Below are 72,089 nucleotides of genomic sequence, written 5' to 3' on the forward strand. Positions count from 1 at the left end.
ATCCTGTACCCCAAGTCTCAATGTCATTATCCTATACCCCAAGTGTCAGTGTATCATTATCCTGTACCCCAAGTGTCATTGTCTCATTATTCTGTACCCCAAGTGTCATTGTCTCATTATCCTGTACCTCAAATTTCAGTGTATGATTATCCTGTACCCCAAGTGTCCCTGTCATTATCCTGTACCCCAAGTGTCATTGTCTCATTATCCTGTACCCCAAGTGTCATTGTCTCATCCTGTACCTCAAATGTCAGTGTATGATTATCCTGTACCCCAAGTGTCAGTGTAATTATCCTGTACCCCAAGTGTCAGTGTCTTTATCCTGTACCCCAAGTGTCAGTGTGTCATTATCCTGTACCCCAAGTGTCAGTGTCATTATCCTGTACCCCAAGTGTCAGTGTCATTATCCTATACCACAAGTGTCAGTGTGACATTATCCTGTACCACAAGCGTCAGTGTGACATTATCCTGTACCACAAGCATCAGTGTATGGTTATCCTGTACCCCAAGTGTCAGTGTCATTATCCTGTACCCCAAGTGTCAGTGTCATTATCCTGTACCCCAAGCGTCAGTGTCATTATCTTGTACCTTATTATATGTCAGTGTGTCATTATCCTATACCACAAGCATCAGTGTATGGTTATCCTGTACCCCACCTGTCAGTGTCTCATTATCCTGTACCACAAGCGTCAGTGTATGGTTATCCTGTACCCCAAGTGTCAGTGTCATTATCCTGTACCACAAGCGTCAGTGTATGGTTATCCTGTACCTCAAGTGTCAGTGTCATTATCTTGTACCCTATTATATGTCAGTGTGTCATTGTTCGTGGGTACAATGAGACCATTTGGGATAATGGCACGACAGATACAGCACAAATTCTATAACTTATACTGATCACACAACAGGCACCTGACCGTAGTTTAATGCAATCCCTAGAGCACCCCCTTCTGTTGACAATCATCATTGCACGCCATGTGTGCAGGCACCCTGTATACATATATCCCATAGTTACTGCCCAAACTTTCCCCCGGCATCCAGGGTTGAACTTGTTTTGGGTGTGTTTTATATGACTGAGTATCTGGCCAGATTCCATATTCCCACTGGGCTGTACCGACGCAATAACATGTCCGTAATAGCAGGGCAGCTGCTCTCGTGTCTCTGTGGGAGGAACCGTACCAGAAATAGAGCGTTATATGATTACACGATCAGAAGACGACGGTTCACAGTTACCACATCCGTACAGCGTGAATGTACAAACTAAACCTAAACTAACATTATCAGGAAAAACAGAGAAATCATGAAATGTGTCCTGATCAAGAGCAAAGAGTGACTGCACAACATTATATTTTATAAGGGAATTACAGGGAAACTCGCCTAAGAACCAGAGTTCCCCCATTATAATTACCTATTAGTGTTCAATTATAGGGCTTCTCCGCTTTGTACAATCTCTACTTGACAATAATCTGATCACAAAGTCTCCCCCTGCTGGGACCCCCAGCGATCAGCTGTGATCTGTGGGGTAACCTGGCAGTAAGTGCTCAGTTTCCCTGCAGTGCCACCACAGGAGAAAATAAGTATTACACAGTGTCCATTCATATCAATGTGTTGTCTGTGTGATACAGGACAGGACAGGTCCTCCAGAAAGAGACCCTCTATGTAATCACTATGGATCCTGAATAGAGCACCCCCCCTCTATTATTTCACAATTTCTTAATAGGATATACAAAAATTGGTTTTCTAAACTGGACATCCCCTTCAAAGGGTATAATCCCCTCCTATCATTTACAGATAGATATAATATATATAAACAATTGAGTTACTTTGTAAATGCATTACATTAATTTCAGCTGGTATTATACTCCAGAGCAGCGCTCATTTTTGGTTCTTAATGGTAAGGCTGAGTTCACACGGGCAGGATACGCTGCGTAATAGCATGCAGCGTATCCGCCCTGTGCGTCGTGGGGAATTCCGGGCGAAAAACTGCAGCACTTGCCGGCCTGCTAGCAGCCCGGCTTCCGGGGATGACGTTTTATCCCATGAGATCACTGCAACCTGTGATTGGCCTGTGATTGGCTGCAGCGGTCACACGGGATGAAACGTCATCCCAGGAGGCCGCACTGGAGGGAGGAACACAGACTTCTTGGTAAGTATGAGATTTCTTTTTTTTTTCCCTGAGTTGCGTTTTTTGCCGTGAACTCGCCACAAAAAACGCAACAACTGCTCTTCTGCGGGATTTACCTCCCAATTGAATTTAATGGGGAAATCCTGTAACAAATAAGCAGCGTTTACGCAAATACAATTGACATGTGGAATAAAATTCCGCACCGCAGGTCCATACCTGAGCGTTTTTTCGTTATTTACACAGCATGTGGAGGAGATTTGTTTTATTTCATCCACTTTGCTGCTACTGTATTTGCTGTGGATTTTCCGTTGCGAAAAAACCGCAGTATTCATGTATCGTGTGAACTGGCCAACAGGCTTGTTTAAATAAATGTACCCTAAGCTTACCTCCTTCTTTATCAGCGGGAAAGGGGGTGGGGTCAGATACTATTTCTTACATCAGATGACTGTACAGGCCTAGTATATAGATTACATATAAACAAATTCAAATCAGCAGAGCAAACCTTCCGCAGACATTGAACAAGCGGGGAATGCCAGGACATTTCTGTCCTGAAGACTGCAGAATAGTGAGTGCAGCTCTGGAGTATAATACAGGATGTAACTCAGGATCAGTACAGGATAAGTAATGTATGTACACAGTGACTCCACCAGCAGAATAGTGAGTGCAGCTCTGGTGTATAATACAGGATGTAACCCAGGATCAGTACAGGATAAGTAATGTAATGTATGTAGACAGTGACTCCACCAGCAGAATAGTGAGTGCAGCTCTGGAGTATAATACAGGATGTAACTCAGGATCAGTACAGGATAAGTATTGTAATGTATGTACACAGTGACTCCACCAGCAGAATAGTGAGTGCAGCTCTGGAGTATAATACAGGATGTAACTCAGGATCAGTACAGGATAAGTAATGTAATGTATGTACACAGTGAATCCACCAGCAGAATAGTGAGTGCAGCTCTGGTGTATAATACAGGATGTAACCCAGGATCAGTACAGGATAAGTATTGTAATGTATGTACACAGTGACTCCACCAGCGGAATAGTGAGTGCAGCTCTGGAGTATAATACAGGATGTAACTCAGGATCAGTACAGGATAAGTAATGTAATGTATGTACACAGTAAATCCACCAGCAGAATAGTGAGTGCAGCTCTGGAGTATAATACAGGATATAACTCAGGATCAGTACAGGATAAGTAATGTATGTATGTACACAGTGACCCCACCAGCAGAATAGTGAGTGCAGCTCTGGAGTATAATACAGGATGTAACTCCGGATCAGTACAGGATAAGTAATGTAATGTATGTACACAGTGACTCCACCAGCAGAATAGTGAGTGCAGCTCTGGAGTATAATGCAGGATGTAACTCAGGATCAGTACAGGATAAGTAATGTAATGTATGTACACAGTGACTGCACCAGCAGAATAGTGAGTGCAGCTCTGGAGTATAAAACAGGATGTAACTCCGGATCAGTACAGGATAAGTAATGTAATGTATGTACACAGTGACTCCACCAGCAGAATAGTGAGTGCAGCTCTGGAGTATAATGCAGGATGTAACTCCGGATCAGTACAGGATAAGTAATGTAATGTATGTACACAGTGACTCCACCAGCAGAATAGTGAGTGCAGCTCTGGAGTATAATACAGGATGTAACTCAGGATCAGTACAGGATAAGTAATGTAATGTATGTATGTACACAGTGACTCCACCAGCAGAATAGTGAGTGTAGCTCTGGAGTATAATACATGATGTAACTCAGGATCAGTACAGGATAAGTAATGTAATGTTTGTACACAGTGACTCCACCAGCAGAATAGTGAGTGCAGCTCTGGAGTATAATACAGGATATAACTCAGGATCAGTACAGGATAAGTAATGTAATGTATGTACACAATGACTCCACCAGCAGAATAGTGAGTGCAGCTCTGGAGTATAATACAGGATGTAACTCAGGATCAGTACAGGATAAGTAATGTAATGTATGTACACAGTGACTCCACCAGCAGAATAGTGAGTGCAGCTCTGGAGTATAATACAGGATATAACTCAGGATCAGTACAGGATAAGTAATGTAATGTATGTACACAGTGACTCCACCAGCAGAATAGTGAGTGCAGCTCTGGAGTATAATACAGGATGTAACTCAGGATCAGTACAGGATAAGTAATGTAATGTATGTACACAGTGACTGCACCAGCAGAATAGTGAGTGCAGCTCTGGAGTATAATACAGGATATAACTCAGGATCAGTACAGGATAAGTAATGTAATGTATGTACACAGTGACTCCACCAGCAGAATAGTGAGTGCAGCTCTGGAGTATAATACAGGATGTAACTCAGGATCAGTACAGGATAAGTAATGTAATGTATGTACACAGTGACTGCACCAGCAGAATAGTGAATGCAGCTCTGGAGTATAATACAGGATGTAACTCAGGATCAGTACAGGATAAGTAATGTAATGTATGTACACAGTGACTGCACCAGCAGAATAGTGAATGCAGCTCTGGAGTATAATACAGGATGTAACTCAGGATCAGTACAGGATAAGTAATGTAATATATATATACAGTGACTCCACCAGCAGAATAGTGAGTGCAGCTCTTGAGTATAAGGGTATGTTCACACGGCAGCCTCCGTTACGCCTGACGTTACGGAGCTGTTTTCAGGAGAAAACATCTCCTGAATTTCAGACGTAAAGGCATGTGCAGGCGTTTTTCGCTGCGTCCATTACGGACATAATTGGAGCTGTTTTTCTATGGAGTGAATGGAAAACAGCTCCAATTACGTCTGAAGAAGTGACATACACTTCTTTGACGCGGGCGTCTTTTTTACGCGCCGTCTTTTGACAGCGGCGCGTAAAAGAAATGACCGTCGGCACAGAACATCGTAAGACCCATTCAAATGAAAGGGCAGATGTTTGCCGACACTTTTGAGCCGTATTTTCGGACATAATTTGAGGCTAAAACGCCTGAATTACGTCCGTAAATAGTGTGTGTGAACCCAGCCTAATACAGAATATAACTCAGGATCAGTATAAAGTAAGGCAATAATAGTAGAAAATGTTATGTAGATAAATTTTCTATGTAATCTCTAAATTGATCCCTATTGGTAAACATATACTTTCAGATTCCTTTTTATATACTGCACAGTGACTTGTAATGAAGCACTTTACTCCTTCCCCTATATACTAGGTTTGCAGATATATTACACGCAGGAGGAAGTTTACAGTGTCAAACATACTTTTTCATCATGCTCGTCTGCCTGGTCTAGTATCGATATATAGCAGTGTTAATTGTGTCAGTTCACTTTCTTTATACACCTTGAAATTCAGTAGATTTACCTGCAATCCAACAGAAAAGCCACAGGTAACAACCAAGTGTTATCCCAACTGTGCGAGATGACAAATTCATCACAATGTTGACTGATCCTCTTTGTAGTTTGCCCTATTTCACTCCTGATCATTTCCAGGGTGATTTCCATGAAGTCTGGACAGAAGGAAGATTGTAACTGAACCTTGTTGCACTCTTAAAAGGATTGTCCACTGAGATATAGACAGGCATTTTGCCGACAATTTGTATTTTATCCTCCATTGTGACTACTGGGGAAAGGGGACGCATTGCTGTGATTACTGAGGGAGGGGGACGGCATTATCTTGACTATTGGGGGGGGGAGGCCCTGCTTTGACTAGTAAGGAAGAAGGAAACTGCTTTGACTACTGGATAAAGAAGGCACTGTAGGGACTTCTGGGGAATGAGAGGGACACTGCTGTGGCCATAAGGGTTTCCACCTACTGGTGGAAAGGACCACTAATGTGACTTCTGGTGAAAGGGAAAGGCACTGCTGTGACTGCTAGGTGAAAGAGGAGGAAATACTGTAACTACTGGAAAAAAAGGGGGAAGCACTGCTGTGAACATTGGGGAACAAGGGATCATTGCTCGGACCATTGCGAAAAGGTAGAGGGGGAATGCTGTAATCACTGGGGGAAAGGACCACTAATGTGACTTCTGGTGGAAGGGAAAGGCACTGCTGTGACTGCTAGGTGAAATAGGAGGCACTGCTGTAACTCCTGAGGGTGGGGGGAAAATACTATTATGACCATTGTGGAACAAGGTAGCATTGCTAGGACCATTGCGAAAAGGTATAGTGTGGGGAATGCTGTGATCACTGGGGGAAAAAATGAGAAAAAAGGTACTAACACAGAGACAGTGTCTATAGTTACACACATAGTCCTGATCCAGCAATTTGAGTCATATTTGCCAGCTCTCGTCTTGACCGCTTACACCATATTATTTAACCCATTAATAACCCATTATGATTCTTTTGTCTTGTTCTTTGCAGCTCAGGGACTGTCATGTTACACCTGCGATACTCCAACCGCCAGCAGTGAATGCAATCGAAAGACCAACTGCTCCGCCTTGTCTTCCAACTTTGCAGCTTGTAAGACCACGATCATGTCACCAGATGGGGGTAAGTGTCTGATGCCCATCACTTGTCCTACTGGTCACCGAAAGAGCTTCGTGGACACTTGGGCTTATGGTTGAGTCTGTTCCCTTGAGTCCAGGAGAAATTCCTTCTCCAAGCACCAGCTCCATTTTCAAAGTTTGGGAGGGTGGGGGGGCATTTTATCGCTTGGGTTCCCTCCTGTCAGATGCATGATGTGGGGCCTTTGGTGGATGTAATGGGGATTGCGTTGGTGCACTAGGGGTATTCACCAGGAGGAGCCCTATTTTTATTTCTCCGTGGGGATCCCTAGTGGATGGCATTAGGGATGGTATGCGATGTGCCCATTATCAGCTGCCTGTAGTTAGTGTTGATCTCGGATAACCAAACTCATGTGTGAAATAACAATGTCTGGTGTTTTCTATTATTCCTCAGGTTTCCCATTCACTGGAAAAGTAACGGTGTTCAGACAGTGCGTGGAGATGTGTTTCCCCACCGGACAGAACTGGCTGGGAGTGACCAAAAAAATCTTATGCTGCAACATAGACTTCTGTAACTTCAATGGGATTAATGGCGTCTCAAGTAGCACCGCCACCGATGATTGCAAGAACAATAGCGGCACAACGGCCCCACTCAACCTCAGAACCACAATTATTCTTGTATTTTCTGTCGTAACTTATTCAATACAGTAATTGCTCAAAAACGACTGAATCTAATGTCCTGTCATGTGGGATCTCAATGCACAGAATTAAAGTGAAGCTCCAGCCCTATCACCCAAAACCGAATAGTTTCTCAGTCTCTAAAAGAGCAACTCTAGTCAGATAAATACAGAGATCTCCTAACCATTCAGATCTATGTTCTTGCCTATAGGGGGCAATATAATAGTAGTTATATTATTGTATATAGGGGGCAGTATTATAGTAGTTATATTCTTGTATATAGGAGCAGTATTATAGTAGTTATATTCTTGTATATAGGGAGCATTATTATAGTAGTTATATTCTTGTATATAGGGGACAGTATTATAGTAGTTATATTCTTGTATATAGAAGCAGTATTATAGTAGTTATATTCTTGTATGTAGGGGCAGTATTATAGTAGTTATATTCTTGTATATAGAGGGCAGTATTATAGTAGTTATATTCTTGTATATAGGGGGCAGTATTATAGTAGTTATATTCTTGTATATAGGGGGCAGTATTATAGTAGTTATATTCTTGTATATAGGAGCAGTATTATAGTAGTTATATTCTTGTATATAGGGAGCAGTATTATAGTAGTTATATTCTTGTATATAGAGGGCAGTATTATAGTAGTTATATTCTTGTATATAGGGGGCAGTATTATAGTAGTTATATTCTTGTATATAGGGGACAGTATTATAGTAGTTATATTCTTGTATATAGAAGCAGTATTATAGTAGTTATATTCTTGTATGTAGGGGCAGTATTATAGTAGTTATATTCTTGTATATAGAGGGCAGTATTATAGTAGTTATATTCTTGTATATAGGGGGCAGTATTATAGTAGTTATATTCTTGTATATAGGGGCAGTATTATAGTAGTTATATTCTTGTATATAGGGAGCAGTGGTATAGTAGTTATATTCTTGTATATAGGGCAGTATTATAGTAGTTATATTCTTGTCTATAGGAGGCAGTATTATAGTAGTTATATTCTTGTATATAGCGGGAGTATTATAGTAGTTATATTCTTGTATATAGCGGGAGTATTATAGTAGTTATATTCTTGTATATAGCGGGAGTATTATAGTAGTTATATTCTTGTATATAGGAGGAAGTATTATAGTAGTTATATTCTTCTATATAGGGGCAGTATTATAGTAGTTATATTCTTGTATATAGGGCAGTATTATAGTAGTTATATTCTTGTATATAGGGGGAGTATTATAGTAGTTATATTCTTGTATATAGGAGCTGAATTATAGTAGTTATATTCTTGTATATAGGAGCAGTATTATAGTAGTTATATTCTTGTATATAGGGGCAGTATTATAGTAGTTATATTCTTGTATATAGGGGCAGTATTATAGTAGTTATATTCTTGTATATAGGGGCAGTATTATAGTAGTTATATTCTTGTATATAGGGGCAGTATTATAGTAGTTATATTCTTGTATATAGGAGGCAGTATTATAGTAGTTATATTCTTGTATATAGGGGCAGTATTATAGTAGTTATATCCTTGTATATAGGGGGCAGTATTATGGTAGTTATATTCTGGTATATAGGGACAGTATTATAGTAGTTATATTCTTGTATATAGGAGGCAGTATTATAGTAGTTATATTCTTGTATATAGGGGCAGTATTATAGTAGTTATATCCTTGTATATAGGGGCAGTATTATAGTAGTTATATTCTTGTATATAGGAGGCAGTATTATAGTAGTTATATCCTTGTATATAGGGGACAGTATTATGGTAGTTATATTCTTGTATATAGGGGCAGTATTATAGTAGTTATATCCTTGTATATAGGGGACAGTATTATGGTAGTTATATTCTTGTATATAGGGACAGTATTATAGTAGTTATATTCTTGTATATAGGAGGCAGTATTATAGTAGTTATATTCTTGTATATAGGGGCAGTATTATAGTAGTTATATCCTTGTATATAGGGGCAGTATTATAGTAGTTATATTCTTGTATATAGGAGGCAGTATTATAGTAGTTATATTCTTGTATATAGGAGCAGTATTAGGGCGGGTTCACACATGGCGGAATTCCACTTAAATTCCGCTGCGGACACTCCGCAGCGTTAATCCGCAGCGGAGCCGTTTCTCCATTGACTTTCACTTTAATTTAGCAGTGTTCGTTTACACGATGCGTACAATTCCGCTGCGGAGCATAGGCTGCGGAGCGGAATTTGGTGTCCGCAGCATGCTCTGTCTGTTGCGGAGCAGTGGCGGACTCATGGCGGAATTTCTCCATTGACTTCAATGGAGATTCTAAGTTCCGCAATGAAGTCCGCAGCTGTCATGCACATGTCATGTGTGCTGCGGATGCGTCTTGCTTTTTTAACTTGACATTTCTTCATTCTGGCTGGACCTAGGTATTTCTAGGTCTACAGCCAGACTGAGGAAGTCAATGGGGCTCCCGTAATGACGGGAGCGTTGCTAGGAGACGTCTGTAAATAGTCACTGTCCAGGGTGCTGAAAGAGTTAAGCGATCGGCAGTAACTGTTTCTGCACCCGGGACAGTGACTACCGATCCCAATATACATGTATCTGTAAAAAAACATATAAGTTCATACTTACCGAGAACTCCCTTCGTCTGTCTCCAGTCCGGCCTCCCAGGATGACGTTTCAGTGTAAGTGACGGCTGCAGCCAATCACAGGCCAAGCACAGGCTGCAGCGGTCACATGGACTGGCGCGTCATCCAGGGAGGTCGGGCTGGATGCCGAAAGAGGGACGCGTCACCAAGACAACGGCCGGTAAGTATGAAAATCGTTTACTTTCACTAGGGAAAGTGCTGTCCCTTCTCTCTATCCTGCACTGATAGGGAGAAGGGAAGCACTTTTCCCGCAGTCTGCAGCGGCCAGTCCGCATCAATGTACTGCACATTTTGTGCAGATCCGCTGCAGAATCTGCAACGCAGATTCTGTGCGGCATCGATGCGGACAGTTGCGGAGGAATTCCGCCATGTGTGGTCATGCCCTTATAGTAGTTATATTCTTGTATATAGGGGCAGTATTATAGTCGTTATATTCTTTTATATAGGAGCAGTATAATAGTAGTTATATTCTTGTATATAGGGGGCAGTATTATAGTAGTTATATTCTTGAATATAGGAGCAGTGTTATAGTAGTTATATTCTTGTATATGGGAGCAGAATTATAGTAGTTATAGTCTTGTATATAGGGGCAGTATTATAGTAGTTATATTCTTGTATATAGGAGCAGTATTATAGTAGTTATATTCTTGTATATAGGGGCAGTATTATAGTAGTTATATTTTTGTATATAGGGCCAGTATTATAGTAGTTATATTTTTGTACATATGAGCAGTATTATAGTAGTTATATTCTTGTATATAGGGGGCAGTATTATGGTAGTTCTATTCTTGTATATAGGAGCAGTATTATAGTAGATATATTCTTGTATATAGGGGCAGTATTATAGTAGTTCTATTCTTGTATATAGGACCAGTATTATAGTAGTTGTATTCTTGTACATAGGGGCAGTATTATGGTAGTTCTATTCTTGTATATAGGAGCAGTATTATAGTAGTTCTATTCTTGTATATAGGACCAGTATTATAGTAGTTGTATTCTTGTATATAGGGGGCAGTATTATAGTAGTTATATTCTTGTATATAGGGGCAGTATTATAGTAGTTATATTCTTGTATATAGGGGCAGTATTATAGTAGTTATATTCTTGTATATAAAAGCAGTATTATAATAGTTATATTCTTGTATATAGGGGGCATTATTATGGTAGTTATATTCTTGTATATAGGAGCAGTATTATAATAGTTATTTTCCTGTATATAGGGGGCAGTATTATAGTAGCTATATTCTTGTATATAGAGACAGTATTATAGTAGTTCTATTCTTGTATATAGGAGCAGTATTATAGTAGTTATATTCTTGTATATAGGGGCAGTATTATAGTAGTTATATTCTTGTATATAGGGGGCAGTATTGTAGTAGTTATATTCTTGTATATAGGGGGCAGTATTATAGTAGTTATATTCTTGAATATAGGGGCAGTATTATAGGAGTTATATTCTTGTATATAGGAGCAGTATTATAGTAGTTATATTCTTGTATATAGGGGGCAGTATTATAGTAGTTATATTCTTGTATATAGGGGCAGTATTATAGTAGTTATGTTCTTGTGTATAGGAGCAGTATTATAGTAGTTATATTCTTGTATATAGGGGGCAGTATTATAGTAGTTATATTCTTGTATATAGGGGGAAGTATAATATTAGTTATATTCTTGTATATGGGGGCAGTATTATAATAGTTATATTCTTATATATAGGGGCAGTATTATAGTAGTTATATTCTTGTATATAGGGGGCAGTATTATAGTAGTTATATTCTTGTATATAGGAGGCAGTATTATATTAGCTATATTCTTGTATATAGTGGGCAGTATTATAGTAGTTATATTCTTGTATATAGGAGCAGTATTATAGTAGTTATATTCTTGAATATAGGGGCAGTATTATAGTAGTTATATTCTTGTATATAGGAGCAGTATTATAGTAGTTATATTCTTGTATATAGTGGGCAGTATTATAGTAGTTATATTCTTGTATATAGGAGCAGTATTATAGTAGTTATATTCTTGTATATAGGGGCAGTATTATAGTAGTTATATTCTTGTATATAGGGGGCAGTATTATAGTAGTTATATTCTTGTATATAGGAGGCAGTGGTATAGTAGTTATATTCTTGTATATAGGGGCAGTATTATAGTAGTCATATTCTTGTATATAGGGGCAGTATTATAGTAGTTATATTCTTGTATATAGGGGGCAGTATTATAGTAGTTATATTCTTGTATATAGGAGGCAGTATTATAGTAGTTATATTCTTGTATAGGGGCAGTATTATAGTAGTTATATTCTTGTATATAGGAGCAGTATTATAGTAGTTATATTCTTGAATATAGGGGCAGTATTATAGTAGTTATATTCTTGTATATAGGAGCAGTATTATAGTAGTTATATTCTTGTATATAGGGGGCAGTATTATAGTAGTTATATTCTTGTATATAGGGGCAGTATTATAGTAGTTATATTCTTGTATATAGGGGCAGTATTATAGTAGTTATGTTCTTGTATATAGAGAGCAGCATTAGTGCAAAGCCACACGTGGCGGAATTGCTCTTGAATTCCGCTGCGGACACTCCGCAGCTTTAATCCGCAGCGGAGCCGTTTCTCCATTGACTTCCACTTCTATTTAGTAGGGTTCGTTTAGACGAGGCTGAAAATTCTGCTGCGGAGCATAGGCTGCGGTGCGGAATTTGGTGTCCGCAGCATGCAATGGCTGTTGCGGAGTTGTGGCGGACTGGTTGCGGACTCATGACAGAATTTCTCCATTGACTTCAATGGAGATTCTAATTTCCGCAATGAAGTCCGCAGCTGTCATGCACATGTTATGTGTGCTGCGGATGCGTCTTGCTTTTTTGACATGACATTTCTTCATTCTGGCTGGACCTACAGTGGAGGAAATAAGTATTTGATCCCTTGCTGATTTTGTAAGTTTGCCCACTGTCAAAGACATGAACAATCTCGAATTTTTAGGCTAGGTTAATTTTACCAGTAAGAGATAGATTATATTAAAAAAAAAAAAGAAATCACATTGTCAAAATGATATATATTTATTTGCATTGTGCACAGAGAAATAAGTATGTGACCCCCTACCAACCATTAAGAGTTCAGCCTCCTCCAGACCAGTTACACCCTCCAAATCAACTTGGTGCCTGCATTATAGACAGCTCTTACATGGTCACCTGTATAAAAGACTCCTGTCCACAGACTCAATGAATCAGTCTGACTCTAACCTCTACAACATGGGCAAGACCAAAGAGCTTTCTAAGGATGTCAGGGACAAGATCATAGACCTGCACAAGGCTGGAATGGGCTACAAATCCATAAGTAAGACGCTGGGTGAGAAGGAGACAACTGTTGGTGCAATAGTAAGAAAATGGAAGACATACAAAATGACTGTCAATCGACATCGATCTGGGGCTCCATGCAAAATCTCACCTCGTGGGGTATCCTTGATCCTGAGGAAGGTGAGAGCTCAGCCGAAAACTACACGGGGGGAACTTGTTAATGATCTCAAGGCAGCTGGGACCACAGTCACCAAGAAAGCCATTGGTAACACATTACGCTGTAATGGATTAAAATCCTGCAGTGCCCGCAAGGTCCCCCTGCTCAAGAAGGCACATGTACAGGCCCGTCTGAAGTTTGCAAATGAACATCTGGATGATTCTGAGAGTGATTGGGAGAAGGTGCTGTGGTCAGATGAGACTAAAATTGAGCTCTTTGGCATTAACCCAACTCGCCGTTTTTGGAGGAAGAGAAATGCTGCCTATGACCCAAAGAACACCGTCCCCACTGTCAAGCATGGAGGTGGAAACATTATATTTTGGGGGTGTTTCTCTGCTAAGGGCACAGGACTACTTCACCGCATCAATGGGAGAATGGATGGAGCCATGTACCGTCAAATCCTGAGTGACAACCTCCTTCCCTCCACCAGGACATTAAAAATGGCTCATGGCTGGGTCTTCCAGCACGACAATGACCCGAAACATACAGCCAAGGCAACAAAGGAGTGGCTCAAAAAGAAGCACATTAAGGTCATGGAGTGGCCTAGCCAGTCTCCAGACCTTAATCCCATCAAAAACTTATGGAGGGAGATGAAGATCCGAGTTTCCAAGCGACAGCCTCGAAATCTTAATGATTTACAGATGATCTGCAAAGAGGAGTGGGCCAAAATTCCATCTAACATGTGTGCAAACCTCATCATCAACTACAAAAAACGTCTGACTGCTGTGCTTGCCAACAAGGGTTTTGCCACCAAGTATTAAGTCTTGTTTGCCAAAGGGATCAAATACTTATTTCTCTGTGCACAATGCAAATAAATATATATAATTTTGACAATGTGATTTTCAGTTTGTTTTTTTATATAATCTATCTCTCACTGGTAAAATTAACCTAGCCTAAAAATTCTAGACTGTTCATGTCTTTGACAGTGGGCAAACTTACAAAATCAGCAAGGGATCAAATACTTATTTCCTTCACTGTATGTATTTCTAGGTCTACAGCCAGACTGAGGAAGTCAATGGGACTCCCGTAATTACGGGAGCGTTGCTAGGAGAAGTCAGTAAATAGTCACTGCCCAGGGTGCTGAAAGAGTTAAGCGATCGGCAGTAACTGTTTCTGCACCCTGGACAGTGACTACCGATCCCAATATACAGCAACTTGTCAAAAAAATAGAAGTTCATACTTACCGAGAACTCCCTGCTTCTGTCTCCAGTCCGGCTTCCCAGGATGACGTTTCAGTCTAAGTGATGGCTGCAGCCAATCACAGGCTGCAGCGGTCACATGGACTGCCGCATCATCCAGGGAGGTCGGGCTGTAAGTATGAAATTCGTTTACTTTCACTAGGGAACGTGCTGGCCCTTCTCTCTATCCTGCACTGATAGAGAGAAGGGAAGCACTTTTACCGCAGTCCGCAGCAGCTAGTCCGCATCAATTTACTGCACATTTTGGGCAGATCCGCCGCAGAATCTGCAACGCAGATTCTGTGCGGCATTGATGCGGACAGTTGCGGAGGAAATCCGCCACGTGTGGGCATGCCCTTATAGTAGTTATATTCTTGTATATAGGGAGCAGTTTTATAGTAGTTATATTCTTGTATATAGGAGCAGTATTATAGTAGTTATATTCTTGTATATAGGGGGCAGTATTATAGTAGTTATATTCTTGTATATAGGGAGCAGTACTATAGTAGTTATATTCTTGTATATAGGAGCAGTATTATAGTAGTTATATTCTTGTATATAGGGAGCAGTATTATAGTAGTTATATTGTTGTATATAGGGGCAGTATTATAGTAGTTATATTGTTGTATATAACGGCAGTATTATAGTAGTTATATTCTTGTATATAGGAGCAGTATTATAGTAGTTATATTCTTGTATATAGGAGGCAGTATTATAGTAGTTATATTCTTGTATATAGCGGGCAGTATTATAGTAGTTATATTCTTGTATATAGGGAGCAGTATTATAGTAGTTATATTCTTGTATATAGGGAGCAGTATTATAGTAGTTATATTCTTGTATATAGGAGCAGTATTATAGTAGTTATATTCTTGTATATAGGGGCAGTAGTATAGTAGTTATATTGTTGTATATAGGGGGCAGTATTATAGTAGTTATATTCTTGTATATAGCGGCAGTATTATAGTAGTTATATTCTTGTATTTAGGGAGCAGTATTATAGTAGTTACATTCTTGTATATAGGGCAGTATTATAGTAGTTATATTCTTGTATATAGAGGCAGTATTATAGTGGTTATATTCTTGTATATAGGAGCAGTATTATAGTAGTTATACTCTTGTATATAGGGGGCAGTATTATAGTAGTTATATTCTTGTATATAGTGGGCAGTATTATAGTAGTTATATTCTTATATATAGGGGCAGTATTATAGTAGTTATATTATTGTATATAGAGGGCAGTATTATAGTAGTTATATTCTTGTATATAGGGGGCAGTATTATAGTAGTTATATTCTTGTATATAGGAGCAGGATTATAGTAGTTATATTCTTGTATATAGGGGGTAGTAATATAGTAGTTATCTTGTATATAGTATCAGTATTATAGTAGTTATATTCTGGTATATGAGTGGCAGTATTATAGTAGTTATATTCTTGTATATAGGGGGCAGTATTATTGTAGTTATATTCTTGTATATAGGGGGCAATATTATAGTAGTTATATTCTTGTATATAGGGGCAGTGTTATAGTAGTTATATTCTTGTATATAGGAGCAGTATTATAGTAGTTATATTCTTGTATATAGGGGCAGTAGTAGAGTAGTTATATTGTTGTATATAGGGGGCAGTATTATAGTAGTTATATTCTTGTATATAGCGGCAGTATTATAGTAGTTATATTATTGTATATAGAGGGCAGTATTATAGTAGTTATATTCTTGTATATAGGGGGCAGTATTATAGTAGTTCTATTCTTGTATATAGGAGCAGTATTATAGTAGTTATATTCTTGTATATAGGGGGTAGTAATATAGTAGTTATCTTGTATATAGTAGCAGTATTATAGTAGTTATATTCTGGTATATGAGTAGCAGTATTATAGTAGTTATATTCTTGTATATAGGGGCAGTATTATTGTAGTTATATTCTTGTATATAGGGGGCAGTATTATAGCAGTTGTATTGTTGTGTATAGGGGGCAGTATTATAGTAGATATATTCTTGTATATAGGGGGCAGTTTTATAGTTGTTATATTCTTATATATAGGGGAAGTATTATAGTAGTTATTTTCGCGTATATAGGAGCAGTATTATACTAGTTATATTCTCGTATATAGCAGCGGTATTATAGTAGTTATATTCTTGTATATAGGGGGCAGTATTATAGCAGTTATATTCTTGTATATAGGGGGCAGTATTATAGTAGTTATATTCTTGTATATAGGGGGCAGTATTATAGTAGTTATATTCTTGTTTATAGGGGCAGTATTATAGTAGTTATATTCCTGTATATAGGGGCAGTATTATAGTAGTTATATTCTTGTATGTAGAGGGCAGTATTATAGTAGTTATATTCTTGTTTATAGGGGCAGTATTATAGTAGTTATATTCCTGTATATAGGGGCAGTATTATAGTAGCTATATTCCTGTATGTAGGGGCAGTATTATAGTAGTTATATTCCTGTTTATAGGGGCAGTATTATAGTAGTTATATTCCTGTATATAGGGGGCAGTATTATAGTAGTTATATTCTTGTATATAGGAGCAGTATTATAGTAGTTATATTCTTGTATATAGGGGGTAGTAATATAGTAGTTATCTTGTATATAGGAGCAGTATTATAGTAGTTATATTCTGGTATATGAGTGGCAGTATTATAGTAGTTATATTCTTGTATATAGGGGGCAGTATTATAGTAATTATATTCCTGTATATAGGGAGCAGTATTATAGTACTTATATTCTTGTATATAGGGGGCAGTATTATTGTAGTTATATTCTTGTATATAGTGGGCAGTATTAGAACAGTTGTATTGTTGTGTATAGGGGGCAGTATTAGGGCATGCCCCCACGTGGCGGAATTCCTCCGCAACTGTCCGCATCAATGCCGCACCTAATCCGGGTTGCGGATTACGGCTGCGGATCTGCCCAAAATGTGCAGTAAATTAATGCGGACTAGCTGCTGCGGACTGCGGTAAAAGTGCTTCCCTTCTCTCTATTATCAGTGCAGGATAGAGAGAAGGGACAGCACTTTCCCTAGTGAAAGTAAACGACTTTCATACTTACCGGCCGTTGTCTTGGTGACGCGTCCCTCTTTCGGCATCCAGCCCTACCTCCCTGGATGACGCGGCAGTCCATGTGACCGCTGCAGCCTGTGATTGGCTGCAGCCGTCACTTACACTGAAACGTCATCCTGGGAAGCCGGACTGGAGACAGAAGCAGGGAGTTCTCGGTAAGTATGAACTTCTATTTTTTGACAGGTTGCTGTATATTGGGATCGGTAGTCACTGTCCAGGGTGCTGAAACAGTTACTGCCGATCGCTTAACTCTTTCAGCACCCTGGACAGTGACTATTTACTGACGTCGCCTAGCAACGCTCCCGTAATTACGGGAGCCCCATTGACTTCCTCAGTCTGGCTGTAGACCTAGAAATACATAGGTCCAGCCAGAATGAAGAAATGTCATGGCAAAAAAGCAAGACGCATCTGCAGCACACATAACATGTGCATGACATCTGCGGACTTCATTGCGGAATTTAGAATCTCCATTGAAGTCAATGTAGAAATTCCGCCATGAGTCCGCAACCAGTCCGCCACTGCTCCGCAACAGACAGAGCATGCTGCGGACACCAAATTCCGCTCCGCAGCCTATGCTCCGCAGCGGAATTTTACTCAACGTCTAAACGAACACTTCTAAATTAAAGTGGAAGTCAATGGAGAAACGGCTCCGCTGCGGATTAACGCTGCGGAGTGTCCGCAGCGGAATTCAAGTGCAATTCCGCCACGTGTGAACCCAGCCTTATAGTAGTTATATTCTCGTATATAGTTGCAGTATAATAGTAGTTATATTCTTCTATATAGGGGCAGTATTATAATAGTTATATTCTTGTACATAGGGGCAGTATTATAGTAGTTATATTCTTGTATATAGGAGCAGTATTATAGTAGTTATATTCTTGTATATAGGAGCAGTATTATAGTAGTTATATTCCTCTATATAGGGGCAGTATTATAGTAGTTATATTCTTGTATATAGGGGCAGTATTATAGTAGTTATATTCTTGTATATAGGGGGCAGTATTATAGTAGTTATATTCTTCTATATAAGTGGCAGTATTATAGTAGTTATATTCTTGTATATAGGGGGCAGTATGATTGTAGTTATATTCTTGTATATAGGGGCAGTATTGTAGTAGTTATATTCTTGTATATGGGGGGCAGTATGATAGTAGTTATATTCTCTTATATAGGAGCAGTATTATAGTAGTTATATTTTTGTATATAGGGGGCAGTATTATAGTAGATATATTCTTGTATATAGGGGGCAGTTTTATAGTAGTTATATTCTTATATATAGGGGAAGTATTATAGTAGTTATATTCGCGTATATAGGAGCAGTATTATAGTAGTTATATTCTTGGATATAGGAGCAGTATTATAGTAGTTATATTCTTGTATGTAGGAGCAGTATTACAGTAGTTATATTCTTGTATATAGGAGCAGTGTTATAGTAGTTATATTCTTGTATATAGAGGCAGTATTATAGTAGTTATATTCTTGTATATATGAGCAGTATTATAGTAGTTATATTCTTGTATATAGGAGCAGTATTATAGTAGTTATTCTCTTGTATATAGGAGGCAGTATTATAGTAGTTATATTCTTGTATATAGGGGGCAGTATTATAGGAGTTATATTCTTGTATATAGGAGCAGTATTATAGTAGTTATATTCTTGTATATAGGAGCAGTATTATAGTAGTTATATTCTTGTATATAGGAGCAGTATTATAGTAGTTATATTCTTGTACATAGGAGCAGTATTATAGTAGTTATACTCTTGTATATAGGGGGCAGTATTATAGTAGTTATATTCTTGTATATAGTGGGCAGTATTATAGTAGTTATATTCTTGTATATAGGGGCAGTATTATAGTAGTTATATTATTGTATATAGAGGGCAGTATTATAGTAGTTATATTCTTGTATATAGGGGGCAGTATTATAGTAGTTATATTCTTGTATATAGGAGCAGGATTATAGTAGTTATATTCTTGTATATAGGGGGTAGTAATATAGTAGTTATCTTGTATATAGTATCAGTATTATAGTAGTTATATTCTGGTATATGAGTGGCAGTATTATAGTAGGTATATTCTTGTATATAGGGGCAGTATTATAGTAGTTATATTCTTGTATATATGGGCAGTATTATTGTAGTTATATTCTTGTATATAGGGGGCAATATTATAGTAGTTATATTCTTGTATATAGGGGCAGTGTTATAGTAGTTATATTCTTGTATATAGGAGCAGTATTATAGTAGTTATATTCTTGTATATAGGGGCAGTAGTAGAGTAGTTATATTGTTGTATATAGGGGGCAGTATTATAGTAGTTATATTCTTGTATATAGCGGCAGTATTATAGTAGTTATATTATTGTATATAGAGGGCAGTATTATAGTAGTTATATTCTTGTATATAGGGGGCAGTATTATAGTAGTTATATTCTTGTATATAGGAGCAGTATTATAGTAGTTATATTCTTGTATATAGGGGCAGTATTATAGTAGTTATCTTGTATATAGTAGCAGTATTATAGTAGTTATATTCTGGTATATGAGTGGCAGTATTATAGTAGTTATATTCTTGTATATAGGGGCAGTATTATTGTAGTTATATTCTTGTATATAGGGGGCAGTATTATAGCAGTTGTATTGTTGTGTATAGGGGGCAGTATTATAGTAGATATATTCTTGTATATAGGGGGCAGTTTTATAGTTGTTATATTCTTATATATAGGGGAAGTATTATAGTAGTTATATTCGCGTATATAGGAGCAGTATTATACTAGTTATATTCTCGTATATAGCAGCAGTATTATAGTAGTTATATTCTTGTATATAGGGGGCAGTATTATAGCAGTTATATTCTTGTATATAGGGGGCAGTATTATAGTAGTTATATTCTTGTATATAGGGGGCAGTATTATAGTAGTTATATTCTTGTTTATAGGGGCAGTATTATAGTAGTTATATTCCTGTATATAGGGGCAGTATTATAGTAGTTATATTCTTGTATGTAGAGGGCAGTATTATAGTAGTTATATTCTTGTTTATAGGGGCAGTATTATAGTAGTTATATTCCTGTATATAGGGGCAGTATTATAGTAGCTATATTCCTGTATATAGGGGCAGTATTATAGTAGTTATATTCCTGTTTATAGGGGCAGTATTATAGTAGTTATATTCCTGTATATAGGGGGCAGTATTATAGTAGTTATATTCTTGTATATAGGAGCAGTATTATAGTAGTTATATTCTTGTATATAGGGGGTAGTAATATAGTAGTTATCTTGTATATAGGAGCAGTATTATAGTAGTTATATTCTGGTATATGAGTGGCAGTATTATAGTACTTATATTCTTGTATATAGGAGCAGTATTATAGTAGTTATATTCTTGTATATAGGGGCAGTATTATAGTAGTTATATTCTTGTATATAGGAGCAGTATTATAGTAGTTATATTCTTGTATATAGGGGGCAGTATTATTGTAGTTATATTCTTGTATATAGTGGGCAGTATTATAACAGTTGTATTGTTGTGTATAGGGGGCAGTATTAGGGCATGCCCCCACGTGGCGGAATTCCTCCGCAACTGTCCGCATCAATGCCGCACCTAATCCGGGTTGCGGATTACGGCTGCGGATCTGCCCAAAATGTGCAGTAAATTGATGCGGACTAGCTGCTGCGGACTGCGGTAAAAGTGCTTCCCTTCTCTCTATTATCAGTGCAGGATAGAGAGAAGGGACAGCACTTTCCCTAGTGAAAGTAAACGACTTTCATACTTACCGGCCGTTGTCTTGGTGACGCGTCCCTCTTTCGGCATCCAGCCCTACCTCCCTGGATGACGCGGCAGTCCATGTGACCGCTGCAGCCTGTGATTGGCTGCAGCCGTCACTTACACTGAAACGTCATCCTGGGAAGCCGGACTGGAGACAGAAGCAGGGAGTTCTCGGTAAGTATGAACTTCTATTTTTTGACAGGTTGCTGTATATTGGGATCGGTAGTCACTGTCCAGGGTGCTGAAACAGTTACTGCCGATCGCTTAACTCTTTCAGCACCCTGGACAGTGACTATTTACTGACGTCGCCTAGCAACGCTCCCGTAATTACGGGAGCCCCATTGACTTCCTCAGTCTGGCTGTAGACCTAGAAATACATAGGTCCAGCCAGAATGAAGAAATGTCATGGCAAAAAAGCAAGACGCATCCGCAGCACACATAACATGTGCATGACATCTGCGGACTTCATTGCGGAATTTAGAATCTCCATTGAAGTCAATGGAGAAATTCCGCCATGAGTCCGCAACCAGTCCGCCACTGCTCCACAACAGACAGAGCATGCTGCGGACACCAAATTCCGCTCCGCAGCCTATGCTCCGCAGCGGAATTTTACTCAACGTCTAAACGAACACTTCTAAATTAAAGTGGAAGTCAATGGAGAAACGGCTCCGCTGCGGATTAACGCTGCGGAGTGTCCGCAGCGGAATTCAAGTGCAATTCCGCCACGTGTGAACCCAGCCTTATAGTAGTTATATTCTCGTATATAGGAGCAGTATAATAGTAGTTATATTCTTGTATATAGGGGCAGTATTATAGTAGTTATATTCTTGTATATAGGAGCAGTATTATAGTAGTTATATTCTTGTATATAGGAGCAGTATTATAGTAGTTATATTCCTCTATATAGGGGTAGTATTATAGTAGTTATATTCTTGTATATAGGAGCAGTATTATAGTAGTTATACTCTTGTATATAGGGGGCAGTATTATAGTAGTTATATTCTTGTATATAGTGGGCAGTATTATAGTAGTTATATTCTTATATATAGGGGAAGTATTATAGTAGTTATATTCGCGTATATAGGAGCAGTATTATAGTAGTTATATTCTTGTATATAGGGGGCAGTATTATAGTAGTTATATTCTTGGATATAGGAGCAGTATTATAGTAGTTATATTCTTGTATGTAGGAGCAGTATTACAGTAGTTATATTCTTGTATATAGGACCAATGTTATAGTAGTTATATTCTTGTATATAGAGGCAGTATTATAGTAGTTATATTCTTGTATATAGGAGCAGTATTATAGTAGTTATATTCTTGTATATAGGAGCAGTATTATAGTAGTTATTCTCTTGTATATAGGAGGCAGTATTATAGTAGTTATATTCTTGTATATAGGGGGCAGTATTATAGTAGTTATATTCTTGTATATAGGAGCAGTATTATAGTAGTTATATTCTTGTATATAGGAGCAGTATTATAGTAGTTATATTCTTGTATATAGGAGCAGTATTATAGTAGTTATTCTCTTGTATATAGGAGGCAGTATTATAGTAGTTATATTCTTGTATATAGGGGCAGTATTATAGTAGTTATATTCTTGTATATAGGAGCAGTATTATAGTAGTTATATTCTTGTATATAGGAGCAGTATTATAGTAGTTATATTCTTGTATATAGGAGCAGTATTATAGTAGTTATTCTCTTGTATATAGGAGGCAGTATTATAGTAGTTATATTCTTGTATATAGGGGGCAGTATTATAGTTGTTATATTCTTGTATATAGGGGGCAGTATTATAGTAGTTATATTCTTGTATATAGGAGCAGTATTATAGTAGTTATATTCTTGTATATAGGAGCAGTATTATAGTAGTTATATTCTTGTATATAGGAGCAGTATTATAGTGTTATATTCTTGTATATAGGAGCAGTATTACAGTAGTTATAGTTTTGTATATAGGGGCAGTATTATAGTAGTTATATTCTTGTATATAGGGGCAGTATTATAGTAGTTATATTCTTGTATATAGGGGGCAGTATTATAGTAGTTATATTCTTGTATATAGGGGGCAGTATTATAGTAGTTATATTCTTGTATATGGGGCAGTATTATAGTAGTTATATTCTTGTATATAGGGGCAGTATTATAGTAGTTATATTCTTGTATATAGGAGCAGTATTATAGTAGTTATATTCTTGTATATAGGGGCAGTATTATAGTAGTTATCCGATTGTATATAGGGAGCAGTATTATAGTAGTTATATTCTTGTATATAGGGGGCAGTATTATAGTAGTTATATTCTTGTATATAGGAGGCAGTATTATAGTAGTTATATTCTTGTATATAGGGGGCAGTATTATAGTAGTTATATTCTTGTATATAGGGGCAGTATTATAGTAGTTATATTCTTGTATATAGGGGCAGTATTATAGTAGTTATATTCTTGTATATAGGGAGCAGTATTATAGTAGTTATATTCTTGTATATAGGGGCAGTATTATAGTAGTTATATACTTGTATATAGGGACAGTATTATAGTAGTTATATTCTTGTATATAGGGGGCAGTATTATAGTAGTTATATTCTTGTATATAGGAGCAGTATTATAGTAGTTATATTCTTGTATATAAGGGGCAGTATTATAGTAGTTATATTCTTGTATATAGGGGCAGTATTATAGGAGTTATATTCTTGTATATAGGGGGCAGTATTATAGTAGTTATATTCTTGTATATAGGGGCAGTATTATAGTAGTTATCCGATTGTATATAGGGAGCAGTATTATAGTAGTTATATTCTTGTATATAGGAGCAGTATTATAGTAGTTATCCGATTGTATATAGGGAGCAGTATTATAGTAGTTATATTCTTGTATATAGGGAGCAGTATTCTAGTAGTTATATTCTTGTATATAGGAGCAGTATTATAGTAGTTATATTCTTGTATATAGGGGGCAGTATTATAGTAGTTATCCAATTGTATATAGGGAGCAGTATTATAGTAGTTATATTCTTGTATATAGGGAGCAGTATTCTAGTAGTTATATTCTTGTATATAGGAGCAGTATTATAGTAGTTATATTCTTGTATATAGGGACAGTATTATAGTAGTTATCCGATTGTATATAGGGAGCAGTATTATAGTAGTTATATTCTTGTATATAGGGAGCAGTATTATAGTAGTTATATTCTTGTATATAGGGAGCAGTATTATAGTAGTTATATTCTTGTATATAGGAGCAGTATTATAGTAGTTATCCGATTGTATATTGGGAGCAGTATTATTGGTTGTCCAGTCCTAAGAAATGAATGTCCTATTCTCAGGATAGGCCATCAATATCTGTTCGGTCTGGGACTGACTTCTGGTCCTTCCCTCGCTGATCAGCTGTTTTGATGGGGCAGTAGCGCTCGTTTGATCGCTGTTTCCCCTTTATTTCCTTTGCTGCTCGCACTGTGAATCGCAAGTTCACGATATTGAAGCTTTCTCCTAGTCTCTTCAATGAGAGAAGGAGAGTGTTTATCTAGACTATTTGCAAAGCTGTTTAATTTTTTTAATTATTATTTAGAGAAATAAAAACACCCTGTAAGGACAAACATTCTAATAAATCTGAAACAGCAAAAAAAATTAATTCTGCTCAGGTCTAAATCCTTGTCCCTATGGCTGACTTAAATCTAGCTGCATATTAGTGGTATATGTTCCATAGAGGAATCTCCTACAACTATAGCGGAGGAAGTGGAAATGGGATACCGCGATCCTCAGGAGAAAATGCAGGCTTTGTAAAGGGGGTTTCTAAGTGCATACAACAAAGATGGCAAAATGCCCCCCGATTCTACTGTATACTCGCACTACATTACTCATTGTTACATAGGAAGGTTTAGGGTTAGTGATAGTATTCTTGTGGTGGTCTATAGTGGTCTAGGGGGATGAAAGAGTTAACATTAATATCCGTCTTGCTGTATGGTGTTTATGGGTTCATATCTAATAATCCCAGGAGACCCAGTGTAGTTTAGTGGTTAACATCTAATGTCATATAATATTTCTGGTGGTTTAGGATGTGAAGGGGTTAATAGCGGTGGTCTAAGTGTACCTATCATTTTATTGTATTTAAAGTGGTATTACCAGAATCATCATTGATAGGTGTCTGATCGCTGGGACCCCACTGCTGGGACCTCCAATTGGTCACTAGAACTAGGGTCCCATGCCCCCCGTCCCTCCTCAATGCACGACCGCAGTTAGGAGGAGCTGAAATGGATCGGTGATCGAGAATGCGCGGTGCCACTCCACTCAAATTCTATGGGACTGACGGAAACAGTTCAGTGCTGTGCTCGGTCATTATCTTTTGGTCCCATAGACTTTGAATGGAGAAGACCGCGCATGCTCCACCGTCGCTCCAAGAAAACGGTGATAAATGTTGATTCTGGAAATAGCCCTTAAATCCAATTAGGTCCAGTTTTCTATATAATGCTCAGTTTTCTGACACAGAGCTCCAAGTCCCCAGCTTCTCTTCACACAACCATCCAGTTAATTGATAAATTTAAATCTGCCTGCAGCCACCTCTAGGGGGAGCTCACTACATACAGATACAGGGGCGTAACCATACAGCCCCCCTGTAGACAGTGTCACACCCCACTTGTAGATAGCGGCCCCCACCAACCCCTTGTAGATAGTGGCATACAGCCCCCCTGTAGATATCGCCATAAAGCCCCCCTGTATATAATGCCACACAGCCCCCTGTAGATTGCGCCACACAGACCTCCCCTTTGTAAATAGTACCATACAGCCCCCTAGTAGATAATTCATGAGGGGGTCCGTGCCGTCTGGCCCATAAATATTATGGGCCAGGCAGCCGGGGCCCCGTAGTGGTGTCGCTACTGCTGTAGCACCAATAACAGCTGCTAGCAGCGCCACCGGGCATAGGGGGGCCGTGTTGGCCGGCAGCGCGGGCCCCCTCATGCTGTGGGCCCCTTATCAGCTGCTACGGCTGCTATAGTGGTAGTTACGCCACTGTACAGATTTATAGAGCTACCAAAGAGCTACATGATAAGATTCTGCTGCCTGCAGCCACCACTAAGGCCCCATGCACACGACCGTAAAATCGCCCATAATTACAGGCCTATTCATTTCTATGGCCGACGGACATCTTCCCGTATGTCTACGGGAGGGTGCCCCTGCCATAGAAACCTGCCGGAAAAAATAGGACATGTCCTATTTTTTCATTTTACAGACCGTGCTCCTATACTTTATAACGGAAGCACGGTTCATAAAAATGGCCGGCTGACCGCGGCCGGCCGTGCCCTGTAATTACAGGTAGTAATTACGGGCACGGTCATGTGCATGAAGCCTAAGGGAGTTCACTACATACAGATATATACAGCTCCCATAGAGTTACATGATAACATTCTCTTACCTGCAGCCACCAATAGGGGGAGTGCACTACATACAGACATATACAGCTCCCATAGAGTTACATGATAACATTCTGCCACCTGCAGCCACCACTAGGGGAGCTCACTACATACAGATATATACAGCTCCCGAAGAGTTACATGATAACATTCTGCTGCCTGCAGTCATCACTAGAGGGACCTCACTACTTACAGATATATACAGCTCCCATAGAGTTACATGATAAGATTCTGCTACCTGCAGCCACCACTAGGGGAGCTCACTACATACAGATATATACAGCTCCCATAGAGTTACATGATAACATTCTGTTACCTGCAGCCACCACTAGGGGGAGCTCATTGCATACAGATATATACAGCTCCCATAGAGTTACGTGATAACATTCTGCTGCCTGCAGCCATCACTAGTGTGAGCTCACTACATCCAGATATATACAGCTCCCATAGAGTTACATGATAACATTCAGCTGCCTGCAGCCACCACTAGGGGGAGCTCACTACATCCAGATATATACAGCTCCCATAGAGTTACGTGATAACATTCTGCTGCCTGCAGTAACCACTAGGGGGAGCTCACTGCATAATGATTTATAGCTTCCATTAAACAAAATGATAAATCAGAATGTTGTAAGTTCCCCCTTTATTTTTTATATGTTGTCTCCTGAAACCTGAAATCTTTGAATTCAATAACAGTAAATGTGACGTAATGAGTTTATTTAACAATGTGTCAGTCTCTGTACAGCCTTAACCCGAATGTCCGCACGACAAGTCACATCTCGGTAAGATTTCACTATCACACCCTCTAGAGCAGTGGTTCCCAACTGGGGTGTGTGTCATGGGAACCGTCCAGGGGTGCCGCGACACTCCGCTCATTCACTGCAAAAAAAAATAGAAAAATATTTGGTTTTGCTACAAGCTGCGCCCCCGACGCTTACTCCAACTATGCTTGTAGCAGGCGTGACGCGCGCCCGTCTACTACATGTATTGCCCACCACTTTCCACCAGAGGAGCCTGACAGGGAGAGGAGCCATTAACGCTGGGCAGGGTAAGTATATATAGTTTGTTAGCAATTGTGTGAGAACTGGAGCCAGGAAAATGCTGGGAGTTATAGTCCTCCCCTCTTATACCGCTACCCTGTAATGTCCTCTGATATCCCATAATAACAGTCTGGACATGCTGGGAGTTGTAGTCCTCTCCTCTTATACCTCTTCCCTGTAATGTCCTCTAATATCCCATAATAACAGCCTGGACATGCTGGGAGTTGTAGTTCTCTCCTATTATACCTCCTTATTTATTCCTTCCCCAGGAGTAAGCACACTGGTGGGTGGGGGGGGGGCTGAGGTTGATGGCCACTCAACTGGGGGGGGGGGGCTGATGGTAATTTTACTGGAGGGGGGGCCTGATGGTCTTTTTACTGTGAGTGGGGGGCTGATGGTCATTACTGCGAGTGGGGGGCTGATGGTCATTTTACTGTGAGTGGGGGGCTGATGGTCATTACTGCGAGTGTGGGGCTGATGGTCATTTTACTGTGAGTGGGGGGCTGATGGTCATTACTGTGAGTGGGGGGCTGATGGTCATTTTACTGTGAGTCGGGGGCTGATGGTCATTACTTTGAGTGGGGGGGCTGATGGTCATTACTGTGAGTGGGGGGCTGATGGTCATTTTACTGTGAGTGGGGGGCTGATGGTCATTTTACTGTGAGTGGGGGGCTGATGGTCATTACTGTGAGTGGGGGGCTGATGGTCATTACTGTGAGTGGGGGGCTGATGGTCATTACTGTGAGGGGGGGCTGATGGTCATTTTACTGTGAGTGGGGGCTGATGGTCACTTTACTGGGGGAAGCTGATGGTCATTTTACTGTGAGTGGACGGGCTGATGGTCATTACTGTGAGTGGGGGGCTGATGGTTATTTTCCGTTGAGGGGGGGGCTGATGGTCATTTTCCGGTGGGGGGGGGGCTGATTGTCTTTGAGTGGTTTCTGCCTCTGACATCCTAATGAGATTAATATCAGACAGTAAATTCCTGCGTCGCTCGTTTGGTGCTTTTTTGCCTGCGGTTTTTGCATTCTCTTCAACGGCTTAAAAACATGTGGGCAAAAAACACAGCGAAAAAACGCAAACAAAAAAATCGTCAGACAACGCTGTCAATTCCAAATCTGCCTCCAAATTCCTAAAGGAATCTTGAGGCAGATTTTTTTTTTCTACCTTACAAAAATACGCTGTGTGAACAAGGCCTAAGAGTGTAGTGCTTGTTTTGAGCCGTTTTTTGCAGTTTTGTAGGGGTGCCCTGAGGAAATTCTTTTTTTTTCCAGGGGTGCCTCAAGGTTGGGAAACTCAGCTGTAGGGGTTTGTTATCGATCTTATATAACGTGACTTTTACGCCGCGCAGCCGGTCATTAGTTCTACTTGTGTAATATATTAATAATAAAATATTGTCACGATCTCCAGGAGATAAATCATCTGAACAACTTTATCCAACATTAGATCAGGCCGTAGGAAAACGGAGAAAAAGCAGAGGGTCCGAGACGTCGTACTATGCTGGGGAAAATAGGCAACAAAAATCTCCTCCAAATGGAAGAAAACTGGGACAAAACTGGGTCCCCCAGACCCACAGACACCCGAAATAGAGACCCCAGACCAGACCCTCTAAATACAGACCCCAGACCAGACCCTCTAAATACAGACCCTCTTAACAAATACAGAGCCCAGACCAGACCCTCTAAATACAGACCCCAGACCAGACCCTCTAAATACAGACCCCAGACCAGACCCTCTAAATACAGACCCCAAACCAGACCCTCTTAACAAATATAGACCCCAGACCAGACACCCTAAATACAGACCCCAGACCAGACGTGGAGATATTCACCTCTCCGTGTTCCTGCAGTCACTCCCGGGTGCTGCTGCGGTCAATGTCCCAACTTCAGTCTCGACGTCACCGCATTGTCTGTAGTGGCTCCCGGGAGTGGAGGACGTTGGAAAAGGGGAAAGGTCAGTATATTTTAGAGAAGGTGGGCACCTATGATATTTGCCTGCTCTTCTAGGAGTCCGAGAGATCTCCCTTATTTTCCAGGAACTGCCAGATGCCCAGGGTAGTCAATAATTCTCTTGACGGGTCCTCTGTAGAGCGCGTGTGCACATTATCACCTATAGAAATAATTAATATAAGGGAAAAACCATCTATGGTGAATATTTTTTTCTCCTTAAATTGTCTTCCGTGTCCCAGCGTTGCTGGGGACAGATCTGGGAGCACCTTCATTGGTTTGTATCTCTCAGGTAGATCCACTCCGTTTTGTTCTTCCTTGTCAGAGACGTATATACACAATAGTGTCTCGTGAAGATATCGCAGGATGAGTGGTGGGCTGGTTATCCTGATTTACGATCATTGCTGATGAGGCCTAAACGGCCGGACCAGGGGCGTAACTACCAGGGTAAAAGGCATAGCACTTGCTATCGGGCCCAAAAACTAAGGATGCTCATCTCTATAAAAGAGGTAAGGGGCAGTTAGTGATGACTATGGACGTTAGAAGGGGGCATGGAAAATTAAATGTGGCCCCATTCTAAGTTTTACTATGGAGTCCCCATGGTTACCCCTGCTTGGTGCATTATCCCTGTTAAGCGGCATTACAACTGGATGTGACATTATTATGTTTTTTCCCTGTACTGTGATGTCATTTTGTGTGTGTTATTTCTTTGCTATATCATGTTGAGCATTATCCCTATACTGTAACATTCCCTTGAGTAGATTATCCCTGTACTGTGACATCACTGTGGGCATTATCCCTGTACTGTGACATCACTGTGGGCATTATCCCTGTACTGTGACATCACTGTGTGCATTATTCCTATACTGTGACATCACTCTGCACATTATCCCTGTACTGTGACATCACTGTGGGCATTATCCCTGTACTGTGACATCACTGTGTGCATTTGTAAAGGATCTGCCAGGCACAGCTTCGGGGTTAACGCCCATAGATAATCAGTCTGCACCTGCTTCTATGTCTGTGAGACTGACTCCATCTTCCACCATTCAGGGTGGCAGGCTTAGGAGTGGGAGAACCTATCACAGCCTGGCCAGACGGAGCTAGCTCCCGCCCCCTGTCTATTTATACCTGCCTTTCCTGTTCCTCCTTTGCTTGCGATTCTTCTCGTTTGGTTTCCTGGCCCTGCTGCAGCTTCTTGTACTATTGTCTTTGCTTCATATTGACCCCGGCTTGCTGACTACTCTCCTGCTCTGCGTTTGGTACCTCATACACTCCTGGTTTGACTCGGCTTGTTTACTACTCTTCTGCTCTGCGTTTGGCACCTCGTACTCTCCTGGTTTGACTCGGCTTGTTCACTTCTCTTGTTGCTCACGGTGTTGCCGTGGGCAACTGCCCCTTTCTCCCCCTAGCTCTGTGTACCCTTGTCTGTTTGTCTGTCGTGCACTTATTGAGCGTAGGGACCGTCGCCCAGTTGTACCCCGTCGCCTAGGGCGGGTCGTTGCAAGTAGGCAAGGACTGAGTGGTGGGTAGATTAGGGCTCACTTGTCTGTCTCCCCACCCCCGTCATTACATAATCACAAGCCCATACCTAGTCTACCCTGGTCCCTGACACCACTATGGACCCCCTTGAGACCCTGGCTCAGCAAATGCAGGGTCTCTCCCTACAGGTCCAGACCCTGGCTCAGAGGGTCAACCAGCCTGATGCTACCATGATAGTCCCCTTCACCTCACCTCTTGAACCCCACCTCAAGTTGCTCGACCGGTTCTCAGGGGATCGGAAGACTTTTCTCTCCTTTCGGGAGAGTTGTAGGCTCTATTTTCGTTTAAAGCCCCACTCCTCAGGTTCTGAGAGCCAGCGGGTGGGTATAATTATGTCCCGGCTCCAGGACGGGCCCCAAGAATGGGCCTTCTCCTTGGCTCCTGACGCCCCTGAACTTTCCTCTGTTGATCTTTTCTTTTCTGCTCTCGGACTCATCTATGACGAGACTGACAAGACTGCTTTTGCTGAGAGTCAGCTGGTGACCTTACGTCAGGGTAAGAGACCTGTTGAGGAGTATTGCTCTGACTTTAGGAAGTGGTGCGTAGCTTCTCGGTGGAATGACCCTGCCTTAAGGTGCCAGTTTAGGTTGGGTCTGTCGAACGCCCTGAAAGATCTGCTAGTTAGTTATCCCTCTTCTGACTCCCTAGACCAGGTTATGACTTTAGCGGTACGACTTGACCGACGTCTCAGGGAACGACGACTTGAACGTCTTGATGTTTTCTCCTCTGACTCCCCCATGATGCCTCCCGAGGTTCCGTTGCTTCGTTCCTCCCCGGAAGACTCGGAGGTACCTATGCAACTCGGGGCCTCCGTGTCCCCCCAACAACGTGGTCTCTGCTTCTACTGTGGGCATGACAAGCATCAAGTGAACAACTGTCCTAAGCGTAAGAATGCAGCCGGAGAACTTCCGCGCCTAAGTGATCATCGGGGAGGTCACTTGGGCGCACAGGTATTTCCCGTAAATATGAAACGTAATAAAATCTTGCTTAGCCTTTCAGGTCTCTTTTGGTGGTAGGTCTGCTACCGGCAGTGCCTTCGTGGATTCAGGGTCTTCTGCTAATATCATGTCTGTGGATTCACGTTCGGGACAAGAGAGATTAAATATCCTACCCTTAGGGAGCTTAGCTCCTGGTACCAAATTGATTGTGCAATCATATTCTCTATGAGGAGGTAACACTTCGGAGGCCTCCTTAGAGAAAACCTCAGCGAAGTCCTGAACAAACTCAGGTAGCGTGTTCACCTCCTCAGGGATACACAGGATGGTCCAAGGCTCCCTCCAGTACCTGGTCCATTGGAGAGGATACGGGCCTGAGGAGAGGACTTGGGTACCCGCTCGGGATGTTCACGCTGGGATATTGGTCAGGAGGTTTCACCTTTGTTTCCCCAGTAAACCAGGTCCACTTAGAAAGGGTCCGGTGGCCCCTCATAAAAGGGGGGGTACTGTAAAGGATCTGCCAGGCACAGCTTCGGGGTTAACGCCCATAGATAATCAGTCTGCACCTGCTTCTATGTCTGTGAGACTGACTCCATCTTCCACCATTCAGGGTGGCAGGCTTAGGAGTGGGAGAACCTATCACAGCCTGGCCAGACGGAGCTAGCTCCCGCCCCCTGTCTATTTATACCTGCCTTTCCTGTTCCTCCTTTGCTTGTGATTCTTCTCGTTTGGTTTCCTGGCCCTGCTGCAGCTTCTTGTACTATTGTCTTTGCTTCATATTGACCCCGGCTTGCTGACTACTCTCCTGCTCTGCGTTTGGTACCTCATACACTCCTGGTTTGACTCGGCTTGTTTACTACTCTTCTGCTCTGCGTTTGGCACCTCGTACTCTCCTGGTTTGACTCGGCTTGTTCACTTCTCTTGTTGCTCACGGTGTTGCCGTGGGCAACTGCCCCTTTCTCCCCCTAGCTCTGTGTACCCTTGTCTGTTTGTCTGTCGTGCACTTATTGAGCGTAGGGACCGTCGCCCAGTTGTACCCCGTCGCCTAGGGCGGGTCGTTGCAAGTAGGCAAGGACTGAGTGGTGGGTAGATTAGGGCTCACTTGTCTGTCTCCCCACCCCCGTCATTACATAATCACAAGCCCATACCTAGTCTACCCTGGTCCCTGACACCACTATGGACCCCCTTGAGACCCTGGCTCAGCAAATGCAGGGTCTCTCCCTACAGGTCCAGACCCTGGCTCAGAGGGTCAACCAGCCTGATGCTACCATGATAGTCCCCTTCACCTCACCTCTTGAACCCCACCTCAAGTTGCTTGACCGGTTCTCAGGGGATCGGAAGACTTTTCTCTCCTTTCGGGAGAGTTGTAGGCTCTATTTTCGTTTAAAGCCCCACTCCTCAGGTTCTGAGAGCCAGCGGGTGGGTATAATTATGTCCCGGCTCCAGGACGGGCCCCAAGAATGGGCCTTCTCCTTGGCTCCTGACGCCCCTGAACTTTCCTCCGTTGATCTTTTCTTTTCTGCTCTCGGACTCATCTATGACGAGACTGACAAGACTGCTTTTGCCGAGAGTCAGCTGGTGACCTTACGTCAGGGTAAGAGACCTGTTGAGGAGTATTGCTCTGACTTTAGGAAGTGGTGCGTAGCTTCTCGGTGGAATGACCCTGCCTTAAGGTGCCAGTTTAGGTTGGGTCTGTCGAACGCCCTGAAAGATCTGCTAGTTAGTTATCCCTCTTCTGACTCCCTAGACCAGGTTATGACTTTAGCGGTACGACTTGACCGACGTCTCAGGGAACGACGACTTGAACGTCTTGATGTTTTCTCCTCTGACTCCCCCATGATGCCTCCCGAGGTTCCGTTGCTTCGTTCCTCCCCGGAAGACTCGGAGGTACCTATGCAACTCGGGGCCTCCGTGTCCCCCCAACAACGTGGTCTCTGCTTCTACTGTGGGCATGACAAGCATCAAGTGAACAACTGTCCTAAGCGTAAGAATGCAGCCGGAGAACTTCCGCGCCTAAGTGATCATCGGGGAGGTCACTTGGGCGCACAGGTATTTCCCGTAAATATGAAACGTAATAAAATCTTGCTTAGCCTTTCAGGTCTCTTTTGGTGGTAGGTCTGCTACCGGCAGTGCCTTCGTGGATTCAGGGTCTTCTGCTAATATCATGTCTGTGGATTCACGTTCGGGACAAGAGAGATTAAATATCCTACCCTTAGGGAGCTTAGCTCCTGGTACCAAATTGATTGTGCAATCATATTCTCTATGAGGAGGTAACACTTCGGAGGCCTCCTTAGAGAAAACCTCAGCGAAGTCCTGAACAAACTCAGGTAGCGTGTTCACCTCCTCAGGGATACACAGGATGGTCCAAGGCTCCCTCCAGTACCTGGTCCATTGGAGAGGATACGGGCCTGAGGAGAGGACTTGGGTACCCGCTCGGGATGTTCACGCTGGGATATTGGTCAGGAGGTTTCACCTTTGTTTCCCCAGTAAACCAGGTCCACTTAGAAAGGGTCCGGTGGCCCCTCATAAAAGGGGGGGTACTGTAAAGGATCTGCCAGGCACAGCTTCGGGGAAAACGCCCATAGATAATCAGTCTGCACCTGCTTCTATGTCTGTGAGACTGACTCCATCTTCCACCATTCAGGGTGGCAGGCTTAGGAGTGGGAGAACCTATCACAGCCTGGCCAGACGGAGCTAGCTCCCGCCCCCTGTCTATTTATACCTGCCTTTCCTGTTCCTCCTTTGCTTGTGATTCTTCTCGTTTGGTTTCCTGGCCCTGCTGCAGCTTCTTGTACTATTGTCTTTGCTTCATATTGACCCCGGCTTGCTGACTACTCTCCTGCTCTGCGTTTGGTACCTCATACACTCCTGGTTTGACTCGGCTTGTTTACTACTCTTCTGCTCTGCGTTTGGCACCTCGTACTCTCCTGGTTTGACTCGGCTTGTTCACTTCTCTTGTTGCTCACGGTGTTGCCGTGGGCAACTGCCCCTTTCTCCCCCTAGCTCTGTGTACCCTTGTCTGTTTGTCTGTCGTGCACTTATTGAGCGTAGGGACCGTCGCCCAGTTGTACCCCGTCGCCTAGGGCGGGTCGTTGCAAGTAGGCAAGGACTGAGTGGTGGGTAGATTAGGGCTCACTTGTCTGTCTCCCCACCCCCGTCATTACATAATCACAAGCCCATACCTAGTCTACCCTGGTCCCTGACACCACTATGGACCCCCTTGAGACCCTGGCTCAGCAAATGCAGGGTCTCTCCCTACAGGTCCAGACCCTGGCTCAGAGGGTCAACCAGCCTGATGCTACCATGATAGTCCCCTTCACCTCACCTCTTGAACCCCACCTCAAGTTGCTCGACCGGTTCTCAGGGGATCGGAAGACTTTTCTCTCCTTTCGGGAGAGTTGTAGGCTCTATTTTCGTTTAAAGCCCCACTCCTCAGGTTCTGAGAGCCAGCGGGTGGGTATAATTATGTCCCGGCTCCAGGACGGGCCCCAAGAATGGGCCTTCTCCTTGGCTCCTGACGCCCCTGAACTTTCCTCCGTTGATCTTTTCTTTTCTGCTCTCGGACTCATCTATGACGAGACTGACAAGACTGCTTTTGCCGAGAGTCAGCTGGTGACCTTACGTCAGGGTAAGAGACCTGTTGAGGAGTATTGCTCTGACTTTAGGAAGTGGTGCGTAGCTTCTCGGTGGAATGACCCTGCCTTAAGGTGCCAGTTTAGGTTGGGTCTGTCGAACGCCCTGAAAGATCTGCTAGTTAGTTATCCCTCTTCTGACTCCCTAGACCAGGTTATGACTTTAGCGGTACGACTTGACCGACGTCTCAGGGAACGACGACTTGAACGTCTTGATGTTTTCTCCTCTGACTCCCCCATGATGCCTCCCGAGGTTCCGTTGCTTCGTTCCTCCCCGGAAGACTCGGAGGTACCTATGCAACTCGGGGCCTCCGTGTCCCCCCAACAACGTGGTCTCTGCTTCTACTGTGGGCATGACAAGCATCAAGTGAACAACTGTCCTAAGCGTAAGAATGCAGCCGGAGAACTTCCGCGCCTAAGTGATCATCGGGGAGGTCACTTGGGCGCACAGGTATTTCCCGTAAATATGAAACGTAATAAAATCTTGCTTAGCCTTTCAGGTCTCTTTTGGTGGTAGGTCTGCTACCGGCAGTGCCTTCGTGGATTCAGGGTCTTCTGCTAATATCATGTCTGTGGATTCACGTTCGGGACAAGAGAGATTAAATATCCTACCCTTAGGGAGCTTAGCTCCTGGTACCAAATTGATTGTGCAATCATATTCTCTATGAGGAGGTAACACTTCGGAGGCCTCCTTAGAGAAAACCTCAGCGAAGTCCTGAACAAACTCAGGTAGCGTGTTCACCTCCTCAGGGATACACAGGATGGTCCAAGGCTCCCTCCAGTACCTGGTCCATTGGAGAGGATACGGGCCTGAGGAGAGGACTTGGGTACCCGCTCGGGATGTTCACGCTGGGATATTGGTCAGGAGGTTTCACCTTTGTTTCCCCAGTAAACCAGGTCCACTTAGAAAGGGTCCGGTGGCCCCTCATAAAAGGGGGGGTACTGTAAAGGATCTGCCAGGCACAGCTTCGGGGTTAACGCCCATAGATAATCAGTCTGCACCTGCTTCTATGTCTGTGAGACTGACTCCATCTTCCACCATTCAGGGTGGCAGGCTTAGGAGTGGGAGAACCTATCACAGCCTGGCCAGACGGAGCTAGCTCCCGCCCCCTGTCTATTTATACCTGCCTTTCCTGTTCCTCCTTTGCTTGTGATTCTTCTCGTTTGGTTTCCTGGCCCTGCTGCAGCTTCTTGTACTATTGTCTTTGCTTCATATTGACCCCGGCTTGCTGACTACTCTCCTGCTCTGCGTTTGGTACCTCATACACTCCTGGTTTGACTCGGCTTGTTTACTACTCTTCTGCTCTGCGTTTGGCACCTCGTACTCTCCTGGTTTGACTCGGCTTGTTCACTTCTCTTGTTGCTCACGGTGTTGCCGTGGGCAACTGCCCCTTTCTCCCCCTAGCTCTGTGTACCCTTGTCTGTTTGTCTGTCGTGCACTTATTGAGCGTAGGGACCGTCGCCCAGTTGTACCCCGTCGCCTAGGGCGGGTCGTTGCAAGTAGGCAAGGACTGAGTGGTGGGTAGATTAGGGCTCACTTGTCTGTCTCCCCACCCCCGTCATTACATAATCACAAGCCCATACCTAGTCTACCCTGGTCCCTGACACCACTATGGACCCCCTTGAGACCCTGGCTCAGCAAATGCAGGGTCTCTCCCTACAGGTCCAGACCCTGGCTCAGAGGGTCAACCAGCCTGATGCTACCATGATAGTCCCCTTCACCTCACCTCTTGAACCCCACCTCAAGTTGCTCGACCGGTTCTCAGGGGATCGGAAGACTTTTCTCTCCTTTCGGGAGAGTTGTAGGCTCTATTTTCGTTTAAAGCCCCACTCCTCAGGTTCTGAGAGCCAGCGGGTGGGTATAATTATGTCCCGGCTCCAGGACGGGCCCCAAGAATGGGCCTTCTCCTTGGCTCCTGACGCCCCTGAACTTTCCTCCGTTGATCTTTTCTTTTCTGCTCTCGGACTCATCTATGACGAGACTGAGAAGACTGCTTTTGCCGAGAGTCAGCTGGTGACCTTACGTCAGGGTAAGAGACCTGTTGAGGAGTATTGCTCTGACTTTAGGAAGTGGTGCGTAGCTTCTCGGTGGAATGACCCTGCCTTAAGGTGCCAGTTTAGGTTGGGTCTGTCGAACGCCCTGAAAGATCTGCTAGTTAGTTATCCCTCTTCTGACTCCCTAGACCAGGTTATGACTTTAGCGGTACGACTTGACCGACGTCTCAGGGAACGACGACTTGAACGTCTTGATGTTTTCTCCTCTGACTCCCCCATGATGCCTCCCGAGGTTCCGTTGCTTCGTTCCTCCCCGGAAGACTCGGAGGTACCTATGCAACTCGGGGCCTCCGTGTCCCCCCAACAACGTGGTCTCTGCTTCTACTGTGGGCATGACAAGCATCAAGTGAACAACTGTCCTAAGCGTAAGAATGCAGCCGGAGAACTTCCGCGCCTAAGTGATCATCGGGGAGGTCACTTGGGCGCACAGGTATTTCCCGTAAATATGAAACGTAATAAAATCTTGCTTAGCCTTTCAGGTCTCTTTTGGTGGTAGGTCTGCTACCGGCAGTGCCTTCGTGGATTCAGGGTCTTCTGCTAATATCATGTCTGTGGATTCACGTTCGGGACAAGAGAGATTAAATATCCTACCCTTAGGGAGCTTAGCTCCTGGTACCAAATTGATTGTGCAATCATATTCTCTATGAGGAGGTAACACTTCGGAGGCCTCCTTAGAGAAAACCTCAGCGAAGTCCTGAACAAACTCAGGTAGCGTGTTCACCTCCTCAGGGATACACAGGATGGTCCAAGGCTCCCTCCAGTACCTGGTCCATTGGAGAGGATACGGGCCTGAGGAGAGGACTTGGGTACCCGCTCGGGATGTTCACGCTGGGATATTGGTCAGGAGGTTTCACCTTTGTTTCCCCAGTAAACCAGGTCCACTTAGAAAGGGTCCGGTGGCCCCTCATAAAAGGGGGGGTACTGTAAAGGATCTGCCAGGCACAGCTTCGGGGTTAACGCCCATAGATAATCAGTCTGCACCTGCTTCTATGTCTGTGAGACTGACTCCATCTTCCACCATTCAGGGTGGCAGGCTTAGGAGTGGGAGAACCTATCACAGCCTGGCCAGATGGAGCTAGCTCCCGCCCTCTGTCTATTTATACCTGCCTTTCCTATTCCTCCTTTGCTTGTGATTCTTCTCGTTTGGTTTCCTGGCCCTGCTGCAGCTTCTTGTACTATTGTCTTTGCTTCATATTGACCCCGGCTTGCTGACTACTCTCCTGCTCTGCGTTTGGTACCTCATACACTCCTGGTTTGACTCGGCTTGTTTACTACTCTTCTGCTCTGCGTTTGGCACCTCGTACTCTCCTGGTTTGACTCGGCTTGTTCACTTCTCTTGTTGCTCACGCTGTTGCCGTGGGCAACTGCCCCTTTCTCCCCCTAGCTCTGTGTACCCTTGTCTGTTTGTCTGTCGTACACTTATTGAGCGTAGGGACTGTCGCCCAGTTGTACCCCGTCGCCTAGGGCGGGTCGTTGCAAGTAGGCAGGGACTGAGTGGTGGGTAGATTAGGGCTCACTTGTCTGTCTCCCCACCCCGTCATTACAGCATTATTCCTATACTGTGACATCACTCTGCACATTATCTCTGTACTGTGATATCACTGTTCCTATTATCACTGTACTGTGACATCACTGTGTCTATTATGTTTAAACTGTGACATCACTGTGCACATTATACACATACTGTGACATCACTTTGGACAATATCCCTGTATTGAGACATCACTGTGTGCATTATCCCTGTACTGTGACATCTCTGTGTGCATTATTTCTTTATTGTGACATTACAGTGCGCATTATCCCTGTACTGCAATATCTGTGTGTGCATTATCCTGTACTGTGATATCACTGTGTGCATTCTATACATTATATCCATACTGTGACATCACTGTGTGCATTATCCCTGTACCGTGACATCACTGTGTGCAATATCTTGTCCTGATAGGGGTTTCTAGTTCCCTAATAGCCGAGTCTTATTCTAAGTCTCCTTTTACAGTGAATGATTGACCTGTCCATCTGGTGGGACGTCATCAATATACCCCACAAGCCTCAGCAACTGCCTGGTAATCACAGTGCATGAAAACATCAAATGCAGCAAAAATTACTTTGATTTGCCATTAACAGAACCCAAAATGTTTACGCTGGTGGTCTGCCGGAGGTGGTCTATGTATATACAGGTGCATACGTCAGGCTCTATGTTTAGTATATATATCAGGAGATTTTCAAAGCATATACATCAAATGTAAAGGAAAAACAAGTGTCAACAACTTCTACTAGGAATAAGGGAGATGCCCCATAACTGTTCTGTTATATCACAGCTTATTACAGGTTATATCCCTGGTGATTACATGATATCTAGCAATTATTAGAAAGATTAATTCCTATAATCAGAAAGATCAGAAGAGATATTTGTTATTACCCCTTTTATAGGATTTGTGTAACGCTGATGTAGAGTCTTTATTTCCTAATGAGCAGGAAGAAAACCTGCTGTGCGGCATTTTATTACTTAATGATTGTGGTAATAATGAGCGGTGGATGAGTATAAAACACAGGGACCTCCCAAAAAGTCAACACACATCGAGGAACCTGAGGACGATGAAAGGAACCGCTGTTATCTACCTGGCGGCTGCCGTCATGTTCACCGGACATCTAGGTAAAATAGTAAGGAGAGAACTCGATATATCATCAGAAAATGAATTACTAAATGGGGAAAATTTATCTAATTGAAAGTAACTGGTCAAGAAACACAAGAAAAACACCCAGGATAGGACAATGGAACATTTAAAATCTATCTATCTATCTATCTATCTATCTATCTATCTATCTATCTATCTATCTATCTATCTATCTATCTATCTATCTATCTATCTATCTATCTATCTATCTATCTATCTCATATCTATCTATCTATCTATCTATCTATCTATCTATCTATCTATCTATCTATCTATCTATCTATCTATCTATCTATCTATCTATCTATCTATCTATCTCATATCTATCTATCTATCTATCTATCTATCTATCTATCTATCTATCTATCTATCTATCTATCTATCTATCTATCTATCTATCTATCTATCTATCTATCTAACTTTTAAATAGCTGTCTTGAATTTTACAATTTATATAAGGTTATTATTGAATGTATTTAAATTACATTGCATTACTTATCTTGCTCCCATTCTGAGTTACATTCTGTATTGTACTCCAGAGCTGCACTCACTATTCTGCTGGTGGAGTCACTGTGTACATACATTACATTACTTATCCTGTACTGATCCTGAGTTACATCCTGTATTATACTCCAGAGCTGCACTCACTATTCTGCTGGTGGAGTCACTGTGTACATACATTACATTACTTATCCTGTACTGATCCTGAGTTACCACATCCTGTATTATACTCCGGAGCTGCACTCACTATTCTGCTGGTGCAGTCACTGTGTACATATATTACATTACTTATCCTGTACTGATCCTGAGTTATATCCTGTATTATACTCCAGAGCTGCAGTCACTATTCTGCTGGTGGAGTCACTGTGTACATACATTACATTACTTATGCTGCACTGATCCTGAGTTACATCCTGTATTATACTCCAGAGCTGCACTCACTATTCTGCTGGTGGAGTCACTGTGTACATACATTACATTACTTATCCTGTACTGATCCTGAGTTACATCCTGTATTATACTCCGGAGCTGCACTCACTATTCTGCTGGTGCAGTCACTGTGTACATATATTACATTACTTATCCTGTACTGATCCTGAGTTATATCCTGTATTATACTCCAGAGCTGCAGTCACTATTCTGCTGGTGGAGTCACTGTGTACATACATTACATTACTTATCCTGTACTGATCCGGAGTTACATCCTGTATTATACTCCAGAGCTACACTCACTATTCTGCTGGTGCAGTCACTGTGTACATACATTACATTACTTATCCTGCACTGATCCTGAGTTACATCCTGTATTATACTCCAGAGCTGCCCTCACTATTCTGCTGGTGGAGTCACTGTGTACATACATTACATTACTTATCCTGTACTGATCCTGAGTTACATCCTGTATTATACTCCAGAGCTGCACTCACTATTCTGCTGGTGGAGTCACTGTGTACATACATTACATTACTTATCCTGTACTGATCCTGAGTTATATCCTGTATTATACTCCAGAGCTGCACTCACTATTCTGCTGGTGGAGTCACTGTGTACATACATTACATTACTTATACTGTACTGATCCTGAGTTACATCCTGTATTATACTCCAGAGCTGTACTCACTATTCTGCTGGTGGAGTCACTGTGTACATACATTACATTACTTATCCTGTACTGATCCTGAGTTACATCCTGTATTATACTCCAGAGCTGCACTCACTATTCTGCTGGTGGAGTCACAGTGTACATACATTATATTACTTATCCAGTACTGATCCTGAGTTACATCCTGTATTATACTCCAGAGCTGCACTCACTATTCTGCTGGTGGAGTCACTGTGTACATACATTACATTACTTATCCTGTACTGATCCTGAGTTATATCCTGTATTATACTCCAGAGCTGCATTCACTATTCTGTTTGTGGCTTCTCAGTTCTATAAATCGTTGGGGGGGCCCAGCAGTCTGACCCCCACTAATCTAACAATTATAATCTATTCTGTGGATAGGTTATATATGTTAATTGTGTGAAAACCATAGGGGTATTTTACTATATTAACCCCTTAATGACCAAGCTATTTTTTACGTTTTTCCATCATCGCATTCCAAGAGCTATATCCTTTTTATTTTTGCGTCGACATAGCTGTATAAGGTCTTGTTTTTTGCAGGACAAGTTGTATTTTTTAATAGCACCATTTTGGGGGACATATTTATTGATGAACTTTTATTACCTTTTTTTTGGGGGGGAATAGAAAAAAACCTGAAATTTCGCCACTCTTTTTCGCGTCTTAAATCTACGCCGTTTAACGTGTGATATAAATAACACAATAACTTTACTCAGCGGGTTGTTACGATTGCATCGATACCAAATTTGTATAGTTTTTGTATGTTTTACTACTTTTACACAGTGAAAACGCTTTTATTTCAAAATTATTTGTTTTTGTGTCTCCATGTTTGAAGAGCCGTAACGTTTTTATTTTTTCGCCGATGCGGTTGTATGAGGGCTTTTTTTTGCAGGAAGACTTGTAGTTTTTATTGGTACCATTTTGGAGTAGATGCGACTTTTTGATCTCTTTTTATCAAATTTTTTTAAAGTCAGTATTCACAGAAAACAGCAATTTTTCCATAGTTTTTTATTACATTTTTGACATCATTTTTCGTGCGGTTTAAATAATGTAATAGATTTATAGTCGGGGTCGTTACGGACGCGGCGATACCAAATATGTGTAACTTTTTTACTTTATTTTGGTTTTTTAATAGTAAAGCATTTTGTAAGGGGAAAAGGTGGGTTTTTCATTTTTTTTCAAAATTAACTTTATGAAACTTTTTTTTCACTTTTTTACTAGTCCCACTAGGGGACTTTAATATGCGATTCTCCGATCGCTATTATAATACACTGCAATACTTTTGTATTGCAGTGTATTACTGCCTGTCCGTTTAAAACGGACAGGCATCTGCTAGGTCGTGCCTCCGGCATGATCTAGCAGGCATTCACTCCAGGCAGACCTGGGGGCCTTTATTAGGCCCCCCGGCTGCCATTGGAGACACAGACACTCGGCGATCTTATCGCCGGGTGTCAGTGTGATGAGAGGGAGCTCCCTCCCTCTCTCCAAAACCACTCAGATCTGGTGCACGCTATTGAGCACCGCATCTGAGGGGTTAAACGGGTGAGATCGATACTTATATCGATCTCACACGGCAGAGCAGGGACGCTCCCAGCCCTCAGCTGCCCCTGGCAGCTGAGAGCAGGGAGATTTGACGGCTCCCTGCTCTGTTTACTCATCCTGATGCAGCGACGTAAAAAGGCATATGCATCAGAATAAAGCCCATTAGTGGCCGCCGTGAAAAGGCGTATTGGCGGTCACTAATGGGTTAATTATGACACATATTTATATTGTTACAAATAGTTAATTCATAAAGTTACATAATTCCATATAGTTTTAGAATAACATAGGTACATATAGTTACATACTGTACATACTCCTCAACATTGAGATCGCAATACCAAGAAGGACAAGCCATACAGTTCTGCAAATCTAGGAAGTCACAGGTGTCGCTAAGATCTGAAAATGATGACATTTTCCAGCACCCGCTCCAATCTGTGGCATGTGGGGGGGGGGGGGGGGCATTAAAGACAGACTGAAAGCAAAGTTTTTTAGCCACATGAAACCTCAAAAATTGGATCGCGTGGTGCGGAATGAGTGTGCGATGCCTCCCGTTCATCGATGTGCCATTTATCGCCACTTGTCACAAACTGAGAGGGACAGAATCCTTGACCTGATAGACCTTGGTTTATCAATACAGCAGGTTGCTATGCGCCTGGGCCGAGATGTCAGCGCTGTTCAACGTTGCGTGTCCCGGAGGTTGGGAGAACAACAACTAACGGGAATGACAGCAGGAGGTGCGCTGAGGTGAACCTCTGCACGGATGGATAATCTGATTGGAAGATTGGCACGTTGTGATCCATTCTGTACTGCAAGTGAAATTGTACGTCACATCCCAAGCCTAGGGCGGCAACCAGTGTCCACAGAAACCATCAGAAGGTGTTTACACGACATTGGGCTACGGGCCAGACGTCCAGCTTCAGGTGTTCCATTGACCACACGCCACCGCTCTCAAAGGCTATCATGGCGCACATCAAGACTGCAATGGAGGCTGGAATGGAGGGCTATCCTCTCAGCGATGAGTGCCACTTTTGTCTTGGACGCAATGATTGCCGGAGATTGGTCTCAAGTCCACGTGGGCAACACCATGAAGAGGCCTTCACAAGGGAACTTACCACCGGTCCTACCCCTGGGATTATGGTATGGGGTGGTATACTGTATGGTAGCCGGATTCCGCTAGTCTCCATTTCAGGTACACGAACAGCTCGGCGTTACATTGAATTTGTCGTGGAACCAGTGGTATGGCCATTTCTCTAAAGTGTCCCAGAAGCCGTTTTTCAACAGGACAACGCCAGGCCGTATGTTGCTCGTGCTACTCTGAGCAGCCTGCGTGGCCTAAACGTGTTCTACAGGCTTCTGTTAAGCCATGCCACAGGCAGAGCGAAGGCAGTCCTGGGGGCTTTCATTAGGCCCCTGGGCTGCCATGACAACCATTGTCACCCTCAGGTGCTGCGGTCGTGATTGACCCCAGCATTTGAGGTGTTAAACAGCAAGGAACAGAGTGATCTCTATTGCTGGCCGTTAGTCCCGGGTGTCAGCTGTAAAACACAGCCGACACCCACAGCATATGGAGCGCGCTCCTTACATCCCCCCCCCCGCACTATGACGTACCAGACACGTCATTTTGCGGGTAGGGGTTAATTGCACTTGCATTAGGCCTCAGATGAAACTGTTACCTGTCTGAACCTCCCAGGTCTAGGTGCGCAGTATAACATATAGCACTACACCGTGAACTTATATTACCTGTCCGCACCTCTCTACCTGATCTTGGTTCACAGAACAAGCAAATACTTCACTATCCGAGGGCTGATTCTCCAGTTATTTTCCTGGAGCGGCTTTATTATTATGTATTATAAATATAGACAACACCCACATAGTATAACTACATATGACTGATAACCAGGGATACACCACAATGGGAACTGTGAAGGAACCACAAAACGAAAACAAAGGGACAACTGGGGACACACAAATAATACAGACCAGAAACACACAGTGCAGACATGAAGGAGATGACACCTCACTGTCAACATGGCATTGATGGCCTACTTAAAATTCACACCTAAACTCCTCCTCAGTTGTGGTTGGTCATTTCGACCCTTCAGCACATGGTGGGGCGCATGGCTGGAGGAGATTCTCATGCAGCTTTTGCCCTTTCCTAAATTCACCATTTGTTCTAACGTGGCCATTTTCTACTGCCATTTCGATGGGCTTTCCACGGTTGCTTATGCCGTGGCAGTTCTTAGCAATATGTCCCATCTGACCACATTTAAAACATTTAACAAGACCATATTTCTTAGTACCCAAACACTTGCAGTACTTCGCAATATGGCCTGAGCCGGCACATGCTAAACATCTAATATCACATGTTCTGCTGGGCTTAGAGTCATCACCAGTACATGATCTCTTAAGTTCTGCATGGCTAGGGACGCTCCTCTAATCATGGCTGGCCTCAGGTACGTGCGACCAGTGCGGTCGCACAGGGCGTTGCCGACTGCACTGTATGGGGGGTGCCACCGGGAGTACATGCCCTGTGCCATGACCACTACTCGGGACGCCAGCGGGTCAGGTGCCACTCACTTACTGCACCGACCTCATACTGAATGCCCCGCGCCCTGGCCACCGCTCGTCCGCTCACCCTGTCCTGCGTCCAGAATGATGAGACAGGCGTGACGACATCATTCAGGACGCAAAACAGGGAGGAAACACCACGCTTCCTGTGCACTTCCAGGGCTGGTGGAGACACCGAGGGAACGTTTTCTACAGGGCGGCTCCAGCTCCAGCAGGAAGCGTTTGCCGGACGCCCAGCAGGTAAGTCACTGACTGGACTTTGTTTGAATGGGGGAACTGATGGAGTTCTAAAAAGGGCAATAATGGCAAATGGACAGAGGATTCAGTGCCATCTTGGTGCCCATTTGCCACTTATTGCCCCTTTAGTGTCCTTCTATTCAGTGCCCCCTTGATGCCCATTTGCCATTTTGTTGCCCCGTTATTGTTCTTCTGTGACAAAAGATGCTAAAGGCTACAGGGGCAGTAAATGGGCATCAAGGGGCCACCAAACAGAAGGACGCTAAAGGGGCTATAAGTGGCAAATGGGCACCACTTTTTGAGATACAGCTGTTTTGTATTCTGTATACAGAGCAGCCGTATCTAGCGCGGAGACCTGAATCCGTCAGGCCAGTGGAACTGACGGGTTCAGTGCCAGCGGGTCCTGTGTGTCGACGGTTCATAACTTAGAAGTGATCGATAACCGGTGGATCCTGCGTGTCAGAGAAACAGGACCTGCTGACACTGAACCCGTCAGTCTCACTGGCCTGTCGGATTCAGGTATCAGCGCTGGATACGGCTGCTCTGTATACAGAATACAAAGCAGCTGTATCTCAAAAAGTAAAAATTGTTTTTAATAAAAAGTATTTGTGTAGAAAGTTACACAAAACACGCTGATTATTTAAAAACAAAAAACAAAAAAAAACTATTTCAAAGGAGGGCATAGCCTTTAAAGTTGTTGTCCGGAATGCAAATTAAACATTTTGTTGAAGCAGCAGGAGGAGTTAAAATAAAAAAAATAACTTATACTTACCTCTCTCCTCCCAGACGTTCCTGCGCTGGGGACTCCCGTCAGATATGTTCTCTGTTTGTATATAGCGGTGACATCATGTTGACCGAACACCATCGATGCAGCCTATTAATAGCCTCAGCGGCGTTCAGCTGAGACCAGTAATTAGCTGCGGCGGAATGTACTGTCTACGTGATGTCACCGCTGCAGTCACTCTGTGTACACACAGAACAGAGATGACAGAAGGCCCCAGCACAGGAAAGTCTGGGAGTAGAGCGGTAAGTATAAAGGGCAACTCCAGGTTTATGTGGGCCCTTGGGCGACACAAGACTTAGTAGGCCCCTTTGTGGGGGAACTCACAGAGGCAGTAAAATGGCAGAAAATGTCACTTTGTGCCCCCATATAGACGTTAGGCCCTGTTTATGCCCCCATATAAAAGTTAGGCCCCCAGTTTGTACCCCCATATGTTTAGCACCCTCTGTAGATAGTGCCACACAGCCCCCCTCCCAGGTAGTGCCACACAGCCCCCTCTCCCAGGTAGTGCCACACAGACCCCTCTCCCAGGGAGTGCCACACAGCCCCCTCTCCCAGGTAGTGCCACACAGCCCCCACCTCCCAGGTAGTGTTATACAGTCCCCTCCTCCCTGGTGGTGTCACACAGCCCCCTTCTTGGTAGTGCCACACAGTGCCCCTCCCTCCAAGGTAGTGCCACACAGCCCCCACCTCCCAGGTAGTGCCACACAGCCCCCTCCTCCCTGGTAGTGTCACACAGCCCCCCCCCCGTGGTAGTGTCACACAACCCTCCTCCCTGGTAGTTCCACACTGCCACCCTCCCTGTAGGTTGCGCCTTTGGGGTTCCCTCTAGGAGTGGATTCTCCAGCCAGAGCATTGCCGACACTCTGGGTGGGGAGTCCGCTTCAGTAGCAGCCCCTCACATCACTGTCCATATATGGACAGTGTTTTCCGAGGCAGCCCCAGAGCCATAGTCCCGGGCAGAGCACTACTAGCACTCTGCCCCGGTTCTCCTGCTCTGCTCCTGACATCGCTATCCATATATGGACAGTGATGCCGTGACGACGCTGGCCCTGGTAAATATGGGCTGTTTTTTTTATTTGAAGCCCTCCTCACCTGCTGCCACATAAAAATTTTAAACCAGGACAATCCCTTTAACCTCTTAACACTATCCGTGTATGTATGGCGGATGTGCATTCCAACAATATTGCATGTGCCACTGTGTGTTATCTGTGGTGTTACATAGGACTGCAGGAAACATCTACTGCATTATCTGTACTCAGAGAGTTATCACTGTGTTATCTGTGGTGTTACATAGGACTGCAGGTAACATCTACTACATTATCTGTACTCAGTTATCACTGTGTTATCTGTGGTGTTACATAGGACTGCAGGTAACACTAATATATTATCTGTACTCAGAGAGTTATCACTGTTATCTGTGGTGTTACATAGGACTTCAGGTAACATCTACTACATTTTCTGTACTCAGAGAGTTATCACTGTGTTATCTGTGGTGTTACATAGGACTGCAGGTTACATCTACTACATTATCTGTACTCAGAGAGTTATCACTGTGTGTTATCTGTGGTGTTACGTAGGACTGCAGGTAACACGAATACATTATCTCTACTCAGAGAGTTTTATCACTGTGTTATCTGTGGTGTTACATAGGACTGCAGGTAACACTACTACTTTATCTGTACTCAGAGAGTTACCACTGTGTTATCTGTGGTGTTACATAGGACTGCAGGTAACATCTACATTATCTGTACTCAGAGAGTTACCACTGTGTTATCTGTGGTGTTACATAGGACTGCAGGTAACATCTACTACATTATCTGTACTCAGAGTTATCACTGTTATCTGTGGTGTTACATAGGACTGCAGGTAACTATCTGTTCTGTGTATATATGTGCCTGTGTGGGTATATTTGGGCCTGTATTTCCACATATTTACCGATATGTATTTGTATAAGACCCATCATGTGTGTATACATGCCTCGTGTGTGTGTGTGTGTGTGTGTGTGTGTGTGTGTGTGTATATATGTATATATATATATATATATATATATATATAAAATTTATGTATATTTGCCTGTATGCCTAAATATGTGCCTTTATGTAAGTACAGTATATATGTTCCAGTATGTGCGTGTCTATATATACAGTGAAGGAAATAAGTATTTGATCCCTTGCTGATTTTGTAAGTTTGCCCACTGTCAAAGACATGAACAGTCTAGAATTTTTAGGCTAGGTTAATTTTACCAGTGAGAGATAGATTATATATATATTAAAAAAAAAGAAAATCACATAGTCAAAATGATATATATTTATTTGCATTGTGCACAGAGAAATAAGTATTTGATCCCTTTGGCAAACAAGACTTAATACTTGGTGGCAAAACCCTTGTTGGCAAGCACAGCAGTCAGACATTTTTTGTAGTTGATGATGAGGTTTGCACACATGTTAGATGGAATTTTGGCCCACTCCTCTTTGCAGATCATCTGTAAATCATTAAGATTTCGAGGCTGACGCTTGGCAACTCGGATCTTCAGCTCCCTCCATAAGTTTTCGATGGGATTAAGGTCTGGAGACTGGATAGGCCACTGCCGTGCTGGAAGACCCAGCCACGAGACATTTTTAATGTCCTGGTGGAGGGAAGGAGGTTGTCACTCAGGATTTGACGGTACATGGCTCCATCCATTCTCCCATTGATGCGGTGAAGTAGTCCTGTGCCCTTAGCAGAGAAACACCCCCAAAACATAATGTTTCCACCTCCATGCTTGACAGTGGGGACGGTGCTCTTTGGGTCATAGGCAGCATTTCTCTTCCTCCAAACACGGCGAGTTGAGTTAATGCCAAAGAGATCAATTTTAGTGTCACGGACGCGGGGTATGTGAACCCACTAGGCCGCTCCGCCATAGCGGGGAGGCAGCTGACCAGGTCACAGTCTATGCAAAAGTCAATGGCAGACAGTAACGCTTGGGTACCTGAAATAGTCCGGACGGTGGCTGTGGCTTCAGTACGGATGGAGGCTGGTGCGGCAGGTGGCGCCAGACATGGCGGGCAGTATCCGATGAAGCAGAAGACACTGGACGTGGCAGAAGACACTGGACGTGGCAGAAGGCACTCGACGTGGCAGAAGGCACTGCACGTGGCAGAAGACACTGGACGTGGCAAACGACACTGGACGTGGCAGACGACACAGCACGTGGCAGACGACACTACAACAACGCAGGTAGGCACAGGAACTAGGACAATACGGAATACAGGAACAGGTAACAGGGCACGGGTAACAGCTGGAACGGGAAACATGAAGGGACCATTTGCGAGACAGACTGGGATAGACTAACAGCGCTCAGGCAAGGATCAGAAGGCCTGGGACCTTATAGACCAGGAAATCAGGGCAGATGATGTTGAGGACGGATAATTTGTGCGCGCGCTGGCCCTTTAAGGCCATGCGCGAGCGCGCGCACCCTACGGGACACAGCAGGACGGAGCGGAAGTGAGCGCTGGCGTCTCCTAGGAAGGAGACAGGGACCAGCACTCACGGATCCATGGCTGCGGGCGTCGGGGGGTGAGACGTTACATTTAGTCTCATCTGACCACAGCACCTTCTCCCAATCACGCTCAGAATCATCCAGATGTTCATTTGCAAACTTCAGACGGGCCTGTACATGTGCCTTCTTGAGCAGGGGGACCTTGCGGGCACTGCAGGATTTTAATCCATTACGGCGTAATGTGTTACCAATGGTTTTCTTGGTGACTGTGGTCCCAGCTGACTTGAGATCATTAAAAAGTCCCCCCCGTGTAGTTTTCGGCTGAGCTCTCACCTTCCTCAGGATCAAGGATACCCCACGAGGTGAGATTTTGCATGGAGCCCCAGATCGATGTCGATTGACAGTCATTTTGTATGTCTTCCATTTTCTTACTATTGCACCAACAGTTGTCTCCTTCTCACCCAGCGTCTTACTTATGGTTTTGTAGCCCATTCCAGCCTTGTGCAGGTCTATGATCTTGTCCCTGACATCCTTAGAAAGCTCTTTGGTCTTGCCCATGTTGTAGAGGTTAGAGTCAGACTGATCATTGAGTCTGTGGACAGGAGTCTTTTATACAGGTGACCATGTAAGAGCTGTCTATAATGCAGGCACCAAGTTGATTTGGAGCGTGTAACTGGTCTGGAGGAGGCTGAACTCTTAATGGTTGGTAGGGGGTCACATACTTATTTCTCTGTGCACAATGCAAATAAATATATATCATTTTGACAATGTGATTTTCTTTTTTTTTTTTTATATAATCTATCTCTCACTGGTAAAATTAACCTAGCCTAAAAATTCTAGACTGTTCATGTCTTTGACAGTGGGCAAACTTACAAAATCAGCAAGGGATCAAATACTTATTTCCTTCACTGTATCTAAACATACCGGATTTTTAAGACTATAAGATAAAATAGTGACCGCACTCTGCGAACACTAATGCCACTTAAGCCACTAAATATAAATAAATATGCATTACTGCTAAATCTACTTACCATAGGGAGGTTCTTTGATCAAATTGTTTGAGCCCACTCGCCACGACAAACCTGTTTAAGCTACAAAAACATGTATTTTGTTTTGATCTTTAGTTTTGGAGTTTGTGTCATAACATAATAAGTTTTGTATCCACAAAATCTATTTTAAGCCGATAGAAATCATTTTGTGAAAACAGAAGGTGTTTTATATTTTCTAGAAATGTTTCTACTTTATGAACTGCTTGGATCTGTCCACTGAATAAATTTACACACAGAATCTAAGATATAAGGCTGCCAGTTCCAGATTGTATAGTGTGACTGAGTTTTTACTAGGTTTCACTTGTGTGGTGCTGTGCCTGGTAAACAATGAAGGGGGCGCAGCACGACCCCTTACAGTCAGCTTATTAACAGGGGTGTCGTGAGTCAGACCCCCACCGATCAAATATTCATGGCCTATCCTAAGGATTGGCAAACAATGTTAAAATCTCGGAATACCCCTTTATGGTTTGGTCAATGAAATTTGTGAACATTGTTCTCTCGTCTGTCCACAGCTCATGGTCTGAACTGTTACTTCTGTCAGGCACCGACTCCTGCTCTTCAATGTAGAGATTTACAGAACTGCACAGATCAAGAGCCCTGGTGCTTCACTACTGTCTATGGGCCTGCCGGTAAGAGGGAATTCTAATAACGAATGAGTATGAGAATTTATATAAAGATAACATAGTTATTGTCTACATCAGGGGTCAGCAACCTTCGGCACTCCAGCTGCTGTGAAACTACCATTCCCAGCATGCCCTGACAGCCTTTGGTAGGAATAATAAAGCCTTTGGCTGTTAAGGCGTGCCGAAGATTGCTGACCCCTGGTCTACATATAAAGATGAATCACTTTGTTAACACATGACGTCACATTACTTATCCTATACTGATCCTAAGTTATATCCTGTGTTATACTCCAGAGCTGCACTCACTATTCTGCTGGTGGAGTCACTGTGTACATACATTACATTACTTATCCTGTACTGATCCTGAGTTACATCCTGTATTATACTCCAGAGCTGCACTCACTATTCTGCTGGTGGAGTCACTGTGTACATACATTACATTACTTATCCTGTACTGATCCTGAGTTACATCCTGTATTATACTCCAGAGCTGCACTCACTATTCTGCTGGTGGAGTCACTGTGTACATACATTACATTACTTATCCTGTACTGATCCTGAGTTATATCCTGTATTATACTCCAGAGCTGCACTCACTATTCTGCTGGTGGAGTCACTGTGTACATACATTACATTACTTATCCTGTACTGATCCTGAGTTACATCCTGTATTATACTCCAGAGCTGCACTCACTAATCTGCTGGTGGAGTCACTGTGTACATACATTACATTACTTATCCTGTACTGATCCTGAGTTATATCCTGTATTATACTCCAGAGCTGCACTCACTATTCTGCTGGTGGAGTCACTGTGTACATACATTACATTACTTATCCTGTAGTGATCCTGAGTTACATCCTGTATTATACTCCAGAGCTGCACTCACTATTCTGCTGGTGGAGTCACTGTGTACATACATTACATTACTTATCCTGTACTGATCCTGAGTTATATCCTGTATTATACTCCAGAGCTGCACTCACTATTCTGCTGGTAGAGACACTGTGTACATACATTACATTACTTATCCTGTACTGATCCTAAGTTACATCCTGTATTATACTCCAGAGCTGCACTTACTATTCTGCTGGTGGAGTCACTGTGTACATACATGACATTACTTATCCTGTACTGATCCTGAGTTAAATCCTGTATTATACTCCAGAGAATAGTGAGTGCAGCTCTGGAGTATAATACAGGATGTAACTCCGGTTCAGTACAAAATAATTAATGTAATGTATGTACACAGTTACTCCACCAGCAGAATAGTGAGTGCAGCTCTGGAGTATATTACAGGATATAACTTATCTTGTACTGATCCTGAGTTATATCCTGTATTATACTCCAGAGCTGCACTCACTATTCTGCTGGTGGATTCACTGTGTACATACATTACATTACTTATCCTGTACTGATCCTGAGTTACATCCTGTATTATACTCCAGAGCTGCACTCACTATTCTGCAGGTGGAGTCACTGTGTACATACAATACATTACTTATCCTGTACTGATGCTGAGTTACATCCTGTATTATACTCCAGAGCTGCACTCACTATTCTACTGGTGGAGTCACTGTGTACATACATTACATTACTTATCCTGTACTGATCCTGTGTTACATACTGTATTATACTCCAGAGCTGTACTCACTATTCCATGAGTGTTACGATGGAGTTGGTCCCTTTTGCTGGTATAACATCCTCTACCCTTCTGGAAAGACGTTTCACAAGATTTTGGGGTGTCTGTGGGAATGTGTGCCCATTTGTAAGCTGAGGCACTGATGTTGGGGAGACGGTCTGGCTCGCAATCAGCATTCTAATTCACCCCAAATATGTGGGATGGGTTTGAGGTGAGAGCTCTGTGCAGCCATTTGAGTTCCTCCACAACAAACTCCTCACCCAATGTCTTTATGGAGCTCGCTGTGTGCACAGGGACAGTCATGACGGAACAGGAAAGACCGTAACCCAAACTGTTATCACAAAGCTAGAAGACACAATTGTGTAAATTGTCTTCTATGCTGTAACATTAATCCTTCACTGGAAATAGGGGGCCAAACCTTAAAAAACAGACCGCGTCCAATATAATTTCTATACCACATGTTACAGCAGGCACTATGCATTCCGGTAGGTACCATTTTCCTGGCACCGGCCAATCCCATCAGAATTGCCGATAGAGATCCATCATTCTCCCCTCTAGAGAAAATGCTGCTCCAGAGTCCAGTGGTGATGTGCTCTACACCACTCCAGCCGATACCTGGCATTGTGCATCGTGATCTTACACTTCTGTGCAGCGATCATACAAACCCATTTTATGAAGCTTCGGTCGAACAGTTCTGGTGATGATGTCATTTCCAGAGGCAGTATGGATCTCTATACTGAGTGATACAACAGATGATAGGCAATTATTACACACAAGGCTCTTCAGTACTCGGCGGTCCTGCCCTGCAAGTTACATGGTCTACTGATTCGTGACTGAGCTGTTGTTACTCCTAGATGCTTCCCCTTCAAAATAATAACACTTACAGGTACCCAGAGGGCAGATCGAGCAGATACTAACAACACTTACAGGTGACCAGAGCAGATCGAGCAAATAATAATAACACTTACAGGTGACTGGGGGAGATCTAGCAGATAACAAAAACACTTACAGGTGACTGGGCAGATCATACAGATACTAACGACACTTACAGGTGACTGGGGCAGATCTACAGATAATAATAACACTTACAGTTGACCAGGGCAGATCTAGCAGATAATAATAACAAAGGTGACCAGGGCACATCTAGCAGATCATAATAACACTTACAGATGACCGGGAGAGATCTAGCAGATAATAAAAACACTTACAGGTGACAGGTGCAGATCTAGCAAATAAAATAGCACTTACAGGTGACTGGGGGAAGATCTAGCAGATAATAATAGCACTTACAGGTGACTGGGGGAAGATCTAGCAGATAATAATAACACTTACAGGTGACTGTGGCAGATATAGTAGATAATAACACTTACAGGTGACGGGGCAGATCTAGTAGATAATAATAACACTTACAGGTGACCAGGGCAGATCTAGCAGATAATAATAACACTTACAGGTGACATGGAATATCTAGCAGATAATAATAACACTTACAGGTAACCGGGGCAGATCTAGCATATAATAATAATACTTACAGGTGACAGGTGTAGATCTAGTAAATAATATAGCACGTAGAGGTGACTGGGGGAAGATCTAGCAGATAATAATAGCACTTACAGTTGACTGGGGGAAGATCTAGCAGATAATAATAACACTTACAGGTGACTGTGGCAGATATAGCAGATAATAACACTTACAGGTGACCAGGGCAGATCTAGCAGATAATAATAACACTTACAGGTGACATGGAATATCTAGCAGATAATAATAACACTTACAGGTAACCGGGCCAGATCTAGCAGATAATAATAACACTTACAGGTGACATGGAATATCTAGCAGATAATAATAACAACACTTACAGGTAACCAGGGCAGATCTAGCAGATAATAACAACACTTACAGGTGACTGGAGCAGATCTAGCAGATAATAATAACACTTACAGGTAACCGGGGCAGATCTAGCAGATAATAACAACACTTACAGGTGACCGGGGCAGATCTAGCAGATAATAATAACACTTACAGGTAACCGGGGCAGTTCTAGCAGATAATAATAACACTTACAGGTGACTGGGCAGATCTAGCAGATAATAATAACAACACTTACAGGTGACCGGGGCAGATCTAGCAGATAATAATAACACTTACAGGTGACATGGAAAATCTAGCAGATAATAATAACAATTACAGGTGACCGTGTCAGATCTAGCGGACAATAATAGCACTTACAGGTGACCGGGGAAGATCTAGCAGATAATAACAACGCTTACAGGTGACCAGGGCAGATCTAGCAGATAATAACAATGCTTACAGGTGACGTGGCATATCTAGCAGGTAATAACACTTACAGGTAACCGGGGAAGATCTAGCAGATAATAATAACACTTACAGGTGACCAGGGCAGATCTAGCAAATAATAATAACACTTACAGGTGACCGGGGGAGATCTAGCAGATAATAATAACACTTACAGGTGACTGGGGCAGATCAAACAGATACTAACAACACTTACAGGTGACTGGGGCAGATCTACAGTTAATAATAGCACTTACAGGTGACCGAGACAGATTGAGCAGATAATAATAACACTTACAGTTGACCAGGGCAGATCTAGCAGATAATAATAACACAGGTGACCAGGGCACATCTAGCAGATAATAATAACACTTACAGGTGACCGGGGGAGATCTATCAGATAATAATAATAACACTTACAGGTGGCCGAGGCAGATCTAGCAGATAATAACAGTGCTTACAGGTGACCAGGACAGATCTAGCAGATGTAAACAACACTTACAGGTGATGTGGAATATCTAGCAGATAATAATAACACTTACAGTTAACCGGGGCAGATCTAGCAGATAATAATAACACTTACAGGTGACCGGGGCAGATCTAGCAGATAATAATAACACAGATGACCAGGGCACATCTAGCAGATAATAATAACACTTACAGGTGACCGGGGGAGATCTAGCAGATAATAAAAACACTTACAGGTGACCGGGGCAGATCTAGCAGATAATAACAACGCTTACAGGTGACGTGGCATATCTAGCAGGTAATAACACTTACAGGTAACCGGGGAAGATCTAGCAGATAATAATAACACTTACAGGTGACCAGGGCAGATCTAGCAAATAATAATAACACTTACAGGTGACCGGGGGAGATCTAGCAGATAATAATAACACTTACAGGTGACTGGGGCAGATCGAACAGATACTAACAACACTTACAGGTGACTGGGGCAGATCTACAGATAATAATAGCACTTACAGGTGACCGAGGCAGATTGAGCAGATAATAATAACACTTACAATTGACCAGGGCAGATCTAGCAGATAATAATAACACAGGTGACCAGGGCACATCTAGCAGATAATAATAACACTTACAGGTGACCGTGGGAGATCTATCAGATAATAATAATAACACTTACAGGTGGCCGGGGCAGATCTAGCAGATAATAACAGTGCTTACAGGTGACCAGGACAGATCTAGCAGATAAAAACAACACTTACAGGTGATGTGGAATATCTAGCAGATAATAATAACACTTACAGTTAACCGGGGCAGATCTAGCAGATAATAATAACACTTACAGGTGACCGGGGCAGATCTAGCAGATAATAATAACAACACAGATGACCAGGGCACATCTAGCAGATAATAATAACACTTACAGGTGACCGGGGGAGATCTAGCAGATAATAAAAACACTTACAGGTGACCGGTGCAGATCTAACAAATAATAATAGCACTTACAGGTGATTGGGGGAAGATCTAGCAGATAATAATAACACTTTTAGTTGACTGGGGGAAGATCTAGCATATAATAATAACACTTACAGGTGACTGGGGCAGATCTAGCAGATAATAATAACACTTACAGGTGACGGGGCAGATCTAGTAAATAATAATAACACTTACAGGTGACCAGGGCAGATCCAGCAGATAATAACACTTACAGGTGACATGGAAGATCTAGCAGATAATAATAAAAATTACAGGTGACGGGGGCAGATCAAGCAGATGATAATAACACTTACAGGTGACATGGAAGATCTAGCAGATAATAATAACAACACTTACAGGTAACCGGGGCAGATCTAGCAGATAATAGTAACAATTACAGGTAACCGGGGTAGATCTAGAAGATATTAATAGCACTTACAGGTGACCAGGGCAGATCTAGCAGATAATAATAACACTTACAGGTGACCAGGGCAGAGCTAGCAGATAATAATATCACTTACAGGTGACTGGGGCAGATCCAGTAAATTGGTAATTTCATGAACTGACTTGTGGTAAAGGTGACATCCTATGACAGTGCCACATGTAAAGTCACTGAAATCTTCAGTACGACCCATAGCACTAGCAATGTTTGTCTATGGAGATTACATGGCTGTGTGATTAATTTTATGCACCTGTTTGTAATGATGTGGCTGAAACCAATTTCTAGGGAGGGGTGCACATACTTTTCATCATATAATTTATTATATTATTTTTTAAATTACCCATTTGCCCTTCAGGACTCATGTGCTGTGTATGTCGTATCTTTAATCATGTCCTTTACATTGATTTTTGTCTTTTTAAGGCTACCCCTTCGATAAAAATAGAATTGTGGTCCGTGGCTGTTCTGAGTCCTGTGAAGCCAGTAACCCCAATAATTTGGGCGTGACAAGACCCACCTCCTGTTGCGAGTACGATATGTGTAATATTCTGAACAAAGTACCAGGTACCAAGCTTGTGACCTGGGAAACCCTACTGATCGGGATATCTGCCAGCACCGTACTCCTAAATTGGCTGTAAGAAGAAATAGACAGAAAGCACATGGACATATCAAATTCTCAATAACAGTCCTTCTTCTACAGATGTCACCAAAAGGGCTAAAAAAACAACAGTCCGGAATTATCAACTAAATAAAGACCCAACTCAAGTCCAAAATCTTCCATTATGATGATTGACATTTCCAAACCAAGAAATTCATCCCTTACATTGTTATCTTTGGACAACCCAATTTCATATTTTAGGCACCTCTACAAAAAAAAAAAATGGAGTGGAGGGATCTTGCCACCATGACCTCCCACAGTCAGATGTTCATTCAGAGAATGATTGGGGAACTCTTTTAGTCAATGGATTTGGATGCCATGGATTGCTTACATTCGGTTTTCCTGCAGACCAAGAGTTGCAAAGAATGGGTCTCTGGCCCCCTGTTCTGTAAAAAAAATTCCCAAAAGTGTTGACTGAAAACCTACCGATCCCTTTAGATTCCATGGTATTCTATTTTAAGGTTTCTGCTACTTGAATGTTCTGTCTTAAGTTGTTTAACATCTAAGTGTTAACTTTTTGGAAATGAGAGAACTTTCCCCCTATGACAGTGAATGGAGGGTTCCATCCGACAAGCCAATGGAGTCCCATCTGAACGCAGCTGGACTGGCCCACCAGAAGACCAGAGCATCCTCTGGTGGACCAAGGTTCTGAAATGATAAGGGGCTCAGTAGGTAGGGGATCACTCCACCTGCAGCTGACCATGGGGCAGATCACATTCTGCTGTGGTCTGTCACTTTATTGGATTGGGGGTGGGGGGGTCTTTCTCTGATTGGACTAAGTGCCCCAGATCAACCTTGAAGAAGACAGAGATAGAGAGACGCTCTGTGTGACCACTGTGACCTCTGACCAAGCGAAGAGGATTCTGATCAGAGGACCCCTCTCTATTATCTCACAATTCCCTAATAGGGTGTATGACAATGGGTTTTCTTCGGTTATGTGCACACAGCTCATTTTGTCAAGCATAAAAAATCGGCCTCAGAATTTTTAGGGGTTTTTTAGAGACACATTTTGAATTGCAGCCATTTTTGGACGTTTTTTTTTTACACTTTTTGATACAGTTTTTTTAAACATTTTTTTCTTTAAGCAGATGCAAATACAGAGGGTGTTTTTTTGTCAAAAAAAGAATCAAAAACGACTCCAAACGAACAACGCGTTTTCTTTACGCCTCCCATTGATTTCAAACTGCTACAAGATAGGTCATGACGCATTTGTTTTCTGCGAGCAGACAAAAAGCACTCAGAGATAAAATGCCCCTACAGCCCATTGAAATCAATGGAGGGAGTTTTGGGGTGTTTTTTGTTGCTGATCCCAACGCGCATTTCGCATCAAATTAAACACTGAAGAACACAGTTGGAACAGGTCCTAAAATTGGACAACCCCTTTAACATGATGCTTAGGATAGCGGGGTACAGTGGAGGATCGGTGATCCTATAAAGCATTTTTCCCTTTTTGTTTTTGTATTTTTTTTATATGAGCTTCTGCCAGGGACTTTCCGAGACATCTGGTGGCAGTTCTTGGGGAAGGGGAGCTGGAAGCATGCGGGTGGGCATTGGTAATGATAAATGGATGCAGGAAAGAGAAGCGGCACTCGAGCCATAAGGGGGTGGGACATGAGGTCAGCGCCAACCAAAGTGCAAGGGCAGTGCAATTTATAAATACAGCCCTTCCTAATGCTATAGATATACATAATGGTGATTGTATCCAGCAATGTGAGCCACAGAACAGAAAATTGTAGGAGAAGGATAATTTCATAGGTCCCAGTATAACACTTCATGGACGATCACCCAACACCCACACAATAAACTGTTACCAACTCGGCACCGCCTGAAACGCGTGGATTTCATGTTGTGTGATCACATCTCCCCGTGTAAACAGGGAATGTTCTACCATCCCTGTTACATATTGCATGTGGACGAACGATCGCACGGATCATCGCTCCATCACACACAGTACCGATGATTGCTCCATGTAAATGAAGATAAACGAGCGCCGATCAACGGGCTGTATCTTCAATCGGCGCTCGATTATCACCAGAAATCTTCCAGCGTAAAAAGACCCTTAAGGCCCTTTTATACCGGTCGATAAGCGGCCGGTGCAGCGAGCGCCGCTCCACGAGACATCTATGGATGGGGACGAGCAATCGTTACACTGATCGCTCGTCCCCATACATTATTATCATGTCGGAAGCGCGTCAGGGAGATGTGCTGCCGACAATGATAATATTTTACTTTTTTAAAACGATATGACCAACAGATGATCGAGCTTTTGCACGGTCTTCTGCTGATCGCTGCTTACACAGGGCAATTATCGGGAACGAGCGTTATAGAGCGTTACATGAACACGTCTGCCCGATAATCGTCCTGTGTAAAACCCCCTTTATTCTCTGAATACTTTATTCCAGATTCCTACAGGGATAAAGACGTATAATATCTGCTCTATTACTCCCGGCCATTACATAAAACAAACCTATCGGTGTAATCGTGCAGAGAACGCGCTCTCCAGATGTGTCATTATCACTACGTATCTCTTGTATCTCACATCTTATATTTTGTTTATATCGTTTTTAGATTATTTTTGCGGCTTTAGGTGACGTCTTTTATATCTTATATACTTCTTATTCCATCGTTAAAGGGGCTTTCCAGGAAAAATTCAGTCGGACATGTCATAAAAGTCATAACACAGGATTGCACGTCAATGCTCACGGTGGAGATGGAAAAATGCCCCTTGGACTGTAAACCCCTTGTGATTGGGATTGGGATCCTTTTGCTCTTGGGATCTCTTGGGGTCCAGTGAGTGGGGTCTCCACCGATTGGACTTTAATGGCATGTTGAAAAACCCCCTTCATGCTTCATATGTTACTTTAACATAATCATTAATAGATGAAATACATATTTATGAACATTTACCTTATATTTGCTTATATGTCCATTATAGATTGGTGGTTGAGATGTTCTTACATAATACAGTAAGATGGGAGAGGTGACAGCGGCTTCTACTAATGATGTTTAATAAACTGTTCCCTTCAAGTTCTGGAAAGTGTCATAAATTATAGTGATTCTGAAGATACAACAAAATGTCACTGGTCTCTTCTTAATATTACATTATTGTAACCAAAAATGTGGTCTTCATGATGTTTGAGTCCCTATGTCATTAAATAACTATACTGCAATTTACCTTAAAATGGTCATAGACTACCTGTTATTAAATAGTTAACTGTTAAAGGATATGTTCACCTTTAAGAATATATATAAATAAAATCTAGACACATAAATCCCATTTTATACTCCAGAGCTGCACTCACTATTCTGCTGGTGGAGTCACTATGTACATACATTACATTACTGATCCTGAGTTATATCCTGTATTATACTCCAGAGCTGCACTCACTATTCTGCTGGTGGAGTCACTATGTACATACATTACATTACTTATCCTGTACTGATCCTGAGTTACATCCTGTATTATACTCCAGAGCTGCACTCACTATTCTGCTGGTGGAGTCACTATGTACATACATTACATTACTGATCCTGAGTTATATCCTGTATTATACTCCAGAGCTGCACTCACTATTCTGCTGGTGGAGTCACTGTGTACATACATTACATTACTTATCCTGTACTGATCCTGAGTTACATCCTGTATTATACTCCAGAGCTGCACTCACTATTCTGCTGGTGGAGTCACTGTGTACATACATTACATTACTTATCCTGTACTGATCCTGAGTTACATCCTGTATTATACTCCAGAGCTGCAGTCACTATTCTGCTGGTGGAGACACTGTGTACATACATTACATTACTGATCCTGTACTGATCCTGAGTTACATCCTGTATTATACTCCAGAGCTGCGCTCACTATTCTGCTGGTGGAGTCACTCTGTACATACATTACATTACTTATCCTGTACTGATCCTGAGTTATATCCTGTATTATACTCCAGAGCTGCACTCACTATTCTGCTGGTGGAGTCACTGTATACATACATTACATTACTTATCCTGTACTGATCCTGAGTTACATCCTGTATTATACTCCAGAGCTGCACTCACTATTCTGCTGGTGGAGTCACTGTGTACATACATTACATTACTTATCCTGTACTGATCCTGAGTTACATCCTGTATTATACTCCGGAGCTGTACTCACTATTCTGCTGGTGGAGTCACTGTGTACATACATTACATTACTTATCCTGTACTGATCCTGAGTTATATCCTGTATTATACTCCAGAGCGGCACTCACTATTCTGCTGGTGGAGTCACTGTGTACATACATTACATTACTTATCCTGTACTGATCCTGAGTTACATCCTGTATCTCTTTATTTTATATAAATTTACAAAACATAAACTGAAAAACAAATACATAACTAATTCCATATAACCAAAAAGTCACAACCAAATTCTTATAAACAAATTATCTTATATACATCTCTGTATATGAGAAGAGAAAACTATACCAGACCCGGCCACATACACCTTACTCTTATATACTTACATCTACACTTCATCCGAAACGAAACAATAACTAGAATATATACAAACATCATATAAACGTAATCAAAAGTACCAACAGAAAATCCCCCGACCCGCGTCAACCAAGGGCCTAAAGAAACAACATAATAATGATAATAATAATAATCAAACAACATAATAATAGCAAATAAAAGAATAATAATAAACAAAACAATCCAATCCAAAATATAATAATACTAATCCACACATTTTTTTTTAAATATATAATAATAATACAAATCCAAATATTTTTTTTAAACACACTATACACATCCTGACTTTCCTTAACCTTACCCTTCTTACCTAATCTCCACCACCCCAGCCAGCATCTCGCCTCATGTCCTCTCACGTCCGCATAGTCCAGATGCTGGCCCCCACCACCACACCCAACACCCCAGCCCAGCCCGCCGCCCCATGTCCTCCCATGTCCGCATAGTCCGGGGCTGGGTCAGGCACCCCCCCCCCGACCCCCCTCCCAACCTATCTATTAACCCCCATAAGTCGATCCCTATTCTAACAAAATTTTTACAATATAATACAATACACATCACCAACGTGTCCAAATACCAAACCATATACAAAATACACCGTACCCGAAAGCACCAAGTTCGGTCGCTTGTAAACCTTTTTCCTGCCATTTCAATCCTAAACAAAACAAAAATCTTCCTGTGCTTACCTAGCCCATCACCAGATAGAGAGTAGGGAAAGCACCCCCCAGCACCCCCCCAGAGGCCAAGGTACCACGTCCACCGCTGCACCCTCCCTATCGCTTGCCCTATGTCCTTACCCAATTACTAGCCCTTTTCTTGACCCTATTGAAAGCTGACCCTATGCTGACCCTCACCTTTCCCTTATTCCGAGCCCTATCGCTATATTTTTTTATTGGTGCCTCAGCGGAACGCAGACCCTCACCTCCAGTTGAGCAACGGTGACGACCCCCCCTCCCTCATGTAAGCAGACACATTAAGGCACCCAAAAGGAAAAGCCCCTCGAAAGACGAGAGGCTTTGGATGCTCCCAATCTGCCGACCTCCAAAGAATGCACCTTCACCAGGTCACCCATGATATTGCTAACAACCTCATCCACTAGGAGGATTTTCTTCTGGGTAGAAACTAGACATCGTGCATTCCACATAAAGTGCCTGACCACTATACTGACTAGAAACAAGGTGCAATGGTCCCTACCACCGAGGTCTCCGAACACTCCATAGGCCCACCCAGCATAGGAGAGGCTGATTAGGCCTGGCCAACCAATGGAGGCTCCCACCCTTTTGTATACCTCTGTATTGAAAGGGCAATGAAGCAGGAAATGCTCCATGCTTTCCAGCACTCCGCCGCATTCCTCCCGGGGGCAATCCCGATCATCAGAGCTTCTGCACTTTAGATTGCCCCTCACATACAGTCTCCCATGGAAGCAACGCCAAGCCAGATCCCAAACCTTCTGGGGAATCCTCGCTGAATTTAAAAGTTTTAATCCCACCCCGAGGTCACTACTTGGGCAGTCTTTGAGCGCCAGGGGCTTCTGGAAGTGGGTCATCAGGACCCTCCTGTCAAGAAATTTTCTCGACATGGTCCTGATCTCCCACACCTCCAGACCCCACCGGCGAACAATCTTCAGCGCCAGGGTGGCATAAGCCGGGAGATGTCCGTGAGGTGTACGCAGGTCTTTCACTTGCCCTCCTCTCTCCCATTCCTGGAAGAAAGGCCGAAACCACCCCCTGCAGGAGGATATCCACCAAGGAGCCCTCTCTTGCCAGAGGTTTGCCAGGTTGATCTTAACAAAGGTGTTCACTAGGAACACCACCGGGTTAACCATACCTAACCCGCCTAGTGTCCTTGGTAAGTAAGTAACCTCCCTCTTGATTAGGTTGAGCCTGTTCCCCCATAACAGCTGGAAGAAAAGGCTATAGACCCGGGTCCAGAGAGGTTCTGGCAAGATGCACACATTGCCCAGGTAAAACAACATGGGCACCAGGTAGGCCTTGGCCAAGTGAACCCTTTCCCTCAGGGTTAAGGACCAACCCTTCCATTGGTCGACCTTCTGGGCAACTAGATTCAGCCTATCCTCCCAGTTCTTCTTGGGGTAATCACCCGGGCCAAATTCGACTCCTAAGATCTTAGCAGACCCCTGAGGCTCTGGAAGGGTGTCCGGGAGATCAAAACCAGGATCTCCTCCTCCCAGCCAGAGACTTTTGCACTTATCCCGGTTGATCTTGGACCCAGATGCCAATGAGTAATGCTCCACTTCCGACATCACCCACTCTGCCTCCCCTCTCGAGGAGACAAAAATGGAGACGTCGTCTGCATACGCAACCACCCTCTGAGTGGCCTCTGGCCCCTCCAGGCCGGCCCCGACTCCCGCCAATGGCCCACGATCGATCCTTTTAAGAAAAGGATCAATTGCGAACGCATATAGCAAAGGGCTCAAGGGACAACCCTGGCGGACACCAGACCCAACCTCAAAGGGGGTTCCAACCCAACCGTTCACCAGCGCAAAAGTCTCAGCCCCAGTGTATAAGGTCTGTAGCCAATTGACAAACCCCCCCGGTAGGCCGTACCTCAGAAGGACCGACCAGAGGTACTCGTGATCCACCCGGTCAAAAGCCTTGGCCTGGTCCAAGGACAGGATGTACCCCTCCCACCGACCAGAATTTCCCTGCTCCACTGCCTCTCTGACACTGAGGACAGCACGAAATGTGCTGCGGCCTGCAACAGAGCAATGCTGGACTGGCGAAAGGAGCCGGGATGCAAACTTCACCAGCCGATTAAACAGAACCTTTGCGAGAACCTTTCTGTCCGTATTGAGCAGTGCTATGGGACGCCAATTCTCAATACGGGTCGAGTCTTTACCCTTCGATAAAACGAAGCAAGGCCGACCTCCTCATTGACATTGGCAAAGTACCCGAGGAAAGGCACTCATTAAACACCTCAGTCAAGAGGGGAACTAGGGTTCCTTTAAAAGTCTTATAAAACTCGGATGTTAAGCCATCCGGCCCTGGCGATTTTTTGAGGGCAAGCCCATCAATCGCCAATCCCACTTCCTCTTCCTTGATCGAGTCTATCAAAACACCGAAAGAGGGGTCTACCCCTGGCTCAGGGATGGTTTCAGCCAGGAAAGCCGACATCTCGTCTCGGTTTGGATTTTGCTTCCACAAGAGGTGCGAGTAGAAGGATCTGACGACCTCCAAGATCCCTGATTTGGATCTCTTCAGAGATCCTGTACTATCAATCAATCCTGTCACTACCTTACGACTCACTGACATCTTACAGTTCCTGTAGTGGTCGGGCGAGCGGTACCTCCCGAAATCCCTCTCAAGAACTAAAGATGTGTGCCTATCATACTGACACCTCCTGAGCAAAGCTTTCACCACGGAGATCTCCTCCCCACTACCCCCGGTTGAGACCAGATGTTCGAGTTTCCTCCTCAGTTCCTGATATAGGTGGTACCTACTCATGGACCTGAGGCTCGAGAGCCTGCGGAAAAATCCTGCCACCCGGACTTTAAACAACTCCCACCACTCAGACTTAGTACCACTGAGATCCAACAAAGGTACCTGGCTCTGAAGAAAATCCTCAAAGGCCTGTTTTATCTCCGCTTCTTCCAAGAGAGTAGAATTCAGCCTCCATATACCTCTTCCCATCTGGAGGGACGCTGCAATGTTCAAAGAGAAAATAATCATACAGTGATCGGAGAACTCCACCTCAACAACGGACACTGGTGAAGAGATGGCTTCCTCCTTCAAACAAAACCTGTCTATCCTAGACCTACAACTACCTCTACGATAGGTGAAACCCGAGTGGCCTGGGGTATGCCTGATGTGGATATCCACCAGGCGAGCATCGCTAACTATATTTTTTAATGCTACACTATCATAGGTTAATTTTTTATCTCCGGAACCTCCTCTATCTCGGGGCCTCACGACAGTATTGAAGTCCCCTCCAAAGATAACTTGTCGACCTGAAAAAAGGAAAGGCTTAATCCTCATGAAGAGACTTTTACGGTCCCATTTGCTCTGGGGTCCGTATATATTGATTAATCTTAATTCCTGTCCCCTCATGAGGACATCTAAGATCAAGCACCTCCCCATTTCTAACTCAATCATCCGTCGGCATGTTACCGGTGCGGTGAAAAGGACCGCCACTCCGCTATAGGGCTCAGCCGCAAGAGATCAGTAGGAGGGCCCGCGTCGCCACTCCCTCCTAGATTTAACGACGTCTGCCAAAAGTGACAGCCTGGTCTCCTGCAAAAACAAAATGTCGGCTTCAACTCGGCCAAGAAAATCAAAGGCTGGAAATCTCGCCCTATCTGACTTAATGCTGGCAACGTTAATTGATGTCAGCGTCAACGGAGTGGGTGCCGCCATCATGGATGTTTAAGTTAGACGGCTTTCTTCTTCCCACCCCCCCTCTATCTGATGAGGACCCCCCTTCTTTGCCTCGCTTCTTGCAAACTGAGGAGTCCATACTCACCACCCTATTCCCATCTTCATCCCCAAGCTCCGGGTCAACCTCCCCCTCTGGGGGCAACGGCCTCTGCAGCAGGGGAGGCTCAACAACTCTAGGGTGCCCTACCATGCCCTCCCTCTTAGTATGAGAGGCTGGAATGTCCACGAGAGCATGGTATCGATCAGTAGAGTGCACCAGGGGGGTACAGGATTTACCTTCCTGGGCCAGGGCGGGGCCAGATGTATTTGGCCCTTGTGCACTCAAATGTGAGGGGTCGCCGTCTGTCCCAGACGCTTTAATTTAACCATGAACGTCCAGGCCCCTGACCAGATGCCAAACTCGTCTAAGTTCTTCCGTGGCATCTCTACTACCTCTCCGTACCTTCCCAACCAGGTCATGATATCAATACAAGAGAGTGACTCGTTATGGGTAAGAACGGTCACTCTCTTGGGACCACTTTGGCGAGAAATTGCTTGTGCAGCAAAGTCTCGCCAGCCAGGCTCGTCCTTCATCAGCTCGTAGTTCCCCCAGAAGACCTCAAGGCCCCCTAGGTGAACAAAGCTGATGTCAAACTCGACCGAGCCATGAGGATGTATCAAGGCAAAGATGTCACTCGCCTTGAAGCCCATCCCCAGCAGCAGCTCCACCACCCTCTTTCTGGGAGGGCACGTATCATTGCCACGCCACCGGAGACGGACCACATTCCTCCTGGCTACAGCCTGCCCGGCTGTTGGGAGCGACCACTGATCTCCTCGTTGCTCTCGGAAGGCATTTAGACCATATCTGTCTATCCAGAAAGACAGGTCCTTCTGCACTCCCCCTATCGTTAGGGTTTGCTTTCCCTCTCTTAAAGCGTCCAAGAGACGTTGTTGCAAGTTACCGTCCCCGGACCTTGAGGATGAAGATGGGTGGGCCCGCTGTCCCCCCGCTGCCACACCAGCATAAGACCTGCCGGATGTCACAGCAAGAGGAGCGCCAGGCCCATTGCCCCTGGTTGATACCCCATCCCCACCACCCACCACCTCACCACCTACAGACACAGCACTCAACACCCCATTACCAGCAGACACTCCAGCAACTTTATTTACAGACACCTGCATACCCCCAGCAGTTCCCACATCCACAGCCGCAACTTTTTTATTTAACCCACCAGGTCCCCCTGCAGTCATCGTTCTGGCCAGGCCTGGTTCTATATTATGCATTTTTACTGTACATTTTGTGTGGGTAGACACTGCTTCAGTCTCCGCATCATCAGGCACCTTTGCAGGGACGACACCAGATGTTATAAGCGATGTCCCTGCTGTGCCCTCCGCCTCATTAACCTCCATCTGTTCTATGCGCGGAACATTTTTGGGAAAGGGGCCACCGTCGCCCCCGACGCCAGCAGCCCCCTTCTCGCCTACACCACTTTTTAGCGATGCGGACGAAGGAGCCACTGACGTCACTGGAGCCGCCTCCGGCGCCGGACCACTCCCCCCTCCCACAGAGGAGTGGCCAACAGAGCCGGAGCCCCCTCTATTACCGCCCTTGTCCGGAACGTCTGACGGCTTTACTGCGACACCGACAGACTTCCGGCTTTCAGACACCACATCCGGTTTCTGGTTTACCCGTTCTCCCGACCCCTGACTCGCATCAAAGACCAGTTTCCCGGGCTCGCCATTCACCGGACACGGGGACACACCCCCTGGCATCACCAGGCCACCAGTACCGCCCCCTTTGCAGGGGTTGGCGTCCGGCGCCATTTTGACCACCACGTGTTCTAATGCCGGACCCGTAACACTCTCCCCGCATTCCCACTCCAGCCCCACTGCAGAGGTTGGAGTTGGGGGTCTTGCGGGACCTGTGCCCTGATCCTGACTTTCATCTGGCTCAGAGCACAGGAAGGATCTTGCTGTATACACCATTTTAAATGAACCTTTAGCAGATTTTTTTTCCTTTTTCCTTTTTTTTCTTCTTAAATTTTTTTTTCTTTTCCTTTTCCTCCTCTGCGGGTAACTCCGCACCAAAACAAAATCCCTGGAAGGATACCGGCGACTCCACATTACGGATCTGAGTGAGTAATCCTGGAGGCCGCTCACTGTCAGATTCAAAACACTCCTGATTCCTCCCAGCTGTGAGTCCACCCTCCTCCTCCTCCTCACTGCTCCTGGGTGCCTCAGAATCTGTGCCTTCTCTGGACTTTACATTTTCATGCTCCATTGTCTCCACCACATTTTCCTTTGCTGTGTCTTCCTCCATACTTTCTATTTTTATAGGTGCTGCCATCTCGGCAAACCTCTCTTCGTTTTTTAATTTTTCTCCAAACACCCCTCCGCCTGCCACAATCTCCTCACGTCTCTCTTCCACTTCTTTTATTTCCTCCAACAAGGATTTCACATTAAAACGGTATCGGGACCTCTTACCTCCTGAGGCCTTTGCAGCCCTTCCTCTGGCGACCGCCAAGTCCGCACGGAGCCGTTGCAGCGACTTCCTGAGGTCCCGATACTCCTCCAACCGCATAGCCATGCGGGAGCTGAAGTTCTCCACCGTCTCTCCGGTCCTCAGCTGTCCCCATTCCTCAACACGACCGTCATCCAAATGTCCTGACAGTGCTGGTCCTTCTCCAGACGAAAACACCTCTATCACCATGCCGGACCGCGTCTCCATACCCTTATCCAGGGTTCCAGCCACGGGGGGAGCCAGGATAGCCTTGCCCCGAGATGATCTCCTCACCCCCGCGACCGTTTGCATATTCCCAGCCAGCTGGGATGACCCTCTACCCCCCGCTGGCATGCTCCGGGAGGTAGAGGTCTGAGGCTCCATCCTAGGATGGAACCCCCCTCAGGGTACTTTCCAAGCCCAGGCAGATGGTATGAGGCCTGGGCAGATAGGATAAGGAAAGTCCCTGGACCCAAGGCCTGCACGGAAGTCTCAGCAGCTCTCTCCACACGTCCTACTCCACCCACTCCAGAGCTGCACTGACTATTCTGCTGGTGGAGTCACTGTGTACATACATTACATTACTTATCCTGTACTGATCCTGAGTTACATCCTGTATTATACTCCAGAGCTGCACTCACTATTCTGCTGGTGGAATCACTGTGTACATACATTACATTACTTATCCTGTACTGATCCTGAGTTATATCCTGTATTATACTCCAGAGCTGCACTCACTATTCTGCTGGTGGAGTCACTGTTTACATACATTACATTACTTATCCTGTACTGATCCTGAGTTACATCCTGTATTATACTCCAGAGCTGCACTCACTATTCTGCTGGTGGAGTCACTGTACATACATTACATTACTGATCCTGTACTGATCCTGAGTTATATCCTGTATTATACTCCAGAGCTGCACTCACTATTCTGCTGGTGGAGTCACTGTGTACATACATTACATTACTTATCCTGTACTGATCCGGAGTTACATCCTGTATTATACTCCAGAGCTGCACTCACTATTCTGCTGGTGGAATCACTGTGTACATACATTACATTACTTATCCTGTACTGATCCTGAGTTATATCCTGTATTATACTCCAGAGCTGCACTCACTATTCTGCTGGTGGAGTCACTGTTTACATACATTACATTACTTATCCTGTACTGATCCTGAGTTACATCCTGTATTATACTCCAGAGCTGCACTCACTATTCTGCTGGTGGAGTCACTGTACATACATTACATTACTGATCCTGTACCGATCCTGAGTTATATCCTGTATTATACTCCGGAGCTGCACTCACTATTCTGCTGGTGAAGTCACTGTGTACATACATTACATTACTTATCCTGTACTGATCCTGAGTTATATCCTGTATTATACTCCAGAGCTGTACTCACTATTCTGCTGGTGGAGTCACTATGTACATACATTACATTACTTATCCTGTACTGATCCGGAGTTATATCCTGTATTATACTCCAGAGCTGCACTCACTATTCTGCTGGTGGAGTCACTGTGTACATACATTACATTACTTATCCTGTACTGATCCGGAGTTACATCCTGTATTATATTCCAGAGGACAATTTATGTGAATAATAATAATAATAATAATAAAAAATAATAATAATGATAACAATAAGAAAACTGCAGATGGTACC

The 72,089-nt window shown here is 43.4% G+C and overlaps 1 long non-coding RNA gene across 1 annotated transcript; it reads right to left on the minus strand.

The window, feature by feature from the left end:
• Positions 1-27,556: 27,556 nt before the first annotated feature.
• On the minus strand, positions 27,557-30,498 carry LOC142652290 (uncharacterized). The gene is made up of 3 exons (XR_012847785.1): positions 30,078-30,498; positions 29,694-29,971; positions 27,557-27,701 (listed from the first exon to the last, which is right to left on the minus strand). It is a non-coding gene; the product is annotated as an uncharacterized LOC142652290 (long non-coding RNA).
• Between the last annotated feature and the right edge of the window lie 41,591 nt (positions 30,499-72,089).

Source organism: Rhinoderma darwinii, chromosome 5 (assembly GCF_050947455.1).
Source record: "Rhinoderma darwinii isolate aRhiDar2 chromosome 5, aRhiDar2.hap1, whole genome shotgun sequence".
Classification (NCBI taxonomy): Eukaryota; Metazoa; Chordata; class Amphibia; order Anura; family Rhinodermatidae; genus Rhinoderma; species Rhinoderma darwinii.